Genomic DNA, 58530 nt, shown 5'->3' on the forward strand with positions numbered 1-58530 from the left:
ACCTGCATCTGAGACTGCTCCTCAAGCAAACTCTGCAGCTGATATCACTTCTCCAGAGCATTTGGTGACTGATCCAACCAGTCAGTTGCTGACTGAAACTTCAACTGTTCTGTCATCCTCCTTTGAGGATATTCAACCCAGTGACGGTGATAATGCAGCACCTCCTTGCTCACCGCCTGCAGCAGAAATGAAATCAGCTGACAACGCTGATCCCTCGTCTTCGGAAGGTCGAATTGAGGATATCATAGAAATTCCTCGACCATCTTCACCACCCATCCTCACCACTGATGAGCCTACTCCATCAGAGGGCATCACCATCAGTCAAAGGCGTGTGCCTGCTCCCTCGCCCACTAAAGAGGAAGTTCTCCGTTCTGCTCCACCCACTGATGCTGTCGCCACAGCTAATGCTCCCTCAGCCACCAATGAGGCTTCTACCTCCCAAGGACCAGCACAGGCACCTCCTGCTCCCCTTGAGCAACCAGAACACATCATCAATGCTCCGCCTGAGCTACCAGAAGAAGTCATTGAAATCTCTCGGTGACCCGGTGTCATCCGATATGACTCGGATGTTGACAATGATGGTTTTCTAACTGAGTGGAAAAAGAGAGAACCAGTCAGGACTCAGTTCAAGATTTCGGAAGGAACTGAAAATACGATTGATGCCCTGCTCGATGTCATCTCCGATCAGGAATTTGCAATCGAGACACTCAAGCACGAAAGGGAACGACAGAGACACTCAGAGCTGTAGAAGCTCAAGCCAAAGATGACATGATTCATCACGATGCTCGCCTCATTGATCTCCAGAGAAGAATTAATCGAGCCAAAATCAGTCATCTCACCTTCCAAATAGACCTACTTCTAGACGACTTCCCAAAGATTAAGACAGAGCTCAAGGAGCTTCATCAATTCGTCTTGGAAGCTGAAATCAAATCCAAGCAGCAACTTCTTGAGATTCAAGATAAGCTCAGAAACATGCGCATCGAGTTCATGACAGAATTCGTGACTTCTATAGATGCTCAACTGATGATCGCGCAAGAACTTCGACCGATCCTCGTTCGCTTAACTAAAGTTGAAAGTGAGCTGAACTCTGTTCGAGAGTCATCCAACTCTTCTCTCATGCAATCAATGCTGAGTGACATCAAGGATCTTCAGAAGAAGGTTAGCTTTCTCCCTCATGATGATACCAAAAAGGGGGAAGAGTATTTGGAACCTTTCTTACCCAAAGAACTGGCACAAGACTTTGCCAGAGCACAAGCCATCTTCTCCGGCGCTACCAACACCTCGGTGCAAGCTCCTTTCATCTCAAGAGACTACAGCAGGAAGAGACCAAGAGAAGAAAGCTCATCTTCAGAACCAAAGGCCAAGAGAGCTCTCTCCATGGGCGAAGAAACCAAACAACCCTTTCAACAGAGGCTTCAAGATCAACAAAGAATAGCTCAATATATCAGCGAAGGCCTCTTGGCATCCCACCTGGACAGATGTGAACGAAAAGATCGTTGGATGCCTTCCGACATGAATGAATGGTGGGAAAAGCTGAAAGAAAGCTACACCAAATGGGTTGTCTTCGTAAATCTCGACAGGAGCAGAGAATTCCAAATTGAAGCTTGTAAATACTTCCTTGTCAACTGGCCTGAAAGAGCAATGGTTGAGAAAATGCAAGCTGCTCAGAGAAACGCTAGGGTTTCGACTTCAAATACTCTGAAGAAAACTGTCTGCCCTCCAAGAACCAGAAACGGCGTGAACAGAGATTCCATCAGAAGAGAAGTCGAAAGCATCTGCAAAATTTGGAAGGTACCTACTCATGTCCAATCAAAGGCTCTCGACAATATCATCTATGCAGTCTTCAGCTTGTATGGACAGAAACCTTAGTTTTCTGCTTCTGCTTTCTTAAGAAGTTTCTTTTTACTTGCTTTGTAATTCAAACTGATGTCTTATCAGTTTTACCTTTTAATGAAAAGAACTTCTTTTGACCTCAACCTGAAGACAATGACTCCTTGTCCAGGCTCTGATTAATGTTTTTCAGTTTTCTCTCCTTGTCCAGGCTCTGATTAATGTTTTTCAGTTTTCTCCTCGTTCTGTGTTTGAACTGTTGTGTTCTTGCTCTTAGTACAAGTTTTTAGGTTCTATTGTTAAGGGGGAATAGTATTCACCCTGTTTTAGAACTTGTGCTCTGAGTTCAGTCTTTTTGTTTGTCTAGAACTGTTGTGTGGTTTTGGCATCATCAAAAAGGGGGAAATTGTTGGGAAATTATTAAAATATCCTAATCCTTGTTTTGATGATACCAAAATCCATAGAGCTTAATTGTAACAGACTAGAACTGTTCGAACTGAAGTGTTAGAATTCTTTTCTAGTTTAGTTTGTTGTTCTGAAGACTGAAGACTGAAGAACGAAGGATTGAAGACTGGAGTTACCAACTGAAGTATCAGTTCGGAATTGATTACTTAATGCGTGCCACATGGATTCAGCGAACTAATACTAAAGTCAAGTATCAGTTAAACATTCTTCCTCGGATTGAACCTCCAATGTCCAAAGGAAGCCACGTACTCCAAAAAGTACAGCCGCATTAAATGCAGAGATCTCAGGATCATCCTTCTCTGTAGAGGTCATTTCTATTTGGTGGCTACTTTATCAGAGATGTCAAATCTCCTACTCTTCAACATAGTCGTTCTCACCAAACAAGGAACCTCGAAGATTGAAGCCTCAGCCCAAATTCGAAAAGCTCTCCAACGGAAGAAATCTTGAAGACGTTCTTCGCCAACAAATCTATTCAAGACCTCTCCTATAAATAGCACTCGAGGATCACTTCAATCTTCACCGATTCAACGACATAAGCTGAAACTCTGCCAAAATTATTTCTCAGCCAAAGCTTAATCTCTCCAAAGCTTGAATCGAAGAATAGATCCCAAAGCCAAAACTCAGTCACTGCTGATTACATACATTCTCTTATACCTTAGGTAAACCTCTGTTTATCCAAAGCCTAGGTCAAAACTAACTCCAAAGAACTTGGTCTTTGAAGTTCAGTTGGCAAAGATTTCAAACCTCCCTTCGAGTTACTGAATCGAGTGTTTGAGTTGAAAAGGAGTTCAGGAAGGTACTCTGACTGCGTGAGATCCTAGTGCAGGTTCGTGCTAGGAGTGGAAAATCCAACGCGAGTGAAGTGTTGGTACTGAAGATTGGATCTTCAGTTGATTCGTTTGTGTGCACCCGGCTAAGCACACGGATAGGTTTGCAATGCACCAGTTAAGCACTTGCGGAGTAAAGTTGTTGGTCTGATCAACCGACCGTGGATGTAGGAAGTGTTTTTCCGAACCACGTAAAAATCTCTGTGTTATTTACAGCTTTCAGTTTTACATTCTTACTTGTGCTCTTTCCATTGATAAACTGAACACTGACTAAATGCAAAGAGAAACCTAAGACTAACAACGTGCTCAACAAAGGCTATTACGAAACAAAGTTATTTTCGCTGCGTATGTTATCAGTCTGACTGATCTATCCTCTGATAGTCAAGAAGACTTGTAACATCTCTGTTTTAGCAAACTCTACTGAAGCCTTAACGTGCATCAGTTAAGTTCCAGTTCAGTATCAGTCATCAACCCTGTTTGGTCAAAACTCATTTCAGTTAACAGGCGTCTAAGTTTGCGTGTAAAGTTTCGTTTTGATCTCTATCTTGAGATTCCTCTGTTTTTGAGGAAAAATACCCTATAGGTGTAGTCTCTCCCCCATACACCTATTCGAGACCCTCTGGACCTAACATGCTCATCCACCAGTTCATCACCTTCGGGTTCACCTGCGTGCCTCTCTACTTCGTGTGGGAGAAGGTCGTGGGCGTGCACGACACCAAGAGCATGTGCCTGCGGGCCCTGGCCAGGCTGCCCGTCGTCATCCCCATATGGTTCATCGCCATCGTCTTCCCCTTTTTCGGGCCCATAAACTCTGCTGTCGGGGCGCTTCTCGTTAGCTTCACGGTCTACATCATCCCCGCGCTCGCCCACATGCTCACCTACCGGAACGCCTCTGCTCGTCAGGTGCGATCGTCGTTTCAACTGACTGATAATTTTGATGATGGAATGGAAAAAAAATTTAGATAAATTTTTGTGTTGCAGAATGCTGCGGAGAAGCCTCCCCTGTTCGTGCCGAGCTGGACGGGGATGTATGTCGTCAACATGTTTGTGGTGTTGTGGGTGTTGGTCGTCGGGTTCGGGTTCAGAGGGTGGGCGAGCATGACCAATTTTATTAGGCAAGTCGACACATTTGGTCTTTTCGCCAAATGCTATCAGTGCCCACCCTCCAAACACCCGTGAGTAAGATAGGGCGATAATAACAACAACAACAATAATAAAGATAGGCTTTTTGCCCCGTTGTAAATGAGGTGTTTAGTCGTGAGTGAGTGTAGTGTGTTTTTTCTTCTTTTCTTTACTCACACATGTTAATTCGTCCAATTTTCTAGTTGTTATCATTTCTCTTGGAAGAAAACTATTCATTGAAATGTTATCAGTTTTACCACATGAACTCCTGATTTATGCTTAATTTACACTATTTTTATGGGTTTGTTTGTGCGTGTTTTAAGTTAATCTTCTGGAATTTGGTGCGTTTTATGGTGTATTATATGCTTTGCAGGAGATTTAGGCTTTCAAGATGAAAGGATGCAATTTTGGAGAACTTTGGATGAATTTGGCGTTTTCTAGGTGTTCTGGTCTTCAGAGAAGAGAAATCACCATTCCTCTGGCGTCAGAGGAATCGACGCGCCAGAGGAATCGAAAGCCAGAGGAATCAAAAGCTAGTCCAGAGAAATCCGCGAATACCAGAGGAGCCGACATCTCCAGAGCAGAGAAGTCACGCCAGAGAAATCACTTCGCCAGAGCAGAGAAGTCATGCCAGCGAAGTCATCACCAGAGGAGTCCTCGCTGCCAGAGGATTCACTTCCCCGCTGCCAGAGCGGAGGAAGGCCAGAGCGGAAGACATTCCGCTGGCGACCCATTCCGCTGACGAAGTACCTGAGATATCACCCGTTCCTCTGGCGAATGCCAGAGAGATCATCATTCCGCTGGCAAACCATTTCTCTGGCGAGGTCAGGGAAATCATCCATTCCTTTGGTGAGAGCTGCGAAGTTGGCGAGAGTAGGAGTGTTTTCCAGAAGCGCGCATCCAGCTGGAGAGTTGCCTTAATTCACACGATTCTATTACCACTAGAATTCTACTTTGCATGGCAACTTCCATGGTGATCCGAAGGAAAGCTGAAGCTTATAAATAGGTCCTCTTTTGACCTATTCGAGAGAGCCCCGACACCCAGACTTATATTTTCAGTTTTATAGTTTTAGCTTTAGAATATTTTAGCTTTCTAGTTTTCAAGGCTTGGATCAAGATTGAAGATTCAAGTCGCTACAATCGTTTTTATTCGGTTTTTATATAATTCAGTTTTTACAATTGCATTCTCTTTAATTATGTTTATGTTTTATTTTACTATGTCTAGCTAGTTTCCTTTAGCTGATTGTAGGGTTTGTAAATAGTTGATTGAATTTATGTGTTTTATTTGTTAATACCTTTGTGCCTTCCAGTTTATGATTCATAATTCCTGGTGCTTAATTTCTTGTGAATTATCTGATCAATAGTTTGCATGTTTAGCTATTCGGTTTGAGACCTAGCGGAGATAACTGTTTAGCGGATTCAGGAATGTATGATATGATTTTAACCTTGAGACCTAGCGGAGATAGGTGGATCATAGGGAGCTATTCTTAGGAACTATTGGGAGTTAGTAGATTTTCTTGAGACCTAACGGAGATAGAGAATTTACTAATCTACGATCGTTGCTGCTCTAGCGAGAGTAATTGATTAATTAAGTGATCTCTCATCATAACTGGATTAAATTGGTACATAGGATTAATAGATTTATTGCGTAGATTTAATTGATGAATTTACTACCCTAGGATCAGTTGTCTTTTAATACTTGATTTTTCCTACGCGATTTTAATTATTGTTATTAGTGTTTTAGTTTAAGTTAATTAAACTTTCCTTCTTTCGTTTGCCTGAATATTACTAGAGTTTAATTAGGATTACTTAGAGTGATTCGTTATAATAGTCCCTGTGGATACGATACTCGGTTACTTGTTATTTGTGCTACAATTGCACCGTGTTAGTTGTGGTAATTTGTTGCTAATAATTTAGTGATCAACTCCCCTGCATGCTAAAGATAAACCCTAATATATTTTTTGGTTATAAAATTTACATTCAATTCTAAGAAACTAGTTCAAATTGGATCCTCTGAGTGTCACTCTAATCTTATTTGGGACCCTACTATTCTATGCTCTAAATGAACCTTAAAGTCTTAATAAATAAATAAAGATGAATAAAATCATAAAATTTAGCTCTAATCGGATCCTAACTTATATATAGACATATAGCATATTTTGTATGTGGTTGTCTTACACTTATACTGCATAAAATTACATATTTGCGTTTAGGATAAAGATCCATAGAGAAATACAAATATTTAGGAACTTAAAAAAAATCTTAGTCATTTATATTGATTGATCTTATCATCTACATTTATTCTGAATTTATTTATTTCTATATATCTCTTGCGAATTTACAAACGTTGAACAGATCAATAATTTTGATGAACAGACGTATTTTATTTAATATGTTGAAAATCTAGTCACTCTAGGATTCGAACCCCAAATCAAAATATTTGTTCATCAAAATTATTGATTTGTTCAACAATTCTAAATTTCACAAATTTTGTAATTTTTCCATGCAATCTAACTCTACATATTTAAATTGTTCATGATTATATATGCATGACCAAATAGTATAGTTCAAATGTTCAAACATAAATATAATATTCCTAACATACTCTACATTTGCATTTTTACGCACGCACACAAATGTATATATATAAGTTAATATTTAAATGTAAAATTCTTTTTAAAATGTAAGTATTTTATAAATTCATATTTTGTAAAGTCTATATTTAAAATGCATATATGGTATATATAAATACTACTGTGTATTGCATACTTATAACTACTAAACTACATAAATAGATATTTAATGAAGCCAAATATTGTTTCAGTCATTTGCTATAAACATCAAAATATCTCGAAATTTTGTGTGACAGAAAAAACAAATCGTTGGCAGATTGTACAAACGAACTAGGACAGTGGCAGGGACTTGAAGAGGACAAAGGACTGAGTAAAGTTGGTGCGTTTAATTTTCTTTTAAATTTGTGTCTCAAATAAAAAAAAAATGCAAAAACTCAATTCGAACGCAAAAGTAGTAGGAAAAAAAATTATAACGAAAAGATAAAAAATATAAAAAATTCGATCCAAAATATGAAAAGGAAAAATGCATATACCTATAAATGAAATATTTAATGACACAACCTCTAGACACTACATAGAGAAACGAAACTATTCTTTCTGGCTTAAAAAAGAGTTGGATGAATCAAAATTTTGTGTCTCGTGTAAATCTTCACTTTGAAGCACCACTCCAAACACATATGTACTAAAAAAAATTGTTCTCAAAAAATAAATAAAAATGGTTAACTTGAAATTTAAAAAAAAAAATACCTAAAATAGATACCATTTATTTATGTCTGCATATTCACAATTAAAGCATGCATGTTATAATATCCTATCATTTCCGTCAAACATCTATTCATCGGCAGTCGCCACTGCAAATTTTCTCCCTCTGCTTCTAGCCATTTTTAGTAAAGAATCAAACTTTTTTCGCACCCCATTTTCCTCATCGATTCGCTGAGTTGCTGTGCGTGTAGTCCATCACAGTCAAGATGGGGAGGCCTAGGGGGAGACCCAGGATCCTGCGTGTATGCATCTTTCTCGATTCTCTTTGCTCTGCTCTTGTGATTTCCACATTTTGGGGTTGTTTTCGTGTATTAATGATTTAGGGTTTCGATCTTTTTTCAGCCGCGGTTGTCGCGTATGGACGCGGCGGTGGACGCCATGCTGCCGCTTGGATTCCCGGAAGCAAAGGTGAAGAAACGCGTTAACCAACTGCTCAAGGTAAACTTGGAGTTACATTGGAATGTTTCGTTTGTAGTTTTCCCATTTCTTCGTCAGTTATGGTGGGGTATATATTGCGAGGAAGAAAAGGAGGAATGCCATGTGATAATTTTGAGTGTTTGCGCGTGTAAATCCTTTCTTTCTGTTTTTTCCTTTTATTTTTAAGTTTAGTATTTTACGTTGGATGATAAGCGTAGTGTGTTAGTTCTGTTTTCCTTGTAGAGGTCATGTTGTTGGAAGTTAGCTCACATATTAGCTCATAATTTGTTGAATCTATCCAAATAAGTTGCAAAAAATATAATATTTGTGCTTTTCTAGGTGGTGCCATTTGAAACTTTAGAAAATGGCATATTGTTAATTTTATTTCTTTTGCCCATTTTTTCAAGCATGAAGTGTTTATTTTTCTTAGCCAATTCATTTTTCTCTTGCTTAGTTACAACTAAGTCTTGTGCAGAGGCAATGTAAACATCAAATGATCTAACAGCACACTTTGATTGTGCTACATTAGATGTAGTTTTTAAGCTCAAGTTGGTAATGAAAAGGCACATGAGTTGATCTAGTAGACTTTTGTTGCAGAGCTACTGAACATAAACATAGCTAATCCCAACTTATATGTGCAAATATCAAGCACAGTGATCTACTGAGCCGTCAAATTTGGCAAGCTTCAAACTGTTGCTTATATTTATTACCCCCCCCCCCCAAGCAAACCATCCATATTCTTTTTCATATTTGCGAGAGTAGGCAATGCATTGGAATCTTGTAGTAAAACGTAATCCCATTGCCATAACGTGTGGAAGATTGATGAGTGTAAAATTATTTCCTTATTGTTGACCACTACATTCATATACCATAAGGGGTTGAGAGGTCTTTTTCTAGCTAGAGCTTGACTATTGATCTTATTTCAGAAACAAATGAATTTCAGACATATTAGACTTGCTGAGATGGTCATGACCAAAATCCATGTCTGAGCTGTGTAAGTTGAGGCTGTAAGTGATAGCAGAGCACCCTGTTTTGACTGTCTTATTTTGAGTCGGTATAGATTATAGGTTATAGTTGAGAAACTGAAGTTTGTAGAAGATCTAAGAGACAAATCATGTGTAGAAAATTTCCCTTCCTATCGTTTTATTTCTTCTTCCATAATCCATTAGGTCATTGTATTTATCAACTTAACTTCTAACTGCCTTTTATGCGTGCGTGACAATCAAATACACATGTGTACAATATATGAAGAAATGTGCATGTGTGCAGAGTTGAGCAGAACGAGTGCATACAGCAGAAAGGTCTGGCACGTTGAAGAATAACCCTTCATTTAATTGCTTGATATTTTTCTTATATAGGTATACGGTGGAGATGAAGGATGGCCATTCATTGAGGAATGCTCATATAAGGTACTTCTTGACTCCCTTCTTGAAGAAAAGGATGATGAAGAGCAAGTCACGTCGCAAAATGGATTACTACTGGAGGTATGACCAAACCCAGAGCACACTCTTTTTACCATGTTTTTCTATGACAGCTTAAAGTAATTTATTCTATTTTGTTGTTGCTCTATTTTATATTGCTTTTGTCCTGCAATACCTGACAAGCATTTTTTCAAACCATGATCTGCTCACAGTTTGGCTATAAATAGAAGAATGAAACAAATTCTACCTTGAATCCTCTTCCATTTAGGTCAATAAGTTCTGATTAGAAGGGGTATATATTTTGTGTTTACATACACTCACAATAAAAATTTCGAGAGAAATCAGTCATGCAGTAATTGCGTTTGTAAAATCGCATCTACTCAGTTGAAGTTTTACCAGTTTATGTTAGAGTTCCGTGAAGATTCATTTGTTCAATTTTTGTTTTGCCTCTTACTTCACAATGTACCCTAATGCAATAGGTCTATTTTCACTTAGTGTAAGTCAAAACTGCAATATTTGGATCTTTTTACTAACATTGGAGTAATTGTTTGTTAGCAATTCTCATTGTTGCTTCAAGTGATTAGATAGATTAGTGATGCGGTTTGTGAGATGTGGTAGTTGTTTGCCTTCTTTGGGATTGAAGAATTATTCAAAACTATTTGTTTGGTTTTTAACTCACATGGCAGCATGTTAGTAAAAAGGAGTTAATTTAACTGACTTCTTGTGCCTTTTCTCTTACCATGATTTCAGAAATCAAATTGAATATCCAAAAGCTCTGCAGCAAGAGAATTAATTGCTTGCACATGTTAGATTTTGTTTGTCTGTTGCTATCATAGTTCATTTTCTGTAACGAAGTCTTCACTAGCTTGCATCCTAATCAACCAAATTCACCACATTATTCTCAGCCTGTTGAAAATCGGGAACTGTTGGACAAGCCACAAGGCGATGAAGACCTTAGCTGCAGTCGAGCTTCGGATGCTCTCATAGAGCACCCCTCAGAAGCAGTTGCAGAGGATACACCGCTGCCAGCTTCTTCACCACCACGAGATAGCACTCATCTGCTGTTGCTGCCGGCCAATACACGGACACGTTTTCCTTGCTATGGTTGGATCGAGAGCGATGAGGATGATGCAGATGAGTTTATTAATCTGGCACCTGCTCCTGCGGCCATAGCCACTCTAAATGTGCCCCCATGGAGGAAGAAACGCAGGTCAAGATGGGATGTCAAGCCTGGTGATCCTTAGTTTAAATTTATTACTTTGTGCATCAAAGCTCTCATCTAATCCACAAACTGGGCTATTTCTTCTCATGCCACTGCATTCTTGTAAATGTATAACCTCATTGAGTGATAAATCTTAACTCATACATTCAACCTAAATTGTCTTAACTTTCTTGTTTTTGATATATATAACCTCAAGATTTTATAAACTTCTTTAGACTTGGGCAGGGTGTTTAAAATGTGGCCACCTTTTATATATTTTGTTGATGTAAGTTTTGTTTAAGCAGTTTTAGAGTTAACTGTCATCATATCTCGAATTTAAGGAAAACTTTCAATTCAATACCAGTAAAGGCATCAGCTTTGTTTTATTTACTTTACAATTACTACTACAGTTTATTTATTCTTAGAGTTGACTACACCAATTTTTTTTTTCAATTAATCTATGTATACATATTATGTATATATATAATACCCTTAAAATTTAAAGTTAATTTTTTTATATTTAGTTCGATAATTAATATTTAAGAGCTTGGCTAATTTAACCCTAGACTAATTTGGCGGTTGTGTAATTAGATATGCTTATTTGTTGTGTTTTCCTTTTTCTACTCAAATATATTAGAAAGCAAAACAATTATTTGATTCTTTTAAAATAGCTATCATGACATGATATTCATCAAAATTGCAGCAGATCTAATCGTGCATATATTTTTTTTGGAGATAAGATAGAAATGGTGCATTAAACATTCAGCATTATATCGTCCATAATATTTGTATTTTCATCGATTAACCAATATGAGTACAAAATGGGAAAATTAAATAACCAATCAACTTTTTATTAATTTTTTTTTACTATATGTGTAGTAAGGTAAAAATTATATATTTACTTATAAATAGTGAAAGTAGTGTTTTTTATGAATTAAATAGATAGAATTTGGCATGTGTTCAAAATGATTAGTTACAATTAATTTACACGGATTTTGATCTAAGTAGATCTAATATAACCTTGATCGATGATGATAAAAAGTAATAGTACTAAATAATATCATTTGCTAAAAATCATAAATCACTCATAAAAAATGAAATTATACTATATTATTATTGGATAATAAAAACTATAATAACTTATTAGTAAAAAATTGAAATTAAAAAATAAAAAAATCAAAAGAATTTAATATAATTGTGATAATAGTGCCACACATAGACAACATTGTCGATTATTTCACAAAATTATTAGAGCACCCGCAACGCTATCCTCGAGTGGCTACTCGAGGAAGGCGTTGCGGTCGAGTAGGTGCGTTGCGGCGGGGGGCGACTCGAGGAATGCTCGAGTGCTCGGGTAGCACTCGAGCGAAAAAAAAAAAATATTTTCCAACGGCTTTTTCGTCCTTTTTTCGATTTTTTTTTTCAAACGGCTCTTTTACCGTTGAGCCCATTTTCCTTTTTTCTTCTTCTTCTTTTCTCTCTATAAATAATACTTCTCCCTCATTCATTCATCACAACTCACTTTCATTCATCACAACTCACTCCTTCTTCCTCCTACAATTTTTCTTGCAAAATGTCATATTCGTTCTTCCCAAAATGTCGTCACCTGAACATGATTCTTCGCCCGATTCCGACGAAGTCGCTGAAAAGTTCATGGAGTTGGTTGAGTTGTAGAAACAACTGCTTCAATCATACTGCCCCCAACCGGCGCCAGAGCCGGCGCGTGCCAAACGTCCCCGATCATACGTCCACCGTGATCGTGAAGAGGCCCATGTACGTCTTATGCAAGACTACTTCATCGACAATCCAACGTACGGACCTACTTTTTTCCGGCGTCGATTTCGCATGCAGAAGGAGCTGTTCTTGCGCATCGTCGAGGCTGTTCAAGGTGAAGATATTTTCTTCCATATGAGCACTGATGCACTCGGTCGAGATTCTCTATCTCCTTTGCAGAAATGCACGTCGGCTATCCGCCAATTAGCCACCGGGGTTAGTGCGGATGTGTTCGATGAGTATCTCAAAGTGGCGGACTCAATCGGTCGTGTATGCCTAAAGAAGTTCTGCAAGGCGGTCATACGAGCTTTTGGAGCCCATTACCTGCGTCGTCCAACGGCAACTGACGTGCAACGCCTACTTCATATGCACGAGGCGAGACATGGTTTTCCCGGGATGCTCGGGAGCTTAGACTGCATGCATTGGGCGTGGAAGAACTGCCCAAAGGCGTGGCACGGCGCATACACACGCGGGGATCAGGGAGAGCCCACCTTGATATTAGAGGCCGTTGCCTCTTTCGATTTGTGGATTTGGCACGCCTTCTTCGGCGTTGCTGGTTCAAACAACGACATTAATGTGTTGAATCAGTCTCCTCTCTTCTCTGACGTGTTAGGAGGAACTGCGGCGCCGGTGGTCTTTCATGCCAACCAGCGCGAATACCGGATGGGCTACTATTTGTGTGACGGCATATATCCGGAGTGGCGTTGCTTCGTGAAGAGTCCATCAATGGCAACCAATCCGAAGGAGGCAAGGTTCAAGAAGATGCAAGAATCGGCACGGAAGGATGTGGAATGCGCCTTCGGAGTCCTTCAAGCTCGGTGGGGAATCGTTCGAAGTCCGGCGCGCAATTGGTACGTAGAGCACCTGAAGGACATCATGTTGTGTTGCATCATTCTCCACAACATGATTGTGGAGCACGAAGGTGAAGCGGCTGCCAACTGGAGAGATGATGACGGGGCGTCTAGCAGTGGTTCGACGGAGAGTGCTGGACAAACACCGGTGTCCTTCGAGGAATATGTGCGAAGGGATAGCCTTCTCCGAGATAGACAACTACATGCTCAGCTCCGATATGATTTGATGGAGCACCTTTGGGCACGTTTCGGACCTCTAGGGCCAGAGTAGTTAATTTTTAGGAATTGTTTTTATTTTATTTAAGTTTTATGTAATATTTTAGGATTTTATAATTATTGTAATTTAAATTTGAAATAAATTGTGTTTTTAAATTTGCGCAATTAAATTTAAATGAAAAACATAAAAATCAAAACTAATGTTATCAAGTAGGCTATCAAGGAACCCCAATGCAGCACTACCTACTCAATAACACAACCACTATCAAGTAGGCTATCAAGTAGGCTATCAAGGAACCCCATTGCGGATGCTCTTAGATAGTACAAAAAAAGTTATAAGATATTAGTAAAATTAATTAAAACTTTTAAGGAATGATTGTAATTGTTAAATAATGTTAACGTTGCCCAACATAGAAAAATTTTAGCAGGACAGATCAAAATATAAATGGTGTCACTTTTAGCAAGATGTAGTGAGTATAAGACATTAGTAAAACTAAAATTTGAACAAATTAGAAAAATTGTAAGGATTCATTATAATTCTTAGAATAATGTCACATAATGACTACATTATTTGATTATTTCATAAAATCATACCATAGCAAACAAATAGAAGATACCAGTAAAATAAAAGAATCATTGTAACTATGATAATGATGCCACATGTTGACCACATTGTAACTATAATAAAAGGAATAACATATATTTTGATGAAGCTTAAATAAAAAGAAATTAGAAAATCAATAGGAATTACTATACTTGAAATAATAACATCACACGTTGACTACATTGTTCGATTATTTCATAAAATTATTATATAGTACTCCTATACAAAATAAAATATATTTGTGATTAGAAAATTAAAAGAAATAATTATAATTGTGAGAATAATATCACGTTGATCACATTATTCGACTATTTCATAAATCTACAATATTGTACAAAAAAAAATTGAAAGATATTTGTAAAATTGAAATAAGAGATCAGGATTGAAATATGTTGGGAACTTAATGGAATACCTTAATCCTTGTTTTGATGATACCAAAATCCATAGGTTTTGATTGTAATAGACTAGAACTGTTCGAAGTAAAGTGTTAGAGTTCTTTTCTAGTTTAGTTGCGGTTCTGAAGGCTGAAGACTGAAGGACGAAGGACTGAAGACTGAAGTTGCCAACTGAAGTATCAATTGAAGAATCAGTCTTGAACTGATTACTTAATGCGTGCCACGTGGAATTAGCGGACTGATACTAAAGTCAAGTATCAATTAAACATTCTTCCTCGGATTGAACCTCCAACGTTCAAAGGAAGCCACGTACTCCAAAAGTATAGCCGCATTAAATGCAGAGATCTCAGGATCATCATTTATCTGCAGAGGTCATTCCTATTTGGTGGCTACTTTATCAGAGACGTCGCATCTCCTGCTCCTCAACATAGCCGTTCTCACCAAACAAGGAACCTCAAAGATTGAAGGCTCAGTCCAAATTCAAATTGCTCTCCAACGGAAGAATTCCTGAAGGCCTTCTCCGCCAATGGATCTATTCAAGACTTCTCCAATAAATAGCGCTCGAGGATCACTTCAATCTTCACTGATTCAACAACATAAGCTGAAACTCTGTCAAAATTGTTTCTCAGCCAAAGCTTCTTAACCTCTCCAAAGCTTGAATCGAAGAAGAGAATACCAAAGCCAAAAATCAGTCACTGCTGATTACATACATTCTCTTAGACCTTAGGCAAACCTCTGTTTACCCAGAGCCTAGGTCAAAACTAACTCCAAAGAACTTGTTCTTTGAAGTTTAGTTGGCAAGATTTCAAACCTCCCTTCGACCGATAGAATTGAGTGTTTGAGTTGAAAATGAGTTCAGGAAGGTACTCTGACTCCGTGAGATCCTAGTGCCAGTTCGTGATAGGAGTGAGAAATCCAACACGAGTGAAGTCGTTGGTACTGAAGATTGGATCTTCAGTTGATTCGATTGTGTGCACCCGGCAAAGTACACGGATAGGTTTGCAGTGCACCCGTAAGCACTTGTAGAGTGAAGTTGTTGGTCTGATCAACCGACCGTGGATGTAGGAAGTGTTTTCCGAACCACGTAAAAATCTCTGTGTTATTTACAGCTTTCAGTTTTACTTTCCTACTTGTGTTCTTACATTTGATAAACTGAAAACTGATTAAGTGCAAAGAGAAACTAAATACTAACAACGTGCTCAACAAAAGCTATTATGAAACAAAAGATTTCCGCTGCGTATGTTATTAGTCTGACTGATCTATCCTCTGATAGTCAGGAAGATTTATAACATCTCTGTTTTAACAAACTCGACTAAAGCCTTACGTGCATCAGTTAAGTTCTCGTGACTTAACTGATAACTCATTACTGAAGAGTCTTTCAGTATCAGTCGTCAACCATGTTTTGGTCAAAACTCTTTTCAGTAAACAGGTGTCAGAGTTTGTGTGTAAAGTTTTGTTTTAATCTCTGTCTTGAGATCCCTCTGATTTTATAAAAATAGCCTAAATGTGTATTCCCCCCCATACACCTATTCGAGACCCTTCGGACCTAACAATTGGTATCAGAGCAGGTTGTTCGCAAGAACAATTTTATTTCTGATTAGGTTCTAATTGAACTAGATCCTTTTTATTAAAGGTCTCAAAAAACTTTCCTCTTTCTAAAAGTGCTTGCTATTTGCCCTATCTGTTGTTACCTGTTCTCTCTTTTTTATGGAGACTAACCACAACAGATTATCCTCTCTACCTATGTTTAGTATTGAAAAATACGACATATGGAAGTTTCGGCTTGAAAACTTCCTCACCGCCCAACGTTGTTGAATGTGGGAAGTCATCACCAACGGACCAATCATCATCACCGAAATTGTCAAAAGAGTTCCAGTTGACCCAGCTCGGGATCCATACGATGAGATCCAGATCAAGCAGAAGGTGGACTTCACCACAGAAGAAAGAAAGCAAGATGAGCTAGACAACCTCGCCAAAAGCATCATCTCCGGCACGGTTCCAGACTAGCATGTCACCGAGATCATCAAGTGCAAAACTGCAAAGGAGATATGGAACATTCTTGAAAGAATGTGCATCGGATCCGAGGAAATCAAGGAGAACAAGCTGTTCATAGCTTGTCAGAAATTCGACTCCTTCCTAATGCTCAAAAATGAATCTGTCGACGAGATGGAACTCAGATTCAATTAAATCCTGAATAAAGTTCAATCCATCTTGAAGGACAAATACACTCAATGACAAATCAATTTGAAGATTCTTCGAGCACTTCCGCGAGGAGATTGGCAGATCTATTCAGTCGCTCATCAGAATAAGCCTGGATTTAGTCAGCTCCCGATAAACAAACTCTTCTCTGACCTCTTGGCAAATGAGTTCGACATCCAGAGAAATCTTGGAATCAAGAGGGCTGGAGGATCAGACGAAGATGATCCATCAACTTCAAAAGGAGCAGCACTGAAAGCTTCAGCAAGAGAAAGCAAGAAGCAGACAAAAGAACCGGCGGAACTCAAGCTCGAGGACTTCTTCAATCAATATGCTTTGTTGACTGAAAGATTCAACAAGATGGAGTCCAAATTCCGCAAGTACAGGAGGTTCCACAAGCAGCACTACAAAGGAAATGAAAGATAAAGCAACTCCAGTTATTCCACTGATCGAAGCGGAGAAAGAAAGTCAGCCGCCTTCGACTTGAAAGATGTGGAATGCTTTGGATGCAAAAAGAAAGGGCACTTTCTAACTGAATGCCCTAAACTGACGCAGTCTGAGCGCAAAGAGCTGAAAGCCAAGAAAGATCGCAAATTTGCGAAGAAGAAAGCGATGGTTGCTGATGAAGCAGGATCTTTCGAAGATACATTAGAATCATCCGACTTCAATTCTACCAGCTCAGATGACGAGAGTCAAGCCCTGATGGCCAACGAAACCAAAAGCGTGGCCGACAACAGCTACGACAACGGAATGATGGACCAGAGGTAAACTCTCACTCAAAAACTCCTTATACTGATAACTCCTTGTTATTTTCAGGAGATCATTCAGAATCTGGAAAAAGCTCAGCCGATGAAACTGACGAGTTCGATCAGCTCATGACTGATCACTGTCAGTTGAGGAAAATGTTTGAAGATCTCCTCAAGCAGAATCAGAAAATGGAAAAGGAGATCAATGATGAACGAGCCAAGAATCAGACAATCATCTACTTTCCGGATGAAACTTGTCTTAATCAACTGATCATGGAGAACAGTCGACTGGAAGAGAAGCTCAGAGTCTCCAACTCAGAATGTGACAGAGCATCTCATGAAATCAAGAGGCTCAATCACAAGCTGGAAGAAACAGTCAAGGACTGCATGATGAAGTCTCTCATGATGAGCAACTTTCCATCGAAATGCCTCGTTGAAAGCATTGGAGGAAAGGTTGCTACAACTGATAAAGGAAAGAATATCATGATCAACGAAGTGGACGATGATTCTGAAAACAACACTTCAGAAGAATCAAGAGATCATGATATGGATGAAGTTCGGAAATGCAAGCTGATGGCAAGGACAAATGTTCCTCCTCCACAAAGCTACAAACGAGCAAACGAGGCCCCCAACCAGATCATCCTACTAAGAAGACTGGAAAGTAGATTTCAGTCAAAGATTGGGCAAGGAACATTAGGACTCAAGAAGAATCTTCCTCACCAGTCTAGGGGGAAGAACAACAACATCAATCAAAAACTGAAAACAGTTCAGTTTCAAAAAGAACAACATCCATGGAGACAGAGCTGTGATAGGTCCAGACAAGCCAAACGCCAATCACGACGACGAGCAACTGGACATCATATGACTCATGTTCCACAACATCAGTCAAGTCTCCATCAGTCCACAACGACTCAAGTATCTCAAAGGATATACTCTGTAGAGCAAAGAAGGCCTCAACAACTCATCAGACAAAGCTTCCACAAGAGTGAGGTTCTCAAAAGGAAAGCTCACCAGAAGATTGCTCATGTGCCAACTGAAGTACCAACCACTTCAGTCAGACAACCAGCAAAGCGCAAGAGATCAGCACCAAGATCTGTTCTGAAGCAGATATGGGTTTCAAAGGGAACACGAGCTAACATTGAAGGACCCAAACATTGATTGGGTACCTAAATTAACTTTTCCTTGCAGGTCAAAAACAGGAAACACAAAAAGAAGGAAGAAGTTAAAGCTCCAATCAGAACATGGTATCTGGATAGTGGCTGTTCGAAGCACATGATGGGCTACAAAGAATATCTAACTCAATATATTGAGAAAACTGGATCAAAAGTTGCATTCGGAGACAACTCAATCGGAGAAACAAAAGGCTATGGTGTGCTCGACATGGGCAACGCCAGTATCAGTAATGTTACCTTTGTTTCTGATCTAAAACATAATCTGTTGTCTGTGAGTCAATTTTGTGACAGCGGTTTCGCAGTGAAGATCAAAAAGAATGAATTCACTGTCAGAAACAGTCAAAGAAAGGTGGTTCTGAGAGGGATCAGACAAGGAAGTCTATACGTCGTCTCATGGGAAGACAGCCCTCCAGAAACATGTCTCATCAGCAAAAGCAGCTCGGAGCTCAACTGGCTGTGGCACAGGAGACTCAACCACCTCAACTTCAAAACGATCAACAAGCTTGCTAAACATCAACTGGTAGAAGGTTTACCTTCTATTGTATTCCAGAAGAAGCAAGAATGTGAAGCATGTCAAAGAGGAAAGTAGACCAGGACGTCATTCAAGTCAAAGGCAGGACACTCCTCTGGAAGGATTCTTCAACTACTTCACATGGATCTGTTTGACCCAATCTCTCCCAGAAGCTACAACGGTAGGAAGTATACCTTAGTTGTTGTGGATGACTATTCACGATATACTTGGGTTATCTTTCTCTACACAAAGAGAGAGACACTGCTGGAATTGCCAAAGCTGCTGAGAAGACTAAGCGTTGAAAAGGAAGTCAACATCATCAGCATCAGATTAGATCGTGGGACTGAATTCCTCAATACTGTCATTCGTGAGTATTGTGAGGAACAAGGAATCAGTCATCAAACTTCTGCAGCAAGGACTCCTCAACAAAACGGAGTAGCAGAAAGAAGAAACAGGTCTTTGAAGGAAGCAGCAAGGACGATGCTAGCCAAATCAAAACTTCCCTTAAAGTTTTGGGCCGAAACAGTCAACAACGCATGCTACACGCAAAATCGCTCATTCCTCACTCAAAGACATGGGAAAACTCCATACGAGCTATGGAAGAACATGAAGCCTTCAATTTCACATTTTCATGCTTTCGGTTCTAGGTGTTTTATCCACAACAATGATAAGAGGAGATTAAACACATTTGATAGCAAGGCTGATCCAGGAATCTTTCTTGGATACTCTGGAACTGAACGATCCAGCAAAGCCTATCGAGTGTTTAATTCTCAAACTCTTTGTGTTGAAGAAATACCACATGTTGTTTTTGATGAGTCTACTGATGATTTCAGAAAACAGGAAACTGAAAGAAGTGTTGAGAACACTGAAGTTTCCAGAACTGAAATAAACAACACCGAACCTTCTACAGTCTTGGTGTAGTGACCAGGAAAAGATGAAGATACTGAAAAGCTTCAGTATCAGAAGATCAGTCAAAGGTCTGAAGCTCAGACTGGAACCACAGCAGATGGCATCAGTCAAGGGGGAACTCCAGTTGTCGAAGAAAGAGTTGAACATGCAGAAGCAGCTCCTGTTCAACTCTCCCCTGCTTAAGAAAATCCTCAACATTTCAGAACCATTCTGACTGAAGAACCTCCACCATCACCAGAAGAGATCAAGAAGTATCAAAGATGGTTTGAACTCCATTCAAAGGAGAACATCATTGGAGAACCATCAGACGGTGTAAAGACTCGAAGATCAATGTGCAACCTCGTCTTTGATATCAACCAGAACTGCATCAATAAAGATAAGAATTTCAGCTATTTCTTATCATCTACAGAGCCCAAGGATGTCAATGAAGCTCTGAAGTCCACTCAATGGGTCATCGCAATGCAAGAAGAACTCAATGAATTCAATCGGAATTCAGTTTGGGAGCTTGTGGATCGACCAGAAGATGTAAAGGTGATTGGTTTGAAATAAATTTTCAAAAACAAAAAAGACGAAGAAGGAAATATTGTGAGAAACAAAGTAAGGCTTGTAGCAAAAGGTTACAGTCAAGAAGAAGGAATCGACTACGATGAGACGTTTGTCCCAGTTGCCAGATTGGAAGCAGTCAGACTCTTCTTAGCCTTCGCAGCTCACAAAGGATTCAAGGTACACCAAATGGATGTGAAATGTGTATTTCTCAATGGAGTGCTCACCGATGAAGTCTACGTAGAACAACCTCCGGGTTTTGAGGTTGCAGGACCAGAAAAGGTGTACAAGCTGAAGAAAGCGCTCTATGGCTTGAAACAAGCTCCAAGAGCATGGTATGATACTCTCTCTGAGTATCTTGTTGAACAAGGCTTCAAGAAAGGATCAGTGGACAGAACGTTGTTCACTCTCAAAGAAGAAGAAGATCTCCTACTTGTTCAGATTTATGTCGATGACATAATCTTCGGATCCAAATCCGAATGCATGTGCAAGAAGTTTGCTGATATCATGACTAACAAGTTTCAGATGTCCATAATGGGATAAATGAATTTCTTTCTCGGATTACAAGTCAAGCAGACCAGCGAAGGAATACTGATCAATCAGTCAAAGTATGCTAAAGAACTGATCGCCAAGTTCGGTATTCAGCACATGAAATTAGTCAAGATCCCAATGAATATTAAACTGGAAAGTTGATCCAGGATCAGTAGGAAAAACTGTATCTTCAACCAAATACAGAGAAATCATTGGATCATTGTTATATTTGACTGCGAGCAGACCAGACATCGCGTATGCAGTCGGGGTTTGTGCAAGATATCAGTCAGATCCAAAAGAAGCTCATATGGATGCTGCAAAATGAATTTTGCGATATATCAAAGGCACACCCAACTTAGGATTGTGGTACCCAGCTGACAATGACTTCAAGCTCACCGGATATTCAGACTCAGATTTTGCTGGATGCAAAATTGATCGCAAATCAACTTCGGGAACTTGTCAATTCCTAGGCAACAAGCTCATCTCATGGTTTTCAAAGAAGCAGACTTTAGTCGCCACCTCTACAACTGAAGCTGAATATGTTGCTGCGGGAAGCTGCTGTTCACAAATCCTATGGTTAGTCCAACAGTTAATGGACTATGGGATCGAAGAAAATGAAGTCCCAATCTATTGCGACAGCTCAAGTGCTATTGCAATCTCCCAGAATCTAGTTCATCACACCAGAGTCAAGCATATTGCTATTCGACATCACTTCATTCGTGATCACGTCGAAAAGAAGGATATCTCTGTTGAATGGATTCCGACCGCAGTTCAAAGAGCAGACTTGCTGACCAAAGCTCTTCCTGAAGAAAGGTTCAACAATCTGTGTGGAAGGATCAGCCTCATCAACCCAGAAGAGTGATGCTGTGTTTGAAGATTTCCTCGAACAGTCACGATGACTGGTGGTCAACCAACTGATGCTCTACGACTGCTGACGTGGAAAAGAATGAAGACAAATCTTCATCTGAAGGAAACTCATCCTGATAAGTCAACCAGGATCAGTGGTTTCGACTGACTACAATGATCAGTCGATCAGTAAGTTTTTTTCAAACTTACTATTTAAAAATCAGTTATTTCAGTTATGAGTCTTTTGTCTGTTTTCAAAAGTTTTCTCTAACTGATCAGTTTGCTTAAAAATCTTTAACTGATTGTTGGAAAATGAAATATCCGTGAAGGGCAAGTACCTTTAAGAAAATTTGATTTGATTTCACTTGTCCTGATCTTTTCTAAAAATCTTTCCAACCTTTTGCCTCTGGAATCAAAATTCTTGAGAATCTCATTGACATGACATAATGCAATGATCTTTCTCACCTTTTGAAGCTTTCGTCCTCTGCAGTGACGGCGGACGTGAAATTTTACTTCAAAAATATTTTAAGCACAGTTTTCGAAAAACTTTTCATCCTCCTTCTTGGTTATACCTTGATGTCTTCGTTTGTTTTCTGCATCAACTAACAACTCTCCACAGCCTTCACTGTGAGAAAAATTTCCAATCTTTCAAAAGTCGCAGAGAAATTTTTGTTCCGACAAAAAGAGAATTCAATGACTGAAAAGTCATGGAGTGGGAGAATGACGCTCACATACTTGGTCTTCACCGGACCCTTCCACTGGATCTCAACATCTCTCCGACGTCAAAGCTTGCTCTATTCTCACTTGTATCCAACGATGCGAGTGTCTTCCATTCTCATGCCCGGCCCATACGGTTTAAAGTACCTATCTCAAGAAGACGGACTTCACCTGGTTCTCAGGCAAGCATCACACCTTTTTGTGAAGCTTTCATATGGTGCAACAACAATGAGCAGAAGCTCGTTGTCAGCCAACGCAACCCATTGCACAAGGTCTTCTTCTCATGGACCCGGTGCTGGGTCATCGACAGTGGCTGTCCTCACGACAGTCACTGATTTGATCTTTCATTCCCACACACTTCTCAAACTACTCTTCACTCTCTCCTTCAAGAAACCTCTCCTCACCCTCCTTCGGTTTGCATGATGGTCGTTCTTTCTCTTCCATCTCTAAGAACCATGCAAACCAACCTCTGCCCCTTTCTTCGTCTTCCCCATTTTCTTTCCTCACTCTCTTCTTTCACTTTCTTCTTCTAAACCTTCATATTCTCCACCTCCATCACACCCCCAGCACCTTTCTCTGGATCCTCGTGTGAGCCTCATTCAATCCTCGAGTGATCCTAGCTTCATCCTTCAGTTATTTCTTCCTTTTTGATGTTGTCAAAAAGGGGAAAAGATCTGAGAGACTTATCATCTCAAAAGACTGAAGCTGATTAAGCAAAATGATCATCACGATGATCATGAGGAAGGTTAGCCAGGAAGACTTCAAGTCAATGGAAAACAAGTGTGAATGGAACAAGCTTAGGAACATAAAGACTGAAGATGAAGATCAAGAAGTTCAAGGCGCAGCCAAGCAGACTGCTGGAGTCCATGGGTTGCCCATGTATTTTGTTTTGTTGTTTTTACTCCATTGTAAATCTTGCTCTGTACCTCGACTGATGTCTCATCAGTCTTTTTTTTTAATGAAAAGAACTTCTTTTGATCTCAACCTGAAGACAATGACTCTTTGTCCAGGCTCTGATTAATGTTTTTCTGCCTTCTCCTCGTTCAGTGTTTGAACTGTTGTGTTCTTTCTCTAAGTACAAGTTTTTAGGTTCTATTGTTAAGGGGGAATAGTATTCACCCTGTTTTAGAACTTGTGCTCTGAGTTATGTCTTTTGATTGTCTAGAACTGTTATGTGGTTTTGGCATCATCAAAAAGGGGGAAATTGTTGGGAACTTAATGGAATATCCTAATCCTTGTTTTGATGATACCAAAATCCATAGGCTTTGATTGTAATAGACTAGAACTGTTCGAACTCAAGTGTTAGAGTTCTTTTCTAGTTTAGTTGTGGTTCTGAAGATGTCGCGGCCCGACTTCTAGCTAGTAATAGCATAGACCGAGTATCACGCGACTAATTTGGAAAAAGGATCGCTTTAACAATAATAACAATAGACCATTGATTTCAACCATTTCATAATAAGGTTTGACCAAAACATAGGCGACTCTGATAACGGACAATATGCAAATCAATAATAGGCATTATTAGTCCAGTACTAAGTTAATTAAGTCATCAAACCTTAATTTTGATTTACAAACATTTCAACAGGAGATAGACAACCACAGTCATGACACACAAAGTATTATATCATTACAAAGTAAAAAGTAAAAAGGTATCCAGTCATAGATGTTCATAGAGCAACACAAACAAAAGCATAATTGGATCATTCGTATGAAGACGCGTGATCCGTGAGGTCTAAACGAGATATCATAGATATGCCATCACAAGCCAAGGCATACACCTTAAGGTTTGTGATGATGCAAAAGTGAAAACAGATAATAGACGTCATTTTGATGTGTCGGGTGTAACAGACTCTTCGTACATAACGCCTCCTCCTCTCCATCTCTTCTTATCCTGCACATTTAGAAATATATGCAGGGTTGAGTAACAAAATATTACTCAGTGAACATATGTCGAAGATAATTTGAACAGTGCTACTTAGAGCTATAGGTTGAACTTGCCTGTAATTTAGCAAAACACAGGTATATAAATTTTTAGAAGAAAATTTACCTGTGCCTGCCATTTTTTTTTAACAAGAGATAATAATAATCCAACATATATATATATATATATATATATATATATATATAAATTCAACAATAAATCTGCAATACGGATATCCAAGAACATAGAATGCATGGACCTCTGCTACTCAATATTTTCCTCATCATAAAGATGGTAATAATAACAATATGGGGAAGAGAAGGTGGCCCCCTTTCTCAACCCCGTGACCGGCCGATGCATGACAACGGCTCACGATCACCACTGTGCACATACCATAACTAGTAGCCCGTCAGTTCACATAGTTCAAGGGCGATCGTATTACATTGTAGCATATACAATACACTTCATTATCACTCAATCAAAACATGGCAAGTCAACAATTTTAATCACATTATACTTAATAATAATATTAAGAAGTTTAGTCGAAACATTTTTATGTTTTTAACCCACATAGGAAGGTTCGCGAGGCCCACATATTAGGGTTAGAAAATATGCCCACCTCTCGTCCTCACTTTCCTTCTTTTAGTGACGTAGATTACCCTGTCGCTTTTCCTCGTTCAACCCTTGATAGTATGAAAGTACGTGTGTTTATTAATATGGGAAAAGGGAAGCAACATGCATAGTGAATTATTTTATTCACTCACTCCCAAATAAATCGTGTTTCTCCATATATATATATATGTATATATATATATATATATATATCTTTTATCAACTAGAAGTTGTTTAAATCATGAAATAGAGTAAATTGGCACATGCTAATCATATCTCATTTTATCTTATTTAATAATTTATGATCTCGTTTTATCGAATTGTTTTTCTTATACTCAAATATTTATATAAATATTTGAGGATGTAGGAAATCCAAAATTTTATAAAATCCTTTTTATTAATCAATATATAACATTTAATCTTATGATTATAAATTACATAATCAACATTAAGTCAATATTTATATATTGACTATAAACAACATATTATCAACAGATAATCAATATATATATATATATATATATATATATATATATATATTAATTTATATGTTTAGTCAAAATTATGTATGCCAAGTGAAGGTTTGTATTTAAAAGATTTGTTCATTATCAGTAGTAATAATATATATATATATATATATATATATATATATATATATATATATATATATGAAAAAGGAGTTTCCAAATAAAATCAAAATTTATTTCAAATGAATTGTCTTAAAATAATCACTTTATAATTATAAAAAAAATGAGGCCTTGATAATTCAATGATAATAGTGCTCAAACCAAATTTTAATCAATTTACTAATTAATTGATCATAAGTAAATCAACAAGTAGAATTAATACATGACATAAAAATTAAATTTAGTGAATTTATATCCAAGTATTCCAAAAGTTATGCGATCAATTATTTTATCAAATATTGATAATTCATCATCACTATTTTAATAAAATCAATTATTGTCACAGCCCGCAATCCCTAAGGATGGTTTAACCGGAGTTATGACTCGGGAAGGGGATTAAGAAGCGGGGAAAGAAAGGGGCATTTACTTAACAATCAAACATTTTACGAAAAGAGACATTTATTATATAACACTAGGATCATAACTGATCACTTGGGCAAAATCAAGACATTCGTTCGGGAAGGCCCGTCGAAGTGGATTACTCAACAAAAGAGTATCATACTTAAAATAAAACATTATCATAATCAGAGTATCTTTCAGCGGAAATACGTGTGAGTTATACATATGAAGATGTATACTCAAGGTTACATTTTTGTTCTATGTCAAAAGGTACATCCGCTCAACTCCACTCCATTCCATCACCCGCTCAATCTGCACATTAGGGAAAACAACATGCAGGGCTGAGTAAAAATACTCAGTGAACATATGCCGGAAACATAACATTTTATATCATTTATTGTACTGCCAACAGTAACACACAGGGTTTTACTTGAAGGACCTGTGCTTACTAAACATTTTCTTTCATTTCATAAAGTTGGATGCGCATCCCATTTTCGGTCTATATGATCCATATATGTTCCTTTTACGCACCGGGAAGGAGGCCTCCTTCCACGGACGCTAAGACCGGTCGCAAGCGACACACAGTCTCCATGAGTGTACACGTTAACCCTTACTAGCAAACCTTCGTCTAGCGTAGGGTCCGAATTCGATTTCCTTTATAGTTGGCGAACCAACACAGATAGGATACATACATAAAACATAAACATTTTTGGCAGACAATCATTTCATAAACATTTCCTTTCTTTCATAAGAACCATTCATCATTTAATCATTTCCATAAACATTTCATTTCATAAGAACCATTCACCATTTGAAATATCACAGTTATATCATGTCATTCATTTCATTTCGTATAAGAGGCCTGTATGCAGGGGATCTCTATATACGTGTTTTAAGAAAGCCCACCTTATTCGTTCCCACAACGGGCGTAGAGTTACTTCCCTCTTTAGCTATCACTTCCCGCCTGGACCTTTATTGACGAAGAATCGATAAGTTCGAGAAGGAGTTGTGAAAGAAAGGAAAATAGGTCTCTAAACTAAACTATCTCCTTTAATGATTTTAGGGTTCTAGCATCCATATTAATCTTGTCTCGTTCAAAACCTTAAACTCAAAACATCTATCACATAACTAACATTTAGGTTCGAAACTGTTTATTCGAACATCAACATGCGCATCAATCATAATTCGTTCTATTTATGCCAACAAGTCAAATATTCCGTCATTTAAAAACAAATCCTATAATATCACATAGACAAATTATATCATCATAGATTATGCTTTCTCATACTTATATAATTTAATCATTCTCAAATAATCCATATTAATAAGCCATTTGAAAAGAATTGATTAAATAAGAGTTTAACTAAAAAATATTTTATTTTAAAGTCCACTTATAAAAATACTTGAAATAAAAGAATTCCATTTAAATAATTAATTTAAAGGTTAATATATAATTAAATTAATCAAGCTCAATTTAAATTAATAATTAAGAGCTCAAATAATTTAAATGTATATAAGCCCAAATTAATTAGATAAATTAGATCCATTCAATTTTTGTTTAATAAAGGCCCAAGCAATTAAGTTAAAATAGGCCCAAATCCTTTAATTAAAAGAAGCCCATCAGATTTTATTTGTAAAGGGCCGAGCCCAAACATTTAAATCGAAGCCCATCTGTTAATTAAATAAGGGCCCAAACACTTATTAAAATCGGCCCAAGTCTCGGCCCAACAGCAAGCCCAACAAGCCAACCCTAAATAACATACACACACTAAAACACACTCTGCACACACACATCAGAAGCTGCGCCTCACACACCCTCTCATCTCTCTCTCTCGGACGTCTGCCGCCGCCGCCGGCGAGCGGCGCGGCTGCTCCATCTCTCTACTTCCCTGAACTCTCCTCTCTCACCCTCTCGCCTCTATCTCTCTCGCTCACTCTGCCGGAAACAAGACACAGCAAGCGCCACCACGCCGCCGCTGTCACCTCCTCCGCCTCACCTCCACGGCGGAACGACCGGCTCCGTTCAACGCCACGGCCGCCCCCTGTTCTCCCTTCCCTCTATTTCTCTCTCTCCCGTCTCAGTTTCTTTCTCTGGAAACAGGACGCACGGAAACAGCCCCTGCTGTGCCGTCGCCGCCGTCTTTCCTTCGCCGGTGGACTCACGGCCAGGAGCCGTAGAGGAGCCGCCGTCGCCTGAGATAGCCCAGGTAAAAACCCTAACTTTCCTTCCTCTTTTCTTATTTTCAATATCCTTCCCTTTCTAAATTAAAAATCTGAAATCCCTCTCTCTCTCTTCTTTTGCCCTTTGGCAGAACGGAACCACGGCTCCACCGCCTTCCGTCGACCATCGGCAGCCACCGCGGCTGCCGTCTCCCTCGGATCTCACACAAAACAGGGGCTCACCCCAGATTTCAGTCAAACACAAAGAAATAGGCTTTTTACTGAATTCATTTTCAAATACTGTAAATGTTCTTCAATCGAGCATACTGCACTTAAACATTCATTCCTGTAATTTCAACCCTTCATTTGTATGTGTAAATTCCGTTTATAAACAGGCAGGCTACATATGCACATGAAATGGAATATGAGAAATTCGTATGTGTTGGTGGTTCTCTGCAACAGTTGAATGAAATAGAGAGCTCAAAATAAACGAGCTCAGTTTAAGAAGAAAACCTTGGTCTGGTGGTGTAGTTGCTGTGTGAACTTGCTGCAGGAATTGAAAATGGTGGTGTGAGAATGGTGAAAGTGGCTGTGGTTTTAAAGAAAAATGGGGTGGTTTGGATGGATGAGGATCGTGTAATTTATTCAACTGACCAGTATGAACACAGAATTCTTTTTCAGCTTGCTTTGTATGACTGAAGAATTTATTCAGCATGCGTAGTAAATTCTTCAGCATGCTTAGGATTTATTCAAATTTAATCATTAAAATATCTAAGAGATTAATACATTAATCATATGGTTTCAAACTCATTTAAATACATTGACACATACAAGACAAATTCTTATTTGAAGTATAAAATCCATTTGGGCTTGTTAATTTAATAAATTAACTAACCACATGGATCAATTTTAGTAATTAATAAAAATTCATTTTTAACACTTCAATGTTAAATCCTCATTAATAAATTAATGGACTCAAAATATATTTTGAGTGCATCGTCCACTGAAAATAAAAATAAAAATAAATCATCACGTATATAAATCATCAAATTCATATAAGTTCATATTTTATTAATGGATGCCGAACCCTAATTGTCATAATAAATCCTTAATCTGTCATTAGAAGATTTTAAATCCTCAATTAAAAGTCGGGTCATTACATACTATCCCCCTTAAAAGAAATTTCGTCCCGAAATTTGTACCTCGGAAAATAACTCTGAGTACTTCACTTTCCTGTTAGACCGTAGTCTATTCTTGACCATGATATATTCATAGGTCCCTTACTATCGGTATCGACTTAGTCCTTAATACCTGAACTTCCCGATCTAAGATAGATTTGGATCTTCCTTCGTAACTCAAATATTGACTAATAACAATGTTGTTCTTATGGATCATATGCTTTGAATCGTAAACATTCTTCTCTAATTGCGACACATGGGATACATTACGCACATTCTCAAAGCTTAGCGCTAACGCCAAACAGTAAGTTATTGGGCCTATCCTTTCTACAATCTCGTATGAGCCTATAAAACGGGGTTTAGGTTTACCCTTCACATTGAGTCCAATGATTTCTCTTGATGGAGAAACTTTTATGGAAATTATCTCTCCATTTTCGCATCATAGGTCAATTCGTCATTTGTCAACATATGACTCTGTCAATCATGACCCCTATTTTATTCACTATCAAATTTTGACGGATGATTTCAATCATCTAGTCATTTCATCCCAACAAAGTGGTGATCTATATTTCCTCACGTATAACGCCTCATTTGCTAACCTATCGATAGTCGATTGATAACTGGTATTATATGTCTCACAAAGAGTGGCAAAAACATGTTCTCAGCTTTCACCCCGGTTTAGCTTGGTCGTCCTCAACATACCTTATTAGTAATTTCTATGTCGTTTAAGCGGAACTATAACGACTAAAATCTCTAAAGCATTCCTAAGGCAACTTAAACAGTTTGTAAGGAGACCAACCATTTCGAGCATGTAGGCAGTCAGCCTAAAACGCCGTTATAAACTTTTATTCATTCATCGATGGAATCTCGAGTCATGTGGGCATTCACTGCTCCCTTTCGTGACAACCTTTGCTTAAGTCTGAAGGGTTCGAAAAATCCATCTCGACAAAGAAATCCATTGGTTCGTTAAGGGCTCGGTTTGTCCCAAACACGACATTAAGCTTGACTTTATGAGCTCGAAGACTCAAAGTAACAATATGATATGTTGTAAAACCTTCACTTGCTAGCACGCAAGACATATTTCAACAAATGAGGTTACATCTCGTTTCATTTCTCCTAACTAGAATTTTTCTAGATCTTAATATATCTTAGTACTTCCTGGTGACAGTATATGGGTGCCATGTCTTTATCTTATTCTTAAGTTCATTGTCATGGAGATGCATATCTTCCCTTCAAAGAAGATAGCATTATTTGATTCCTCGTGGTAATTCTTGAAATTTCTTATCCTTATTCTTACTCTTAACTTCTCATCCTTCCTTCGTGCTCCTACCACAATTTTCCTCAAGCTGGGTGGTTTAATCACTTCTATCATCATCTTATCATATCTTAGACGAGGCCTTCCGGCTCACTGTATCATCTACTACATTGGTCTTGTCCATGTGATGGTTAATACCAAAATCATAATCCTTTACGGGTTCAACCTATCCTCTTTGTCTCATCAGCTACTACGAATTCCTTATCAGGTTTTAGAATCTCTAGCACTACAATTCAAAATCATCAAAACTCTTTATCAGTAAACTATCATTTATACTCGACACCAATTGTTCGAGTGTCAGATACCAACATTTATGTGCGTTATTCATAACTCTCACACTCACTCCATTTAGACACATAATCGATATCAAACTCAAAATAATAAATTATATCTTAACAATTTATCATGCTCATAGTTCTTGATTAAATTTCGAACTTTGTAATTAAATACTAAATTCCAACTATAATTAATTAACATGCTTCTCTAATTTATTTATCTCATTTAAACTAATAAATCTAATCCATGCTAATTTCTCATACTTAGCCATTTTATATGCATTTCTCATGCAATTCAAAAAGCTCAATAACTTACTAATCATGCTCATCTCATAAATACTCAAATAATTCATATAGTCTTACTAACATAGCATTAACTCATATGCACTGCTAGTTCACTTACATGACTTCACATACTCCACATATCTCAACTTAATAAATCATCGAATAGTTAGAAAATTTGTATTTAATGGAAATAAATTCCAAAAATTTAAATACAAATATTTTTAATTATTCTAAACACATTGGCATGCTCAAAATAACTCAATTAAAATTGAGCATCGCTCGTCTCTGGCCTTATGACTCACGGCCTTCATCAAATTTGAACCTTGGTGTTCAAATTAATCTAAGTAAATTATACGTGCAATATTTAATAAATATAAACTCAAATCATTCAATATGTTCCAGAAAATGCCACTTCCTTGAGCAAAACTCACACCTACTGATTTAGCATAAATTCGTTCACCCAATAGTACTTGTGTACATGGTCCCTAAATGTTCCTTATGTTCATCTTCATTCTTGAAGTCATTAAGACAAACTTATCCAGGTGAAGGTGGAATACTCTATCAATGATGCCCATGAATATATTTGGGCATTTGTTAGCCTGAATGGCACACCTACAAACTTGTAGTGGTCATAACCCATTCTAAAATTTGTTTTGAGTATACTTTCTTGTATGACTTTTAGCTAATGATACTCGATCCTAAAATCGATCTTGGAAAAACACACTTGCATCCTTGAGTTGGTCGAACAATTCATCTACCCTCGGTAAAGGATATTCATTCATGAGTATTAGTTTGTTCATCGCTCTATTGTCTGTACGCCTTTTCAAAGTGCCATATTTCTTCATAACATACAAAATATGCGCTCCCGGTGGGAATGCACTAGACATGATCTAACTTAGGTCTAGTAGTTTCTGCAATTGGATCTTTAGGTTCTCCAATTCCTTTGGAGTCATCTTGTTCAATGCTTTTGATACACGTGTCGATCCTGGTACTAGGTCGATGGTAAATTCTACTTATCTATTGGGTGGCAGTCTTGGTAAGTTCTCCGGATAATCATAATGAAATTCACGTATAACTTCTACGTCCTCAACTGTCCTTTCTGTGCTAGCTCATCCGTTTAGGTATACAAGGAAAGCTTGGTAATGTTTCTTATTTATCACCTTCATGGCTTGTATGTATGAAATAACTGGTATCCGCTCCTTATACTAATCTCGTGAAAACTTAAAGCGTCTATTCCTGGAGGTTTGAAGGAGATTTCCCATTCATTGCATAAATCATAGCATATAGTTCTCAGCTAACCAGTCCATTCTTAGGGTTACATCTACGTTCCATATTGGTAAAACATCAAGTTATTCGCTACCACCTTAAGTGATCCTACATTCAATTACAGGTTCATATAACTACGTGTCACTATCGTCGTTCCTTCTATGGGTGAAAAGTTTTTCATGTCTTGTTCGCTTTGTTCAGTTTGTATTTGTGACGGGTGATCCCCGGGCATAACTACCTTAGCGTCTAGAGTTTTGCTGAGCAATTCAAAGTACGTAAACTCATCGTGGTTGGCGAGTGCCATTCTTATCTCATACTTTAGGCCAGGGCGAAACTTCTTCGGGATCTTTTCATTGATGTCCACCTATTGTGGGGTATAACGGACATGCCACAACAAATGTGGTCATACTGGGTCATAGATATCCTGTTTTGCTTCAGATTGAACATTTTCGTTTCTCTCCTCCTATCGCAGATATTGAAAATATATGTTATATGTATCCGTCTTAAAGTCTTTCTAAGCCAAGTTTGCTAACCATTCTTGAGTCATTGCTTTTCTTTTGGCTTTTCACCAAAATTTAGATCTAGTCAACTGGAACGCAACACATGAAGTCTTTCTTGTGCGGTACAAAGAAAATCAAAGGTTTTCTTCATCGTCTTAATCTAGAGTTTACCCTCAACTAGATTCTTGGTTTCATAGCTATAACAAGCTTTACTCGAGAAAAAGTTCATCCATCTTTCGTAATGGTTCATTTTTTGTCCCCATCTCGTTTCTAGCTTCTCATCTACCAGACATTCTATTTAAAAAAAAAACGATCATCAATACATTCCTTTTCTCATATCACATGCGTAACACTTTTTCCATGATTCCATCGTGAAATCAGCATAGACAAAATAACTCAAGTCCTTATTCTCAAACCTTACGGTTTGTACTATAAATTGTTAACAAAAGGAGTGGTCGATAATAATCAGAGGAGAAATACTAATCTCAACTAATTTAGACACAACTGAAGGTCAATTAACCATGCTATAGTTTGGGTGACTTACTAAGTCAATATACTAACGCTTCTTAGTCGTATACATCAAAAGAATCTACTAGAACAACTCAAAAGTTGCAAAGGCTCAAATCTCGAATGATATCAAAATAAAGTGTTGCAGAAAATTTGTTCAAGAGACTCAAATAAATAACCAGAGGGTAGAAAGGAGTAACTACCAAGTCGAACAAAATGACCTAGAGTGAGAACCCATCTGATTTTTTTTTTTTAAACTGAAGTTGAAATACAGGGGTTTATAAACCCAAAAGACGTCTACTGAGATTTGGATCATGTGGACTGGCCAGGTCCAACCTAATCACTTCCCAGTTACACGGGAAACATCATCCCGAACTTGGTAATTCTGGGTCTTCTAAATTCTCATCATACTATACATAACAAAACTTAAGTTCGTAACAGTAAGCTAATAGCTGAAGCATAGGGTCCTATCTCTTAGACTTATATTCCGAACGTTCAACATTCTTCCATAAGTAGATATATTACAACATAGTAATGTAACAGTCCAACCATATTCTTTCTATAACTCATCATGAAACAAAGTTAATTCGATGTTCCGTCATGTGTGAACTATCGAACGTAGAGACTATGCTTAAAAACCTTCGTGGTGTAGCGCCCATCTTGAAGTTGTCTCTTGCCACCTTTTGTTGACTTACTATCATCGTGGCACGTATCTTTTCAGTCTATCTTTGAGTTTTAACGAAACTACAGTCTTCCGAAGGAAACCAAAACATTCGAGGTGTTCAGTCATTTTTCTCATTCAACATATCAAGCATCTAATATATAGGAATATCCTATTGATCCATCAATCTATGTTCTTTTCCAATTTATGATCATGTAACTCATAGCAATCTATGTTCCTTGAAAAACGTGTCCATGTCCTTTCATTCGTACAATCGTATCAACATAATATACACAAATTGTGCCATAAAAAGGTAAAGCATCAACATTTCATTCATAACCTACATTTCACAATCACATCCTTGCAACTGTTTAAAACCATAACATAATTAAACATTGTAACTTCAGTTACCTTTTTCTTGATTGAGCGTGATGCAATGGAGCGTTGAGCGGTGTCATAAGATTCATTTAAGTCAAATGACTCGATCTAGACTTGGCTTTTGAAGGAAAATTCTTGGGCCAGAGCAAACGAACTGCTCTGATACCACTCTGTCACAGCCCGCAATCCCTAAGGATGGTTTAACCGGAGTTATGACTCGGGAAGGGGATTAAGAAGCGGGGAAAGAAAGGGGCATTTACTTAACAATCAAACATTTTACGAAAAGAGACATTTATTATATAACACTAGGATCATAACTGATCACTTGGGCAAAATCAAGACATTCGTTCGGGAAGGCCCGTCGAAGTGGATTACTCAACAAAAGAGTATCATACTTAAAATAAAACATTATCATAATCAGAGTATCTTTCAGCGGAAATACGTGTGAGTTATACATATGAAGATGTATACTCAAGGTTACATTTTTGTTCTATGTCAAAAGGTACATCCGCTCAACTCCACTCCATTCCATCACCCGCTCAATCTGCACATTAGGGAAAACAACATGCAGGGCTGAGTAAAAATACTCAGTGAACATATGCCGGAAACATAACATTTTATATCATTTATTGTACTGCCAACAGTAACACACAGGGTTTTACTTGAAGGACCTGTGCTTACTAAACATTTTCTTTCATTTCATAAAGTTGGATGCGCATCCCATTTTCGGTCTATATGATCCATATCTGTTCCTTTTACGCACCGGGAAGGAGGCCTCCTTCCACGGACGCTAAGACCGGTCGCAAGCGACACACAGTCTCCATGAGTGTACACGTTAACCCTTACTAGCAAACCTTCGTCTAGCGTAGGGTCCGAATTCGATTTCCTTTATAGTTGGCGAACCAACACAGATAGGATACATACATAAAACATAAACATTTTTGGCAGACAATCATTTCATAAACATTTCCTTTCTTTCATAAGAACCATTCATCATTTAATCATTTCCATAAACATTTCATTTCATAAGAACCATTCACCATTTGAAATATCACAGTTATATCATGTCATTCATTTCATTTCGTATAAGAGGCCTGTATGCAGGGGATCTCTATATACGTGTTTTAAGAAAGCCCACCTTATTCGTTCCCACAACGGGCGTAGAGTTACTTCCCTCTTTAGCTATCACTTCCCGCCTGGACCTTTATTGACGAAGAATCGATAAGTTCGAGAAGGAGTTGTGAAAGAAAGGAAAATAGGTCTCTAAACTAAACTATCTCCTTTAATGATTTTAGGGTTCTAGCATCCATATTAATCTTGTCTCGTTCAAAACCTTAAACTCAAAACATCTATCACATAACTAACATTTAGGTTCGAAACCGTTTACTCGAACATCAACATGCGCATCAATCATAATTCGTTCTATTTATGCCAACAAGTCAAATATTCCGTCATTTAAAAACAAATCCTATAATATCACATAGACAAATTATATCATCATAGATTATGCTTTCTCATACTTATATAATTTAATCATTCTCAAATAATCCATATTAATAAGCCATTTGAAAAGAATTGATTAAATAAGAGTTTAACTAAAAAATATTTTATTTTAAAGTCCACTTATAAAAATACTTGAAATAAAAGAATTCCATTTAAATAATTAATTTAAAGGTTAATATATAATTAAATTAATCAAGCTCAATTTAAATTAATAATTAAGAGCTCAAATAATTTAAATGTATATAAGCCCAAATTAATTAGATAAATTAGATCCATTCAATTTTTGTTTAATAAAGGCCCAAGCAATTAAGTTAAAATAGGCCCAAATCCTTTAATTAAAAGAAGCCCATCAGATTTTATTTGTAAAGGGCCGAGCCCAAACATTTAAATCGAAGCCCATCTGTTAATTAAATAAGGGCCCAAACACTTATTAAAATCGGCCCAAGTCTCGGCCCAACAGCAAGCCCAACAAGCCAACCCTAAATAACATACACACACTAAAACACACTCTGCACACACACATCAGAAGCTGCGCCTCACACACCCTCTCATCTCTCTCTCTCGGACGTCTGCCGCCGCCGCCGGCGAGCGGCGCGGCTGCTCCATCTCTCTACTTCCCTGAACTCTCCTCTCTCACCCTCTCGCCTCTATCTCTCTCGCTCACTCTGCCGGAAACAAGACACAGCAAGCGCCACCACGCCGCCGATGTCACCTCCTCCGCCTCACCTCCACGGCGGAACGACCGGCTCCGTTCAACGCCACGGCCGCCCCCTGTTCTCCCTTCCCTCTATTTCTCTCTCTCCCGTCTCAGTTTCTTTCTCTGGAAACAGGACGCACGGAAACAGCCCCTGCTGTGCCGTCGCCGCCGTCTTTCCTTCGCCGGTGGACTCACGGCCAGGAGCCGTAGAGGAGCCGCCGTCGCCTGAGATAGCCCAGGTAAAAACCCTAACTTTCCTTCCTCTTTTCTTATTTTCAATATCCTTCCCTTTCTAAATTAAAAATCTGAAATCCCTCTCTCTCTCTTCTTTTGCCCTTTGGCAGAACGGAACCACGGCTCCACCGCCTTCCGTCGACCATCGGCAGCCACCGCGGCTGCCGTCTCCCTCGGATCTCACACAAAACAGGGGCTCACCCCAGATTTCAGTCAAACACATAGAAATAGGCTTTTTACTGAATTCATTTTCAAATACTGTAAATGTTCTTCAATCGAGCATACTGCACTTAAACATTCATTCCTGTAATTTCAACCCTTCATTTGTATGTGTAAATTCCGTTTATAAACAGGCAGGCTACATATGCACATGAAATGGAATATGAGAAATTCGTATGTGTTGGTGGTTCTCTGCAACAGTTGAATGAAATAGAGAGCTCAAAATAAACGAGCTCAGTTTAAGAAGAAAACCTTGGTCTGGTGGTGTAGTTGCTGTGTGAACTTGCTGCAGGAATTGAAAATGGTGGTGTGAGAATGGTGAAAGTGGCTGTGGTTTTAAAGAAAAATGGGGTGGTTTGGATGGATGAGGATCGTGTAATTTATTCAACTGACCAGTATGAACACAGAATTCTTTTTCAGCTTGCTTTGTATGACTGAAGAATTTATTCAGCATGCGTAGTAAATTCTTCAGCATGCTTAGGATTTATTCAAATTTAATCATTAAAATATCTAAGAGATTAATACATTAATCATATGGTTTCAAACTCATTTAAATACATTGACACATACAAGACAAATTCTTATTTGAAGTATAAAATCCATTTGGGCTTGTTAATTTAATAAATTAACTAACCACATGGATCAATTTTAGTAATTAATAAAAATTCATTTTTAACACTTCAATGTTAAATCCTCATTAATAAATTAATGGACTCAAAATATATTTTGAGTGCATCGTCCACTGAAAATAAAAATAAAAATAAATCATCACGTATATAAATCATCAAATTCATATAAGTTCATATTTTATTAATGGATGCCGAACCCTAATTGTCATAATAAATCCTTAATCTGTCATTAGAAGATTTTAAATCCTCAATTAAAAGTCGGGTCATTACATACTATCCCCCTTAAAAGAAATTTCGTCCCGAAATTTGTACCTCAGAAAATAACTCTGAGTACTTCACTTTCCTGTTAGACCGTAGTCTATTCTTGACCATGATATATTCATAGGTCCCTTACTATCGGTATCGACTTAGTCCTTAATACCTGAACTTCCCGATCTAAGATAGATTTGGATCTTCCTTCGTAACTCAAATATTGACTAATAACAATGTTGTTCTTATGGATCATATGCTTTGAATCGTAAACATTCTTCTCTAATTGCGACACATGGGATACATTACGCACATTCTCAAAGCTTAGCGCTAACGCCAAACAGTAAGTTATTGGGCCTATCCTTTCTACAATCTCGTATGAGCCTATAAAACGGGGTTTAGGTTTACCCTTCACATTGAGTCCAATGATTTCTCTTGATGGAGAAACTTTTATGGAAATTATCTCTCCATTTTCGCATCATAGGTCAATTCGTCATTTGTCAACATATGACTCTGTCAATCATGACCCCTATTTTATTCACTATCAAATTTTGACGGATGATTTCAATCATCTAGTCATTTCATCCCAACAAAGTGGTGATCTATATTTCCTCACGTATAACGCCTCATTTGCTAACCTATCGATAGTCGATTGATAACTGGTATTATATGTCTCACAAAGAGTGGCAAAAACATGTTCTCAGCTTTCACCCCGGTTTAGCTTGGTCGTCCTCAACATACCTTATTAGTAATTTCTATGTCGTTTAAGCGGAACTATAACGACTAAAATCTCTAAAGCATTCCTAAGGCAACTTAAACAGTTTGTAAGGAGACCAACCATTTCGAGCATGTAGGCAGTCAGCCTAAAACGCCGTTATAAACTTTTATTCATTCATCGATGGAATCTCGAGTCATGTGGGCATTCACTGCTCCCTTTCGTGACAACCTTTGCTTAAGTCTGAAGGGTTCGAAAAATCCATCTCGACAAAGAAATCCATTGGTTCGTTAAGGGCTCGGTTTGTCCCAAACACGACATTAAGCTTGACTTTATGAGCTCGAAGACTCAAAGTAACAATATGATATGTTGTAAAACCTTCACTTGCTAGCACGCAAGACATATTTCAACAAATGAGGTTACATCTCGTTTCATTTCTCCTAACTAGAATTTTTCTAGATCTTAATATATCTTAGTACTTCCTGGTGACAGTATATGGGTGCCATGTCTTTATCTTATTCTTAAGTTCATTGTCATGGAGATGCATATCTTCCCTTCAAAGAAGATAGCATTATTTGATTCCTCGTGGTAATTCTTGAAATTTCTTATCCTTATTCTTACTCTTAACTTCTCATCCTTCCTTCGTGCTCCTACCACAATTTTCCTCAAGCTGGGTGGTTTAATCACTTCTATCATCATCTTATCATATCTTAGACGAGGCCTTCCGGCTCACTGTATCATCTACTACATTGGTCTTGTCCATGTGATGGTTAATACCAAAATCATAATCCTTTACGGGTTCAACCTATCCTCTTTGTCTCATCAGCTACTACGAATTCCTTATCAGGTTTTAGAATCTCTAGCACTACAATTCAAAATCATCAAAACTCTTTATCAGTAAACTATCATTTATACTCGACACCAATTGTTCGAGTGTCAGATACCAACATTTATGTGCGTTATTCATAACTCTCACACTCACTCCATTTAGACACATAATCGATATCAAACTCAAAATAATAAATTATATCTTAACAATTTATCATGCTCATAGTTCTTGATTAAATTTCGAACTTTGTAATTAAATACTAAATTCCAACTATAATTAATTAACATGCTTCTATAATTTATTTATCTCATTTAAACTAATAAATCTAATCCATGCTAATTTCTCATACTTAGCCATTTTATATGCATTTCTCATGCAATTCAAAAAGCTCAATAACTTACTAATCATGCTCATCTCATAAATACTCAAATAATTCATATAGTCTTACTAACATAGCATTAACTCATATGCACTGCTAGTTCACTTACATGACTTCACATACTCCACATATCTCAACTTAATAAATCATCGAATAGTTAGAAAATTTGTATTTAATGGAAATAAATTCCAAAAATTTAAATACAAATATTTTTAATTATTCTAAACACATTGGCATGCTCAAAATAACTCAATTAAAATTGAGCATCGCTCGTCTCTGGCCTTATGACTCACGGCCTTCATCAAATTTGAACCTTGGTGTTCAAATTAATCTAAGTAAATTATACGTGCAATATTTAATAAATATAAACTCAAATCATTCAATATGTTCCAGAAAATGCCACTTCCTTGAGCAAAACTCACACCTACTGATTTAGCATAAATTCGTTCACCCAATAGTACTTGTGTACATGGTCCCTAAATGTTCCTTATGTTCATCTTCATTCTTGAAGTCATTAAGACAAACTTATCCAGGTGAAGGTGGAATACTCTATCAATGATGCCCATGAATATATTTGGGCATTTGTTAGCCTGAATGGCACACCTACAAACTTGTAGTGGTCATAACCCATTCTAAAATTTGTTTTGAGTATACTTTCTTGTATGACTTTTAGCTAATGATACTCGATCCTAAAATCGATCTTGGAAAAACACACTTGCATCCTTGAGTTGGTCGAACAATTCATCTACCCTCGGTAAAGGATATTCATTCATGAGTATTAGTTTGTTCATCGCTCTATTGTCTGTACGCCTTTTCAAAGTGCCATATTTCTTCATAACATACAAAATATGCGCTCCCGGTGGGAATGCACTAGACATGATCTAACTTAGGTCTAGTAGTTTCTGCAATTGGATCTTTAGGTTCTCCAATTCCTTTGGAGTCATCTTGTTCAATGCTTTTGATACACGTGTCGATCCTGGTACTAGGTCGATGGTAAATTCTACTTATCTATTGGGTGGCAGTCTTGGTAAGTTCTCCGGATAATCATAATGAAATTCACGTATAACTTCTACGTCCTCAACTGTCCTTTCTGTGCTAGCTCATCCGTTTAGGTATACAAGGAAAGCTTGGTAATGTTTCTTATTTATCACCTTCATGGCTTGTATGTATGAAATAACTGGTATCCGCTCCTTATACTAATCTCGTGAAAACTTAAAGCGTCTATTCCTGGAGGTTTGAAGGAGATTTCCCATTCATTGCATAAATCATAGCATATAGTTCTCAGCTAACCAGTCCATTCTTAGGGTTACATCTACGTTCCATATTGGTAAAACATCAAGTTATTCGCTACCACCTTAAGTGATCCTACATTCAATTACAGGTTCATATAACTACGTGTCACTATCGTCGTTCCTTCTATGGGTGAAAAGTTTTTCATGTCTTGTTCGCTTTGTTCAGTTTGTATTTGTGACGGGTGATCCCCGGGCATAACTACCTTAGCGTCTAGAGTTTTGCTGAGCAATTCAAAGTACGTAAACTCATCGTGGTTGGCGAGTGCCATTCTTATCTCATACTTTAGGCCAGGGCGAAACTTCTTCGGGATCTTTTCATTGATGTCCACCTATTGTGGGGTATAACGGACATGCCACAACAAATGTGGTCATACTGGGTCATAGATATCCTGTTTTGCTTCAGATTGAACATTTTCGTTTCTCTCCTCCTATCGCAGATATTGAAAATATATGTTATATGTATCCGTCTTAAAGTCTTTCTAAGCCAAGTTTGCTAACCATTCTTGAGTCATTGCTTTTCTTTTGGCTTTTCACCAAAATTTAGATCTAGTCAACTGGAACGCAACACATGAAGTCTTTCTTGTGCGGTACAAAGAAAATCAAAGGTTTTCTTCATCGTCTTAATCTAGAGTTTACCCTCAACTAGATTCTTGGTTTCATAGCTATAACAAGCTTTACTCGAGAAAAAGTTCATCCATCTTTCGTAATGGTTCATTTTTTTGTCCCCATCTCGTTTCTAGCTTCTCATCTACCAGACATTCTATTTAAAAAAAAAACGATCATCAATACATTCCTTTTCTCATATCACATGCGTAACACTTTTTCCATGATTCCATCGTGAAATCAGCATAGACAAAATAACTCAAGTCCTTATTCTCAAACCTTACGGTTTGTACTATAAATTGTTAACAAAAGGAGTGGTCGATAATAATCAGAGGAGAAATACTAATCTCAACTAATTTAGACACAACTGAAGGTCAATTAACCATGCTATAGTTTGGGTGACTTACTAAGTCAATATACTAACGCTTCTTAGTCGTATACATCAAAAGAATCTACTAGAACAACTCAAAAGTTGCAAAGGCTCAAATCTCGAATGATATCAAAATAAAGTGTTGCAGAAAATTTGTTCAAGAGACTCAAATAAATAACCAGAGGGTAGAAAGGAGTAACTACCAAGTCGAACAAAATGACCTAGAGTGAGAACCCATCTGATTTTTTTTTTTTAAACTGAAGTTGAAATACAGGGGTTTATAAACCCAAAAGACGTCTACTGAGATTTGGATCATGTGGACTGGCCAGGTCCAACCTAATCACTTCCCAGTTACACGGGAAACATCATCCCGAACTTGGTAATTCTGGGTCTTCTAAATTCTCATCATACTATACATAACAAAACTTAAGTTCGTAACAGTAAGCTAATAGCTGAAGCATAGGGTCCTATCTCTTAGACTTATATTCCGAACGTTCAACATTCTTCCATAAGTAGATATATTACAACATAGTAATGTAACAGTCCAACCATATTCTTTCTATAACTCATCATGAAACAAAGTTAATTCGATGTTCCGTCATGTGTGAACTATCGAACGTAGAGACTATGCTTAAAAACCTTCGTGGTGTAGCGCCCATCTTGAAGTTGTCTCTTGCCACCTTTTGTTGACTTACTATCATCGTGGCACGTATCTTTTCAGTCTATCTTTGAGTTTTAACGAAACTACAGTCTTCCGAAGGAAACCAAAACATTCGAGGTGTTCAGTCATTTTTCTCATTCAACATATCAAGCATCTAATATATAGGAATATCCTATTGATCCATCAATCTATGTTCTTTTCCAATTTATGATCATGTAACTCATAGCAATCTATGTTCCTTGAAAAACGTGTCCATGTCCTTTCATTCGTACAATCGTATCAACATAATATACACAAATTGTGCCATAAAAAGGTAAAGCATCAACATTTCATTCATAACCTACATTTCACAATCACATCCTTGCAACTGTTTAAAACCATAACATAATTAAACATTGTAACTTCAGTTACCTTTTTCTTGATTGAGCGTGATGCAATGGAGCGTTGAGCGGTGTCATAAGATTCATTTAAGTCAAATGACTCGATCTAGACTTGGCTTTTGAAGGAAAATTCTTGGGCCAGAGCAAACGAATTGCTCTGATACCACTCTGTCACAGCCCGCAATCCCTAAGGATGGTTTAACCGGAGTTATGACTCGGGAAGGGGATTAAGAAGCGGGGAAAGAAAGGGGCATTTACTTAACAATCAAACATTTTACGAAAAGAGACATTTATTATATAACACTAGGATCATAACTGATCACTTGGGCAAAATCAAGACATTCGTTCGGGAAGGCCCGTCGAAGTGGATTACTCAACAAAAGAGTATCATACTTAAAATAAAACATTATCATAATCAGAGTATCTTTCAGCGGAAATACGTGTGAGTTATACATATGAAGATGTATACTCAAGGTTACATTTTTGTTCTATGTCAAAAGGTACATCCGCTCAACTCCACTCCATTCCATCACCCGCTCAATCTGCACATTAGGGAAAACAACATGCAGGGCTGAGTAAAAATACTCAGTGAACATATGCCGGAAACATAACATTTTATATCATTTATTGTACTGCCAACAGTAACACACAGGGTTTTACTTGAAGGACCTGTGCTTACTAAACATTTTCTTTCATTTCATAAAGTTGGATGCGCATCCCATTTTCGGTCTATATGATCCATATCTGTTCCTTTTACGCACCGGGAAGGAGGCCTCCTTCCACGGACGCTAAGACCGGTCGCAAGCGACACACAGTCTCCATGAGTGTACACGTTAACCCTTACTAGCAAACCTTCGTCTAGCGTAGGGTCCGAATTCGATTTCCTTTATAGTTGGCGAACCAACACAGATAGGATACATACATAAAACATAAACATTTTTGGCAGACAATCATTTCATAAACATTTCCTTTCTTTCATAAGAACCATTCATCATTTAATCATTTCCATAAACATTTCATTTCATAAGAACCATTCACCATTTGAAATATCACAGTTATATCATGTCATTCATTTCATTTCGTATAAGAGGCCTGTATGCAGGGGATCTCTATATACGTGTTTTAAGAAAGCCCACCTTATTCGTTCCCACAACGGGCGTAGAGTTACTTCCCTCTTTAGCTATCACTTCCCGCCTGGACCTTTATTGACGAAGAATCGATAAGTTCGAGAAGGAGTTGTGAAAGAAAGGAAAATAGGTCTCTAAACTAAACTATCTCCTTTAATGATTTTAGGGTTCTAGCATCCATATTAATCTTGTCTCGTTCAAAACCTTAAACTCAAAACATCTATCACATAACTAACATTTAGGTTCGAAACCGTTTACTCGAACATCAACATGCGCATCAATCATAATTCGTTCTATTTATGCCAACAAGTCAAATATTCCGTCATTTAAAAACAAATCCTATAATATCACATAGACAAATTATATCATCATAGATTATGCTTTCTCATACTTATATAATTTAATCATTCTCAAATAATCCATATTAATAAGCCATTTGAAAAGAATTGATTAAATAAGAGTTTAACTAAAAAATATTTTATTTTAAAGTCCACTTATAAAAATACTTGAAATAAAAGAATTCCATTTAAATAATTAATTTAAAGGTTAATATATAATTAAATTAATCAAGCTCAATTTAAATTAATAATTAAGAGCTCAAATAATTTAAATGTATATAAGCCCAAATTAATTAGATAAATTAGATCCATTCAATTTTTGTTTAATAAAGGCCCAAGCAATTAAGTTAAAATAGGCCCAAATCCTTTAATTAAAAGAAGCCCATCAGATTTTATTTGTAAAGGGCCGAGCCCAAACATTTAAATCGAAGCCCATCTGTTAATTAAATAAGGGCCCAAACACTTATTAAAATCGGCCCAAGTCTCGGCCCAACAGCAAGCCCAACAAGCCAACCCTAAATAACATACACACACTAAAACACACTCTGCACACACACATCAGAAGCTGCGCCTCACACACCCTCTCATCTCTCTCTCTCAGACGTCTGCCGCCGCCGCCGGCGAGCGGCGCGGCTGCTCCATCTCTCTACTTCCCTGAACTCTCCTCTCTCACCCTCTCGCCTCTATCTCTCTCGCTCACTCTGCCGGAAACAAGACACAGCAAGCGCCACCACGCCGCCGCTGTCACCTCCTCCGCCTCACCTCCACGGCGGAACGACCGGCTCCGTTCAACGCCACGGCCGCCCCCTGTTCTCCCTTCCCTCTATTTCTCTCTCTCCCGTCTCAGTTTCTTTCTCTGGAAACAGGACGCACGGAAACAGCCCCTGCTGTGCCGTCGCCGCCGTCTTTCCTTCGCCGGTGGACTCACGGCCAGGAGCCGTAGAGGAGCCGCCGTCGCCTGAGAGAGCCCAGGTAAAAACCCTAACTTTCCTTCCTCTTTTCTTATTTTCAATATCCTTCCCTTTCTAAATTAAAAATCTGAAATCCCTCTCTCTCTCTTCTTTTGCCCTTTGGCAGAACGGAACCACGGCTCCACCGCCTTCCGTCGACCATCGGCAGCCACCGCGGCTGCCGTCTCCCTCGGATCTCACACAAAACAGGGGCTCACCCCAGATTTCAGTCAAACACATAGAAATAGGCTTTTTACTGAATTCATTTTCAAATACTGTAAATGTTCTTCAATCGAGCATACTGCACTTAAACATTCATTCCTGTAATTTCAACCCTTCATTTGTATGTGTAAATTCCGTTTATAAACAGGCAGGCTACATATGCACATGAAATGGAATATGAGAAATTCGTATGTGTTGGTGGTTCTCTGCAACAGTTGAATGAAATAGAGAGCTCAAAATAAACGAGCTCAGTTTAAGAAGAAAACCTTGGTCTGGTGGTGTAGTTGCTGTGTGAACTTGCTGCAGGAATTGAAAATGGTGGTGTGAGAATGGTGAAAGTGGCTGTGGTTTTAAAGAAAAATGGGGTGGTTTGGATGGATGAGGATCGTGTAATTTATTCAACTGACCAGTATGAACACAGAATTCTTTTTCAGCTTGCTTTGTATGACTGAAGAATTTATTCAGCATGCGTAGTAAATTCTTCAGCATGCTTAGGATTTATTCAAATTTAATCATTAAAATATCTAAGAGATTAATACATTAATCATATGGTTTCAAACTCATTTAAATACATTGACACATACAAGACAAATTCTTATTTGAAGTATAAAATCCATTTGGGCTTGTTAATTTAATAAATTAACTAACCACATGGATCAATTTTAGTAATTAATAAAAATTCATTTTTAACACTTCAATGTTAAATCCTCATTAATAAATTAATGGACTCAAAATATATTTTGAGTGCATCGTCCACTGAAAATAAAAATAAAAATAAATCATCACGTATATAAATCATCAAATTCATATAAGTTCATATTTTATTAATGGATGCCGAACCCTAATTGTCATAATAAATCCTTAATCTGTCATTAGAAGATTTTAAATCCTCAATTAAAAGTCGGGTCATTACAATTATTACTAATCACATGTATACATCACCTTTGCATGCATGATAGGAATTTTGTAGTGACCCGCTCTTTTATCAGTATTTTAATTACAATATTGTGTGTTAAATTTTCTATCTGCCAGTAATTGAAGCGTTTTATGTTTTCATCTATGTTTATGAATTTCGTATTTTGGAGACAGAGTCACTACACTAGCAAGCATGCAATTATTTATCTTCGCGTGTTTAAGACCGCGATAAGAATCTTTGAGTCGATGAATAATTATTATTCAAAGGTTGTAATACCCCGGATTTTCGATCCTAGGTTTCACATGATCCTATTGATATTACTAGGATATGATAGATCCCTGATTCCCGGTTAAAAAGAATAATTATCCTAGCGATGTTTTAATGAGTCTTGATGCCTAGGTTTTCTCTTAAGAAAGTCGGTAAATAAGAAGATGATTATTTTTTTTTTTCGTGTGTTGTTGTTTTCAATAAATAGGTATATTTATTTTCATTTCAAAGTATGAAAAGCAAAGTGCATATTTATTTCTAATACGAGTTTGTTTTAGTTCGGGTTTGAGCGATTACGGCCCGTATAGAGGGCCAAGGGTGGGCCGATTTTTTAGAGAGGCTTGGGCCGATTTTAAGGCCCTATTTTAGAGCCCAAATGCAGCCCATTTCAGCCCCAAAGCCCACTTACACATCAGCCACCTTTCTAAATTCAAAAGGGGACAAGAACCATCATGACTTGGCATTGGAACTACCAAATTGCATGCCACAAGGTACCTTCCATTGGTGGCAGCCATCCCCACCCTATCCTACCCCAAATTTTCGTGCATAGCCTCCCCAAAAGCAAGAGTGGCTGCAAATTAACTTCTCCCATTCCATTCATTTTCACTCCAAGAAAGTGCTAAGGCAAGAAAGTGCTCTCACTCTCTTCTCCCCTCTCCATTTTCGTCCCTCCACATCTCCCCCACTCCCAAGACTCTTCTCCCACCATTATCACACTCCATAGAAGCCCTTGAAGCCCCAAGAGGAGTATCAAAGCAAGGGAGAGCATGGGAAAACTAGGGCGTAAAGTTAGAGTGAAGGTTGTGCTTCGAGGGTGAGTTTTCTTTTGTCTTCTCAACTGAAAATACTTTAAGACCACGGATTTTTACACATATGTGTGCTATATTGTGTGAGGATATGTTTTATGGTCTTGGATGTTTATTTTGGTAGAGTTTATTGGGTGAAAAATCGTGCATGAGGTAAAGCTGCGAATCTGCCATAAGCACACTGCTCCGGCAGTATTTTGCAAGGCGATTTCAGCCGTCCAAACGGTGCCCAAAAATTCCCAAATTAATTATGTATCATATTTTATATGTTTTCTACACTATGGTATATTTTCAGAATTTTTAGAGCTCTTATGATTTATTTATGAATTGTTAAACATCACTGCCCGTCTGGAATGCATTTCTGGTAAACAATCTTTGGGAGGCCATAAGTCACGTTTCAATCGGTAAAACCCTTTGAAACATTAATATGATACTCTAGACTCCCTTATCTTTCGTTTGAAACTGGCCTCACTATTTTGCGATGAGGGAAATGCCCGGTATAATTCTTTGAAGTCTAGTTCTTATTCTGTGTATCCTCCAGTAGGTTTTACAAACCTACGACTTTGAGGTGGCAAAGGCCAACCTAAATCTTTGATTCTCAAGCCCATTTTTATATTGAATATCCATTGACATGTTGGGAACTTATTTGTTCATTTGTAGAATTTTTGGTAAAGCCTAAAGTGGTTTTTCTAAATTAAACTTTGAATCTGCCGAACTTGAACTCTTTTTGTGCACTGAACTTTGGATGTTAATATCTCCTAAACCATGAATCCTCTTGGGGTAAATTCAACTGGAGAGTGTCACACTCTCTCCCTAGTTTTCAGATTGACCCTTGGAGTTCCCAGTGGCCTTTTGTAATGGGAGATATGAATTTTTAAAGAAGGCCCATTGACTTGGTTCTAATCTGGAAATCTGAAGTTTCCAGATTTTTGCTTGTTAAGTACCCATCTTTGAGTGGGCATATCTTGCTCGTTTAAACTCTGTTTCATTCGATTCAAATTGGAGAATGATCCTTGAAATGTCTAGTTTCCAGAATGTCCTTTGGAGCCTCATTTAGAGATCCGAGGCAGAATTGCTGTCTGTTGCAAAACAGCCCCTTAAGAGCTCAAGTTGTTGAATTATTTTCTAAGTTTGAAAGTTGGTTTTAAAGGATGTTTCATGAAATATTATGTATATGTGCATGACGAGTTTGGGATATGTTTTGTGCAAAGTTTTCATGTAAATGAGTAAGTTAACCTAGATAAGGCATCAAGATAAGCTAACGTATGTAAAATGCATAATCCCTAGTTCGATTTTGCGTTGTAAGTCCGGGAATAGGTTGACCTAGAGATCCCAAGTAGACAATGGTTTTTGTTATCCATGATATGTGCTAAGAGTTAAGAACTCGTCTTGTAGGAATTGGTTCACAGGACGGTACCACCGCTTAAGATCACCTCTCTTCCACACTGAGGATCAGGTGGGCATTACTTTCACTATACGTATATAGAGATCCCCTGCGTGGCGTAGGCCTCTTATACAGATAAATGCATGAGATGAATTAATTGTTAATTTCAGTTTTATATGTCTATCAAACGAGTTTAATGCTACCTTTGAACAAGTTATTTCGTTACAAAATCTTTGAATTAAAGTTATTTCAAGTATGTCTTGCCATAAAATGTTTCAGTTTTAGTATGATATCTATCTGCTTTGGCTTTGCCAATGATGTAATCGAATTCGGGTCTTGAGCAGTTGATAGCTATCCTACCTTGACTAGTGTACACCAATGACCGTGAGTCATCTAGCGGGTTGGCCGGTCAAGTGTTCGTGAGAGGTGGCCACCTCTCCGACACACAGTTCCAGATATGATAGAATACAAAAGAACTTAGTCTGATCAGACGAACTTTAAGAATCACAAATAAATTTAGTAAGCTTGGGCCTATTTCACAAAAACTCCCTTGCTGTACTGTTATTGATGGCATGACAATTTACAGTTTTATGATGCATGTATTTTATATTTAGGCATACGTGCCCACTGAGTACTCTCGTACTCAGCCCTGCATATATTTCTAAATGTGCAGGTTGAGCAGTGGCTGATGGAGATGAAGTGAAGAGCGGAGCTTTTGTCATAGGTTAAATGAATGAACTCTTGGATACATGTCTCCATACATGTAATCAGATATTGTTATTCCGCTGCGTACTCTTAGGTTTTATGTTCTTTCAGTTAAGCCAGTTTTATCTGAACCTACAAGTCTGTTCGAGTCTTGTGACTAAACATCAGGTGTACTATAAATTTTCCCTTCTTTAAACAAATTTTAGTTCGATCATCTATTATTTGTTCACCCCCTTTTTACCGCCGTCGATAACTGTGTCCTTAGTTACGTTTTCCTGGCTTATTTATCCTTAATTAAGTCCGGTCGTGACAGAAACTCCCTTTCTATCGCCATCGATAACTGTGTCCCTTCGTCGCGGTTTCCCGACTTAGTTATCCTCAATTAAATCGAGTAGGGTCCGTGACAGAGTGGTATATTCCCATGCAAAACTAGCCATGCAAAATAATTTGCAACAAGTCAATAATTTAAATAAATCAGTAGCACTTTAACACTTACTCAAATCCACAAGTGTTTGGGAAATTCAAGTTGTGCTTTGTCGTGGAGCAAGCTCGGTGCTTTCATTTTTCCGTTCGAGATCTAAAATTATTGATAATAATTTACTACGTAAGATTTCTTCTTATGAGAAGAAATAATAATATCAATAATAATAATAATAATAACAATACTATTATTAACAATATTAATAATAATAGTAATATTATTACATATATATATATATATATATTTACGTATATATATATATATACATATATAAGTATTCAATATAGGTAATAATACATATCTATATATATTCTGTGTCTGTGTGTGTGAGTATTTTACGTAAGTATATATATATATACTTATTACATGAGGTATAAAACTCAAGCAAAGTTTGAGATAGGGTCGTTGGCTACCGGCGATATCAACGCCGATGAGGTAAACGGCGATTGGGGGCTGAGCTTGATGGCTTTGGTATCATGAGGGATGGCTTCAGTTCGTCTGAAAATATGTCGAAAGTGAGGGCAGCACAAGGTGAGAAACAAGGGTGCTCGTCGAGAGATCTTTCGGTCCTTTGTACGTGATGATGTTTGGTCGTGGAGACGAACGGCTGGGCTGTTTGGTCGGGCTATACGACGGTGTTTTCTTGGTCTCTTTTCGTCGTAGGGAGAGCGAGACACGAAGGTCGCAAGTCGGTTGGCGGATATGTCGGAAATTCGACGTTGGTTGCCGAAGGATATTGCGGTCGTTAGTTGGAGAGATAGAGAGAGTATTTCACCTTTTCGATTTGTGTTGTTGGTAGCCTGAAGATGAAGGAATGGTTAAGTTTTGATGGTTCACGGTCTAGTGGTCGGTCGGCGAAGATACGAGTCGGCGAAGGTAGTCCACTTGAGCTCCTGCTCTAATTTCAGGCAACAAATCAAAGAGATTTGTAGCGTCTCTCTTGTGATTCCGCAGCGTCCTCGACTGGCTTTTGCGAGGGTGGCGGCGTAGGAGGGTCGTGGTGGTAACGACGGTGGCAGGCGGAGCTCAATCGACGAGCTCGAAGAGGCGGCGTGGCGGCGGGGCGGCGCGGCTGGGCTTGCTCGCTGCCGGCTGCTTCCCTTCGTCGTTTGGTGATTACGGAGGTGAGGGATACTGGTGTGTGTTGCTAAGAGGATGGTGAGGCGGTGGTGCTGGTACAAGAGATGAAAGAGAGAGTTTCTTTGGCAAGTAGAGGAGAGAGATGACTTTGTGAGTGTAAGAGTGAAGAAGGCAGCTGTTTATGAAATGAAAAAAAAGTAGTTCGCAAGAGAGAGAGTGTTAAATGTAAAGTAACTCAGATAGCGTAAGGAAATGTCTAAAATATTCGGTTGTCCCTTATCGCAATCTTCATATTAATCTTACCTCCCACCCTATTTTTCGTAGGCTATCACCGTTGTTTCCTGGAGTAATATATTCAAGTTCCCGTAAACACAATATAGCGGAATACTTGGTATTACACAAAAATATGATATCTCCATAAAAATATTACTATAAATAAATAATATAATTTGTGATGCTATAAATATGAATAATTTAATTATTCCAAAATGGTAGTAATTCATCCCCATAATATCAAACTTAGCTCAATTATCAAGCTGTAATTGCATCATAGCTTATTCCCAAAAATTTAAATTGTGGGCTAATAACAATGCAATAATAATATATTTTTGATTTATCTGCATTTGCTAGTTTCCAATATTATGCATTATCACAAAAGTAACCAAAATCATTTATTTAATATAAACGATTATTTCTTATATCAAGAATGATATCTCCTTTAAATTCTACCCATAGAATATAGGTAACTAAATTTTTCATTGTTTAATGAAAAATATAATAATATCATTTTATGCTCATATAAGCATAGTATGATTGACCGACATATAATATCACTTAGCTCAATGTATATGTATATATATATATATATAGTTAATAATAATCCCATTTTTGAAATTTAATTAATGGATCATTAATATACATATATATTCATATACATATGCATTTTTTTTATTATTATTATTATAATACTAAAAGACATTAATGAGTCACACATCCTTAATGGACGTGAAATACCTTTAAGCATGTTTAGAAATTTTCTAGTTTTAGCAAATGATAAAAGTTTAAATTCCTACCAAATAATCTTTATAATGTTATATGTATTTTTATATATATATATATAAAGAATATAAATGGCGGGTATTACAGAAGACTGAAGACTGAAGGACGAAGGACTGAAGACTGAAGTTGTCAACTGAAGTATCAATTGAAGAATCAGTCTTGAATTGATTACTTAATGCGTGCCACGTGGAATTAGCGGACTGATACTAAAGTCAAGTATCAGTTAAACATTCTTCCTCGGACTGAACCTCCAACGTTCAAAGGAAGCCACGTACTCCAAAAGTACAGCCGCATTAAATGCAGAGATCTCATGATCATTCTTTCTCTGCAGAGGTCATTCCTATATGATGGCTACTTTATCAGAGATGTCGCATCTCCTGCTCCTCAACATAGCCGTTCTCACCAAACAAGGAACCTCGAAGATTGAAGGCTCAGCCCAAATTCAAATTGCTCTCCAACGGAAGAATTACTGAAGGCCTTCTCCGCCAACGGATCTATTCAAGACTTCTCCAATAAATAGCGCTCGAGGATTACTTTAATATTCACCGATTCAACAACATAAGCTGAAACTCTGCCAAAATTGTTTCTCAGCCAAAGCTTAACCTCTCCAAAGCTTGAATCGAAGAAGAGAATACCAAAGCCAAAAATCAGTCACTGCTGATTACATACATTCTCTTAGACCTTAGGCAAACCTCTGTTTACCCAGAACCTATGTCAAAACTAACTCCAAAGAACTTGTTCTTTGAAGTTTAGTTGGCAAGATTTCAAACCTCCATTCGACCGATAGAATCGAGTGTTTGAGTTGAAAAAGAGTTCAGGAAGGTACTCTGACTCCGTGAGATCCTAGTGCCAGTTCGTGCTAGGAGTGAGAAATCCAACACGAGTGAAGTTGTTGGTACTGAAGATTGGATCTTCAGTTGATTCGGTTGTGTGCACCCGCCAAAGCACACAGATAGGTTTGCAGTGCACCCGTAAGTACTTGCAGAGTGAAGTTGTTGGTCTGATCAACCGACCGTGGATGTAGAAAGTGTTTTCCGAACCACGTAAAAATCTCTGTGTTATTTACAGCTTTCAGTTTTACTTTCCTACTTGTGTTCTTACATTTGATAAACTGAAAACTGATTAAGTGCAAAGAGAAACTAAAGACTAACAACGTGCTCAACAAAGGCTATTACGAAACAAAAGATTTCCGCTGCGTATGTTATCAGTCTGACTGATCTATCCTCTGATAGTCAGGAAGATTTATAACATCTTTGTTTTAACAAACTTGACTGAAGCCTTTTGTGCATCAGTTAAGTTCTCGTGACTTAACTGATAACTCATTACTCAAATTTTTTACTAATCGATTAACTGATAATCGATTTGATTCGATTTTCGGTTATCGAATTCTCTAGAATTTGATTAATCGATTTAACCAGTAACCAATCAGTTAAAACCGATTAACAGAATTAATAATTAAATATTATATTTTATTTTAAAATTAAAACAAAGTAATCGAAAATAATTACTTCAATAAAATAATTTTGTGATCTATGTAAATATAAATGATGAGTCGGTGGAGTGGATAAGACTTACCCTTTTTTCCAAAGGGCATAAGTTCAAATCCCTTAAGTAGCAATGAAAGTGCATTTGTCTGTTAATCAAATTGCTAATAAGTTCGGTTAGTGAAATAGCCCTTATTCGATTCCAGTTAATTGGAAAATCAGTTCAGTTAAAATCGAACCGGACAATTACCAGACATATATATATATATATATATGTGTGTGTGTGTGTGTGTGTGTGTGTGTGTGTATGTGTGTGTGTGGAATAAATCAAATGTAATATTTTCACCATATATGTTAGATAAAAATTGTTATAGATCTTATAATTTTAACTTAAGCTATTAATTTGAGATGATTGGTGAGAAAATTATTTTTATCCTTTTCGAATCCTTTGGTAGTATAGTAAATATAAGTAGATTTATAACCTATTTGTTCTTTAACATTAATATTGATACTTGTTCAAGCTGCATACAAATTATTAATGCTAATACCACATACAAGGTATGTAAATTAATAAAATATTAAATAATTGATTTAAAAATATAAATTCACACTTTTTTTTGAAGTGAAAGAGAATTCATAACTTAAATATACAGAAATTAAAATTTTAATATAAATATTATACGAACTTCATCATTGTTGGGAACTTAATGAAATATCCTAATCCTAATTTTGATGATACCAAAATCAATAGGTCTCAATTGTAATAGACTAGAACTGTTCGAACTCAAGTGTTAGAATTATTTCTCTAGTTTAGTTGTTGTTCTGTAGACTGAAGACTGAAGGCTGAAGAATGAAGGACTGAAGACTGAAGACTGAAGATGCCGACTGAAGTAACGATTAATGCAAAGTCAAATATTGATATTTGATTTATTAGTCGAAGGATCAGTTTTGACTGATTACTTAATGCTTGCCACGTGGATTCAGCGGACTGATACTAAAGTCAAGTATCAGTTAAACATTCTTCCTCGGACTGAACCTTCAAGGTTCAAAGGAAGCCACGCACTCCAGAAGTATAGCCGCATTAAATGCAGAGATCTCAGGATGGTCCTTTCTCTGTAGAGGCCATTCCTTTTGGTGATTACCTTTTCAGAGATGTCGCATCTCCTGCTCTTCAAAGTAGCCGTTCTCACCAAACAAGGAACCTCGAAGATTGAAGCCTCAGCCCAAATTCAAATTACTCTCTAACGGAAGAAATCTTGAAGACCATCTCCGCCAACGGATCTATTCAAGACGTCTCCAATTAATAGCGCTCGAGGATCACTTCAATCTTCACCGATTCAACAACATAAGCTGAAACTCTGCCAAATTTGTTACTCAACTAAACCAAACCTCTCCAAAGTTTGAATCGAAGAAGAGAATCACAAAGCCAAAAATCAGTCACTGCTGATTACATATATTCTTTTAAACCTTAGACAAATATTGTTTATCCAAAGCCTAGGTAAAACTAACTGCAAAGAACTTGTTCTTTGTAGTCTAGTTGGCAAGTTTTCAAACCTCTATTCAATCAACCGAATTGAGTGTTTGTGTCAAAAAGGAGTTCAGAAAGGTGTTCTGTCTCCGTGAGGTCCTAGTGCCCAGTGTGTGCTAGGAGTGAGAAATCCAACAAGGTGTGTTGATACTGAAGATTGGATCTTCAGTTGTCTCGGTTGTGTGCACCCGCAAGCACACGTTCAGGTTTGCTGTGCACCCGTAAGCACGAGCATCGGTTTGCAGTGCACCCGTAAGCACTTGCCCAGTGAAGTTGTTGGTCTGATCAACCGACCGTGGATGTAGGAAGTGTTTTCCTAACCACGTAAAAATCTATGTGTTATTTACAGCTTTCAGTTCTTACTTTCTTACTTGTGTTCTTACCTTCTCTTATACTGAAAACTGATTAATAGAAAAGAGAAACTTAAAGACTGACAACTTGCTTAACTCACAGACTATTACGAAATAAAAGTTTTCTGCTGCGTGTGTTATCAGTCTAACTGATCTATCCTCTGATAGTCAGTAAGATTCATAACATATCTCTGTTTATCAAACTCGACTGAAGCTTTACGTGTATCAGTTAATGTCCTTGACTTAACTGATAACTCTTTACTGAAGAGTATTCAGTATCAGTCGTCAACCCTGTTTTGGTCAAATCTCTTTTCAGTAAACAGGTTGAGTCAGTTTGTGTTTGAAGTTTCGTTTTGGTTCTTCGAACAAAAATAGCCTATAGGTGTATTCCCCCCTTTACCTATTCGAGACCCTCCGGACCTAACAATAATATATGGAAATAAAGTATGTTATTGGTAAGGAAAGTTTTGGAAATCAAAATTTCAAATAGAAACATCTCAATCTATTCCTTGATTACTTCGTAAGGGTAATTATGTAAAGTATTATTTCATTTAAGATTAATTGAAAACTTATTAATTAACTATAATGTAAAATTGACAAAAATAACCAATGATGTATATACATAATATGTATGAATATCATTACTCTTTTTTTTGTAAGGCTCCGCGCGCGCGAAACTAATCCACTTTTAATTTATACACAAACTAAGAAAATACATTAAATGTTCTTCAAAAATATAATTTAAATGCAATTAGTCTATTTCATCATTATTTATTGTTCCACATATCATTTTCACAAGTTTTAAATAAGATTCTTCTAGTAAAAGAATATTTTAATGCACTTCCAATTATTAAGTTGGACTGAAGTTTGGACATCCTGGAAATTAAGGATTGTTTTTGTGGAATAAAAATAATATACTGTCTGCCAAAAATAACCAATAACACAGATAACCGAAATTTGACTGGACATTTTAGCATTTGATTAAATCAATGAAAAGTAGATTGTCATTATTATTATTAGGGTTAATTGCATCAAAATACCCGACCTTATTACAAAATTTGGTTTTTTGACAAACTTTTTAATTGTAGCAAAAATTTAAACGAGCTTTCAATTGATAGCAATGTCCGTCCGAAATAATTTTTCGACCAAATTAAATCTGAGTTGGCAGTCGGAATGCTAACTCAAATTTAAAAATGCCAAATCACACCCCCTCCCCCCACGTCACCCTTTATCTCTCTCTCTTTTCCCACATCCCCTTTCCCCCCATCCCCTCTCCCCGTCGGCTCTCTCTCTCTCTTTCTTCAAAAAACATCGGTCATCTTCCCCCTGCGCAGAACCCTCCCCTTCCTCCACCCCGGCCCGCCGCGTCTTCTCTGGCCGGCGAACCCTCCTCCAACGCGGGTGGTTGTCGCGGACTTCCTGGGACTGCCGCGACGGGGTTGAAGGATATTTGGGGCGCGACCGCCCCTCTGCAAACCCTAACCAAGCACTGCCCCTCTGCGAACCCTAACCAAGCGCCGCTCCCTATTTCGGCTCATCCGAGCGGCGGTAGCATTCTCCCACGCCACCCCTCCGCTGCCATGATGTATTTGAGCGGTGAGGGAGGCATGTCTAAATGAACTGATAAAAGCAGTTCAAAGGTGTTGCCTTGAAGAACATATTCTGGCAAGCAATGAGGGCCACATACACAGAGGAATGTGATGCAGTAATGGAGACTCTCAAAACTGAAAATAGGATGACATATGATGATCTGCTGAACAGAGATCCTACCAGGTTTTGTAAGGCTTTCATTTCAACTTGTTGTGTGAGTGACATGATGGATAACAATGTGTTAGAAATGTTTAATCGGTATATTCTGAGTGCTAGGGGGAAACATATCATTCATATATTAGAGGAAATTAGAAGTGGGTTAAGGGAAAGACAATATAAGAAGTTACAACATGTGCAGACTGTCACTGATACAATTACACCAGCTGTTAGGAAAAAACTTGAGAAACTTAAATCACTAGCTAGGTATTGTATTTCTCACCCTGGGCTAGGAGGAAAGTTTGAAGTGTCAAACAAAGATGATTGGTTTATTGTTTCTCTTTCTGAGAAGACATGCAATTGTAGAGGTTGAGAGATCACTGGTATACCTTGTATACATGCTATTTCTACTATTCACTTTATGAATGAGGATCCAGCCGTGTATGTGCATCACTATTTGATCACAAAGACTTATTTGAGGGCATACTCATTCCCACTTGAGCCAATCAATGGTGAGAGGTTGTGGCCAAAGGTTGAGGGATATCCAGTTCAACCTCCACAGGTGAGGATCATGCCCGGCAGACCAAAGAAGAAGAGAAGAAGATACATAGATGAG

The 58530-nt window shown here is 37.7% G+C and overlaps 2 protein-coding genes and 1 long non-coding RNA gene across 3 annotated transcripts; all 3 read left to right on the forward strand.

Moving 5' to 3' along the window:
• Window positions 1-3752: 3752 nt before the first annotated feature.
• On the forward strand, window positions 3753-4301 carry LOC130998611 (auxin transporter protein 1-like). The gene is made up of 2 exons (XM_057924025.1): window positions 3753-4025; window positions 4104-4301. The coding sequence occupies exons 1-2, from the start codon at window positions 3753-3755 to the stop codon at window positions 4299-4301; spliced, it is 471 nt and encodes a 156-aa protein (XP_057780008.1).
• A 3257-nt stretch (window positions 4302-7558) lies between these two features.
• Window positions 7559-10821, forward strand: LOC130998858 (probable inactive histone-lysine N-methyltransferase SUVR1). The gene is made up of 4 exons (XM_057924283.1): window positions 7559-7821; window positions 7922-8017; window positions 9355-9480; window positions 10323-10821. The coding sequence occupies exons 1-4, from the start codon at window positions 7786-7788 to the stop codon at window positions 10659-10661; spliced, it is 597 nt and encodes a 198-aa protein (XP_057780266.1). The 5' UTR covers window positions 7559-7785; the 3' UTR covers window positions 10662-10821.
• A 37057-nt stretch (window positions 10822-47878) lies between these two features.
• LOC130998859 (uncharacterized) lies at window positions 47879-50418 on the forward strand. The gene is made up of 3 exons (XR_009093315.1): window positions 47879-48105; window positions 49493-49553; window positions 50155-50418. It is a non-coding gene; the product is annotated as an uncharacterized LOC130998859 (long non-coding RNA).
• Window positions 50419-58530: the final 8112 nt, after the last annotated feature.

The sequence above is a fragment of the Salvia miltiorrhiza genome, chromosome 8 (assembly GCF_028751815.1).
Source record: "Salvia miltiorrhiza cultivar Shanhuang (shh) chromosome 8, IMPLAD_Smil_shh, whole genome shotgun sequence".
NCBI lineage: Eukaryota > Viridiplantae > Streptophyta > Magnoliopsida > Lamiales > Lamiaceae > Salvia > Salvia miltiorrhiza.

What these genes read in the sequence shown, in the direction of transcription:
- LOC130998858 (XM_057924283.1), top strand. Translation starts at nt 7,786, where the DNA reads ATGGGGAGGCCTAGGGGGAGACCCAGGATCCTGCGT. An exon ending in GCGTTAACCAACTGCTCAAG is followed by an intron (nt 8,018 to 9,354) that starts GTAAACTTGGAG and finishes TTTCTTATATAG; the next exon opens with GTATACGGTGGAGATGAAGG. An exon ending in AAAATGGATTACTACTGGAG is followed by an intron (nt 9,481 to 10,322) that starts GTATGACCAAAC and finishes CATTATTCTCAG; the next exon opens with CCTGTTGAAAATCGGGAACT.
- LOC130998611 (XM_057924025.1), top strand. Translation starts at nt 3,753, where the DNA reads ATGCTCATCCACCAGTTCATCACCTTCGGGTTCACCTGCGTGCCTCTC. An exon ending in GGAACGCCTCTGCTCGTCAG is followed by an intron (nt 4,026 to 4,103) that starts GTGCGATCGTCG and finishes TTTGTGTTGCAG; the next exon opens with AATGCTGCGGAGAAGCCTCC.